The following is a 72089-nucleotide window of genomic DNA, read 5'->3' as shown; positions in this document are numbered from 1 at the left end:
CCCACTAAAATCAGGGACTAGACAAGGCTGCCCACTCTCTCCCTACTTATTCAATATAGTTCTTGAAGTTCTAGCCAGAGCAATCAGACAACAAAAGGAGATCAAAGGGATACAGATCGGAAAAGAAGAGGTCAAAATATCACTATTTGCAGATGACATGATAGTATATTTAAGTGATTCCAAAAGTTCCACCAGAGAACTACTAAAGCTGATAAACAACTTCAGCAAAGTGGCTGGGTATAAAATTAACTCAAATAAATCAGTTGCCTTCCTCTATACAAAAGAGAAACAAGCCGAGAAAGAAATTAGGGAAACGACACCCTTCATAATAGACCCAAATAATATAAAGTACCTCGGTGTGACTTTAACCAAGCAAGTAAAAGATCTGTACAATAAGAACTTCAAGACACTGAGGAAAGAAATTGAAGAAGACCTCAGAAGATGGAAAGATCTCCCATGCTCATGGATTGGCAGGATTAATATGGTAAAAATGGCCATTTTACCAAAAGCAATCTACAGATTCAATGCAATCCCCATCAAAATACCAATCCAATTCTTCAAAGAGTTAGACAGAACAATTTGCAAATTCATCTGGAATAACAAAAAACCCAGGATAGCTAAAGCTATCCTCAACAATAAAAGGACTTCAGGGGGAATCACTATCCCTGAACTCAAGCAGTATTACAGAGCAATAGTGATAAAAACTGCATGGTATTGGTACAGAGACAGACAGATAGACCAATGGAATAGAATTGAAGACCCAGAAATGAACCCACACACCTATGGTCACTTGATTTTTGACAAAGGAGCCAAAACCATCCAATGGAAAAAAGATAGTATTTTCAGCAAATGGTGCTGGTTCAACTGGAGGGCAACATGTAGAAGAATGCAGATCGATCCATCCTTATCACCCTGTACAAAGCTTAAGTCCAAGTGGATCAAGGACCTCCACATCAAACCAGACACACTCAAACTAATAGAAGAAAAACTAGGGAAGCATCTGGAACACATGGGCACTGGAAAAAATTTCCTGAACAAAACACCAATGGCTTATGCTCTAAGATCAAGAATCGACAAATGGGATCTCATAAAACTGCAAAGCTTCTGTAAGGCAAAGGACACTGTGGTTAGGACAAAACGGCAACCAACAGATTGGGAAAAGATCTTTACCAATCCTACAACAGATAGAGGCCTTATTTCCAAAATATACAAAGAACTCAAGAAGTTAGACCGCAGGGAAACAAATAACCCTATTAAAAAATGGGGTTCAGAGCTAAACAAAGAATTCACAGCTGAGGAATGCCGAATGGCTGAGAAACACCTAAAGAAATGTTCAACATCTTTAGTCATAAGGGAAATGCAAATCAAAACAACCCTGAGATTTCACCTCACACCAGTGCGATTGGCTAAGATCAAAAACTCAGGTGACAGCAGATGCTGGCGAGGATGTGGAGAAAGAGGAACACTCCTCCATTGTTGGTGGGATTGCAGACTGGTAAAACCATTCTGGAAATCAGTCTGGAGGTTCCTCAGAAAATTGGACATTGAACTGCCTGAGGATCCAGCTATACCTCTCTTGGGCATATACCCAAAAGATGCCTCAACATATAAAAGAGACACGTGCTCCACTATGTTCATCGCAGCCTTATTTATAATAGCCAGAAGCTGGAAAGAACCCAGATGCCCTTCAACAGAGGAATGGATACAGAAAATGTGGTACATCTACACAATGGAATATTACTCAGCTATCAAAAACAACGAGTTTATGAAATTCGTAGGCAAATGGTTGGAACTGGAAAATATCATCCTGAGTGAGCTAACCCAATCACAGAAAGACATACATGGTATGCACTCATTGATAAGTGGCTATTAGCCCAAATGCTTGAATTACCCTAGATCCCTAGAACAAACGAAACTCAAGACGGATGATCAAAATGTTAATGCTTCACTCCTTCTTTAAATGAGGAAAAAGAATACCCTTGGCAGGGAAGGGAGAGGCAAAGATTAAAACAGAGACTGAAGGAACACCCATTCAGAGCCTGCCCCACATGTGGCCCATACATATACAGCCACCCAATTAGACAAGATGGATGAAGCAAAGAAGTGCAGACCGACAGGAGCCGGATGTAGATCGCTCCTGAGAGACACAGCCAGAATACAGCAAATACAGAGGCGAATGCCAGCAGCAAACCACTGAACTGAGAATAGGTCCCCTATTGAAGGAATCAGAGAAAGAACTGGAAGAGCTTGAAGGGGCTCGAGACCCCAAAAGTACAACAATGCCAAGCAACCAGAGCTTCCAGGGACTAAGCCACTACCTAAAGACTATACATGGACTGACCCTGGACTCTGACCCCATAGGTAGCAATGAATATCCTAGTAAGAGCACCAGTGGAAGGGGAAGCCCTGGGTCCTGCTAAGACTGAACCCACAGTGAACTAGTCTATGGGGGGAGGGCGGCAATGGGGGGAGGGTTGGGAGGGGAACACCCATAAGGAAGGGGAGGGGGGAGGGGGATGTTTGCCCGGAAACCGGGAAAGGGAATAACACTCGAAATGTATATAAGAAATACTCAAGTTAATAAAAAAAAAAAATAAAAACAAACAAACAAACAAAAAGAAACAAAACAAAACAAACTAAAACCCCAAATATTCTACCATACTTAGAAGTATTTCTAAATTAAACTTTAATAATCATTTCCTACTAAAGGATGCCTTCCTTTCCTTTGTGATACCTTCAACTCAACTCTTTTTGATTCTATATTACTTATACCCAATTAGACTTTGCATGTTAAATTTGCTTAAAAATTCTTCTCGAGCCCATCTTTCTCTCTTGTCCCTGTATCAATAGTCCTAGATCAGAGCTGTGTTACTTCTCCTATATAGAAAAGTTTCCTTAATCTCCTACCCAATTTGTGATTTACTAGTTATAGTAAGTTTCTCTTCCCACCCTGACTTATGCATCTCTACTTGAATTACTCATAAGCACTTAAGATTGCTAACAGCCAAACTTTAATGATTGTTCACCAAAAACTCTACACTTTTCCACTGCCCTCTATGTCTGCCATGTGTAATACAGCTTGCTCAAGTGAAGAATCTGACTCTTTCTCAATTACTCTAAATACTTCAAAGCCCACTGTTGAATCAATGAAACTTCTGTCTCTCAAACTACCCCAAGTGGTGAGTTTCAGGTACTATCTTGGCTAAAACATAGAGCCTTGTTATTTTTCCAGACATTAGCCTCTGTGCTACTTGAAGGTATTTTCTAGATTTTTTTAAAAAAAAATCTACAATCGACTTTAATTAAAGAAAACTACTCTGCCTTTTCTAATTTCTTAGAAAACCTTAAGAGCAAAACTCATGTTTCATTTCACACATCACATTAAATTCATCACACTAAAAAATGAAAAAGTATTATACCTTAAGCAATCCTAATCTGGTTGTAAATTACACTTGATGTTGCAATGCTTAAATACTTCTTCCTGGGTTAGCTGTGGAGAAATCTGACTGAGGAATGACAGCCCTCATCTATCACACTGTTTGCACTGCCTCCTGCTTCTCATTCCCTCTACCATACCGAGGCTTTTATAAACAGATAGCAAAGCAAATCTAATTGTGTTAGTCCCTTTTTAATGCCTCTCCACAGGAGGTAATCACCCTCATTGTGTGGTTACAGCAGGGAAGACAAAGACACAGCGACCTCAGATAGAGCATCAATAGACCAGAGAAAGGAATCCACCCAATCATCCTGGAATACAAAGAGTTTCCTCTGTTTACTTAAGGGAGCAATAACAATACAAAAGGAGCTCTACTGTGGGATCTGGGTGTGGGTGTCCTCCACTAGCTCAACCTCTGACAGCAATGCTACAGAACATTCCCAACTTCCAGTAAATCTTCCACCTCCAGGACTTACTAGCACTCCCAAGAATACTTGCAGCTGGGGCAGGATCAAGGGGTGACCAGAAACTTCCCAGAAACACTTTTAACAGCCTCATTTGCATTATCAAAGGCCTAACTACCAGCCGCATTGTTCTGCTTATTTTGTTGGAGGAGAGACTAGGTGTTCTCTTAGCTCCAAGTTACTCCTTATCCTTAATGGTGATGGCCTCAGCGAGCTGGTCAAAAGTAGCTACAAAACAGTCCTGGTGATTCACATATCTTTACCTCGTTTATAAGAACTCAGCATTGGCTACTTTCTTATTCCTTCAGATGTCTATGCCAAAGTTCCAGAGACTGATAATCCTACCTCCACCTTTTCTTACACTTTCCCCTCCTTTTGATTTAGCTAAATTTGCCTCTTCAAGACTCAAACATCTGTCTCCAACCCTAAAAATAGGTTCAATGCCCTTCACATACTTTCCCCAAAGATCTGGCATCTAATGATTAATAGTTATTGACTATGAAAAAAGAATACATAGTCATTTTAAGGAAAGCTATGTTCAATGGTTGCCAACTTTTCTGTTCACTGGGAGCCTTTTCAAGACACTGTATTTTAAAGTAGTCCTAATCCAGCTGGCAGCTTTTGTGCCTATTGAGTTGAAATACCTGCTTTCAATGATTGCAATTATAGTAATCATTACCGCAGCACCTTAGGGGATTCCAATCTGATAAGAGAAACCAGAAGGTACAGGGTTGCAGGAAGAAGCTTGATTATGTGGTTTTTTTGTTTTTTGTTTTTGTTTTTCTGTTGTTGTTATTGTTGTTGTTGTAGTTGTTGTTGTTGTGGTGGTGGTGGTGGTGGTGGTGGTGGTGGTGGTGGTGGTGGTGGTGGTGGTGATAAATGGAATTTCTGGTGAGAGTCCTAAATTATTTCAAGTTTATAATTGAAGGGAGAGTGGCCATAAGCAAATGTTAATTGTGTTGGAATTTTTGACTCTCAGTTGGTAAAAAAGCTTCACCCAGACTTTGCTATACCAGTTCTTCATTCTTCCTTTAAATGTCTTTCTTTTATGCATTCCCATTGGATCTTCCTTGTAAGCTTTTAGTCTCATACGCAGGGAAGTTTTTATTGGAGTCTGACAGAATTCAGCAAGATAGGCAAGTAGGGAAGAGATTTATGCTGTGTGTGTGTGTGTGTGTGTGTGTGTGTGTGTGTGTGTGTGTGTGTGTGTGTGTTTTATTATTGTTGTTTTGTTCATCTGTCTTTTGAGACAAGGTTATATATATCCCAGGTTAGTTCCCTCAGCCCTCATTCCAAAGTCAGACTGACTGTGTCTCAAGTTTGTCTAAAATGTTTGTAGAAAGATGATGGAGCTAAAAAACCCTAAGTGATTAATTAGCCCTTATACGTAGCTTCCTGGCAGGGCCAACACAATCCCTTCCAATTCATGAATAGAATATATGTTTCAGGTTCCCTAGGAAAAAATGGTTATATACAAGGAGACAAAGCTAGTACCTGGTACCTATTTGAGTGACTGTTACAGCAAAAATGAAACATTTTGGAGCCCAACATTTTGGTACCAAAAAATGTTAATGCAAAAACTCCACTCTTCCTTCAAAGGGAATAGACATACTTTATTTTGGAGGCAAATATGAGCAACCCAGGAACACAGATTCAGATTACCTAAAAATACCTTTTTTCAGTGTGGTAATAACTCCACGAGGTTTTATAATAGTAGGACAAAGATAGACATAAATAAAGTCACCTTTAAAGTATATTGATAGAAAGATCAGGCAGGCAGATAACAACAAAGGGAGAAATCTCTATTTCCAGCTTCACATCCTTTCTGACTACGCTCTTTATTGTTGGTTCAGTGAAAGGTAGGGGTCTGTTTGTACATTCCAAGATGATTACCAGAAAGCACAAAGACAGAGTTAGGCAGTGAATGGAGTCAAAGATAATTTGGCTCAAAATATACATTTATGGGAGTTCTAAGAATCCTGAGAACTGGTGTGACTTTTTTCCTGGGCACTTCAGTTCATAACACTAATTGTATTTCACTGACTAGAGATAATGTCCCAGGCACCATGTTAGCATTATGTTAATCCTCCATAAACTTTGAGATAACAGCTAACATCTGTATTTGTGACAAAACTGAGGTTCAGCAACTTTGCATGGCTTGCATAAGGTTAAAATTGTATGAACTGGTAGCTAATGATCCTCTCCATGTGCACCGAAGGCAGTGAGTCTGACCCTCTCAACATCAAATGCATTGCTTATGCTATAAAACACTCAATGGCTGCCAAAAATGCCATGCTTTCAGGATATTTGAAGAAAATACATTTCTAATAACAAAAAGTGGCAGGGAGGAGGAAGGGAGGGACTGGGGATCTACTGAATCTCTATAAAGTCCTGATGACAAATCAAGGTTCAATTCCACAAGGTTCCCCTTGGGGAGCCAGTGAATTTACTAGGCTGATTTACAGAGCATGGGTGAGGGGTTATGAACAGGAGCTTTGGTGATCCTATAGCAATTGTACTATAAGGGATGTACCAAGACCCAGATGGAACGTGCTTTTCATAGTTTTTTTTCCAGCCGACATATTTTAGCCCCTCCCTGAGATCCCGAAAATACTTGCAGTTAGGGCAAATTTGCACACAATTGATTGGAAAGAGTACTCCAGTGTGGGTTCAATGACCTTCTCCACATCCTCTTCCTTTGATTGATGTGAGAGAGCCCAGACCACTGTGGGTGGTACCATCCTCTGGGCTGGGTGTCCTGGGTTCTTAAGAAAGCAGGCTGAGCAAGCCAGTAAGCAGTACCCCTCCATGGCCTCTGCATCAGCTCTTATGTCCAGGTTCCTGCACTGAGTTCCTGTTCTGATTTCCTTAAGTGATGGACTACAATATGGAAGTAAGTGTAAGCCAAATAAATCCTTTCCTTCTCAACTTGCTTTGACAATACTGCAGTTCTATAACAGCAATAGCAACCCAAAATAGGACAGGGGGCAGAACGAATACAGGACTTAGTGAATGGCTAACAGTGTTGTGAAATGCTGCCTTTAGGACATGGTATAACCATGCACACATAAGCTCATAGCATCTATGATCGAGACAGCAAATAATTTTGGCATGGATGGCAAGGGGCTCCCAAGAACAGACAGCTAAGGAGATGTTGGCAAGTGATAGCTACTTCAGGAATGAAATCCCCCTTTGCTTTGGGGATGTTGCCACTGGTAGGTTCTCCGTCCCTAGTGGATGACTCCATAATCATGCACACACGGGTATCATCGGTTAGACTGAGTGGCTTTTAAAAAGGAAGACCTGAGTTTGGAAGGGAGATATGATAGGGAGACTTGAGAAAAATTGAAGAGGAGGGAGAGATGGATGTAACCAAGATACAGAGTATACGTGTTTGAAATGGTTAAAAAAAAAACAAAACAAAACACATTTTTTCAGTTTTTAAAATTTAAAGGTTTTAAACGTTTACATTATTTTTCCTTCCCTTCCCTCCCTCCCGCTCATTCCATGTACTCCCCTTGCTTCCTCTCAAATTGATGGTCTCTGTGGTAATTTGAGTAAAAATGGCCCCCATGGGCTCATATATTCACCAGGGAGTAGAAATTTTTGATAACATTAGAAGGATTAGGAGGTGTAGCCTTGTCAGATTAGGTGTGGTCTTGATGGAGGAAATGTGTCCCTGGCAATAGGTTTCAAAGTTTTAAAAATGCAATGCCAGCCTTAGTACTTGTCAAGCAGGATGCAGTTTCTAGCTATTTCTCTAGCACCAAGCCTGCTTGCCACCAGGATCCTTGTCATGATAATGGACTAAGCCTCCCAGTTAAATGCCTTCTTTTATAAGAGTTTCCTTGGCCAAGATCTCTTTACAGCAATAGAACATTGACTAAGACATTCTCTTTTTCTTTAACTATCATTGCATCTGTCTGACTGTCTGTCTGAATGTCAGTCAATCTATCTATCTATCTATCTATCTATCTATCTATCTATCTATCTATCTATCTATCTATCTATCTATCTAAAATGACGACTCTATTTAGTGTTGCTTGTGTGTATATATTTTTATGGCTGACCACTTGGTATTGAATAACCAAATAGAGGATTTTGCCTGACTGATTCTCCCTCTCTGAGTGGTTAGTTGCTCATAGCTCTTTGCCAAAAGGTGGGCCCCCATGAGATTTTCCCCGTCCACAATAGCATGTCTCCTAGCATTGTACAGGTCTTTAGGCAGTCATATTGTTGAGGTCTCATGGGTGTAGCTTCCCTATCATTACTAGGAGACATGATTTCATAGTAGGTTTCCTAGTCTTATGGCTTCTTTTGTGATGTTCCCTGAGCCTTAGAGATAGTCAATACAGAAGAGAGTTGGGGTGAAGAAAAAATAATTTTAAGGCTGCTTGAAAGAAATAAGGACTTCTTTCGTTACCATTTGCATAACCATGTGATAATCTATAGACCTAGAGAAGCGAGGTAGCAAGGAGGGCTCAAGAGGGGGACACATGACTCTCCCTGGGAAGGGGAAATAGAGTAGGCATCTGGAGGGTGGAGGGGTTGGTGGGCTGTGGAAGGGAATGTGAATAAGAAGGATCAGGTGAGGAGAGGATGGAGGCAGAGAGTACTGGGGGAGACAACTTTAATTGGTGGGCATCTTGGGGATAAGATCAAAACCTAGTGCAATGGAAACTCCAAGGAATATATGAAAATGATCCTAGATAAGACTCCTAGCAATGGAGGATACAGAGCCTGAACCAGATATCACCTTGTAAGTAGGCAAGACTTACAGAGGAGGGATTGGGACACCAACCTAGTCACAAGACCTTAAACCTACAATCTGTCCTACCTACAAGATGTGTTGTGGTAAAGGTGGATCAGAAATTGTGAGTGGCCAACCAGTTGACTAATATAGAATTAAACTCATGCCCCTGGAGTAAGCCCACTCCTGACATGGTCTTGTGTCCAGGATCCAGAGGCTGGATAGCCTGACTAAGGATAGAACCAAACATGACTGGCTCAAAGCTCCTCAATGAACTGATTTCTAATGATATTCTGCTATATTCATAGACTGGTACCTATAGTCCAATTGTCATCAGAGAGGCTTTGTCCAGCAACTGATGAAAAGAGATGCAGAGCGCGGGGAATCCTGCAGAAGAGGAGGAGGAAGGAGCCAGAGGGGTAGAGGATACCACAAGAAAACCCACAGAATCAACTAATCTGGTGTCATTAGGGGCTCACTGAACCTGAACTAATAACCAGCAAGTCTGCATGGGATTGACCTAGGCCCTCTGCATATGTTATGTTTGTGTGTTTTCTTGTGTGACTCCTAACAGTGGGAGCAGGGGCTGTCTCTGACTCTTTTTCAGGCTTCTGGACCCCTTTCCTCCTACTGGATTGCCTTGTCCAGTCTTAATACAAGAGGAGGTGCCTAGTCTTACTGCAACTTGATATGCCATGCTTGGATAATATCTGTGGAAGGGCTGCCTGTTTCTGAAGAGAAATGGAGGAAGAGTGCATGTGGGGGAAAGGACTGGGAAGACAAGGGAGGGGAAAATGTGATCAGGATTTAAAATAATAAAATAGAAACATAAAAATAAAATGTCATGAAGAAATCATATCATTTTTTATTTACATATACGTGTGCGCGTGTGTGTGTGTTCCCAACTATTTTTGGATTAAATGAAGTTATACCACTTAGGCTGACAATGCTACTCCCACAAACCATAGACTAACAAAAGCCCTAATACTAGGCATGAAAATGTCCCTCTCAAGTTGTTGGTCAGGAAGTCTAAGAGACTCCCCAAACAAAACAGGCTACTGCTTTGCCCATGGTTACCTCCTAGAAGTTAAGGTAAGTTCCTATTGCTGTACAGACCATCTACAGGTGGACACAGGATCAAGTTAGATCTGACCTGAAAGTCTCCTCCCTGAAGACTAGCTTTCATAGTACCAGAAGATACTTTACATGCTTCCAAGGGAGGGAAGCAACCAATAGTGTCACCTGCAGACTGTAACAATGGGGGTGGGATATCCTTCAATGTGAAATAGTAGCACTCTTATTTTGGCCAGTAACCAAGAATAATCTAATTGAACTGGTAGCCCACTCAACAGGAGGCGTGTGGATCTGAATCCCCTAAGCACCCAATTCAAAACCAGTTGCACTCACATTTCTCACATTTGCTCCTTCCTCACAGGTCAGCTGCCTAGCTAATCAGTCAGGCAAAAGTAAATCATGCACGAAAGAAGTGATTTTCAACCTTCCTAATACTGTGACCCTTTATGTAATGTATTCCCTGTGTTGTGGTGACTCCCAACCATAAAATTATTTTCACTGCTACTTTTGCTACTCAATGTCTTAGTTCCTAAGACCACTGGAAATAATGTTTTCTGATGGTTGTGACCCACAGGTTGAGGACTGTTGCTTTAAAGCCATAGGCTTCACTTACTTCATAGGTGTAAGATCTTCATCATATAACAAAATCAAACCTCAAGAGTGCAGTGTCCATGTCTAGAAACCCAATGCCCTGTTAAGTTTATTGCAGCCCCACAAACCATGACTTACTCTCCTACAAAGACCTGTGGGTGGCACACACTGCCCAAGTGTCAACTCAAAGTTTAGGTTGCATTGGCTGTTTCAGTGGAAGTAGGGGCTGAAAGTGGGATCTTTTCCTACCGCTATTATTTTTTTTTTCCTAAGGATTTCAAGGGCTGGCAGCCTTGTAAAGGAGCGACAAAGGGTTAAATTATTTCAACCTACCTCCTGTGTTAACCTTTCCAAAGTCTCTGCCTAGTAATGTCATAAACATGTTCACCAGAAATTTTATCTCACATTTATTTGCGATGGTTTTATATACTCTAGACTGACCTCAAACTTTTCCTCCTGCCTTCACTTCCTGAGAGCTGGCTTCTAGTTGTGTACCATACCCAGTTCATGCAGTATTGGGAGAGAGAACTCAGAATATCCTGAAATGCTAGGTAAGCACTCCACCAACCAAGTGCCTCTCTGTGCCCTCATTTTCATATATTGCCACCAGTCCTGTAAGGGTACTCATTTATGCAAGGTATGGTTCTGTTTGATCCCTTCTATAGTTTCCAAAGGACAAGTAATAAATAGTTTGTACCAGTTAGGCATCTTCTGAAAATTAGTGGGTTAAAGCAAACCACATAGCATATATAAGAAATGAAGGTTTAATGAGGACATCTTATTAGAAAAGGGTCAGAAGGAAGAAGCACATGGATTCATTCCATTCTTCCATGCCAACTCAAAGGCTTATCTGGCTACATCTGTACCCCAAGAGTGCTTCTTTATGAGTATCTGTCCACAGCACAAGGCCTGCCTTGTAATATGAAGATTCAAATTGGGGCTTACATGTCAATCAGCCTGAGTCTAGATGACTGCTTTCAGCAGTTGTTTGTGAACACCAGCTGCTAGCAATTGTAACCTTGGGTGTCAGAGTGCACTGCAGGACACTTAAATTGGCCTAGGATTTGGGCAAAGCCCTGTTGGCAATCAAGACTGTCATTCCTTTTGAACTCCCACACTTACCTGCAAATCTGATTGTTTACAGTTCTACAAAGGCTTTCCTCACATTCAACTTCAGTTTGGCTTTTTATATCCTTAACAGTATCTCCTCACTTTGAAATTTAAATGCCTTAGTTATACCAAACTTGAAATTTTCCTGAAAATACTGGGTTTTCAATGTATAAATAAATACTACAGGCAAACCTGTTTCTCTTGCCTTTTTCACTGACTCCATGCCAGTCCTGTTTGGATTGTGGCCCTCTTATGTGGTTCATCTAATTCTGTGTGACTTGGCAGTGAACAATATACAAGGGATATGTACAGTCCATTAATTCAATAACTTTCCCATCATAATTTTATCTTTAAGCTTTCTCCACATAAAATGTTAATGTCCAATACAGAGGTTAATGATAGCAGCAAACCACTGAACTGAGAATAGGACCCCTTGGGGGCAATTAGAGGAAGGATTGAAAGAGTTGAAGGAGCTTGCAACCCCCTAAGAACAACAATACCAACAAACCAGAGCTTCCAGGGACTAAACCACTACCCAAAGACTATACATGGACTGACCCAGGGCTCCAACTGCATATGTAGCAGAGAATAGCCTTGTTGGGGCACCAGTGGAAGGGAAAGCCCTTGGTCATGCCAAGGGTGGAACCCCCCAGTGCAGGGGAATATGGGGGAGGGCAATAAGGGGGATGTATAGGGGGAATACCCATATGAGGGAGGGAGAGGGGAGGGGAGGGAATGGGGGCTTATGGACAGGAAACCTGGAAGGGGAATAACCTTTGAAATATAAAATAAAAAATTAAAAAAAAAAACCGTCGCACTGATAAACAGGCTGGGAGGGATGGCTCAGCAGCTAAGAGCACTTACTCCTCTTCTATAAGATCTGGGTTCAGTTTCCAGCACCTACATGGTAGCTGACAGCAACCTATATCTTGAGTTTCAGAGGATCTGACTCCCTCTTCTGATCTCTGCACACACACGCATGCATGCACGCACGCACACACGCACGCACGAAAAAAAGGACCATGTAAAATGATCATTTGCTTTGAATGATAAGTATCTCCTCCAATCCCAACACATTATTTTTGTCATTTGTGCCGAAATTTAAAACCGGAGCAAACATCTGTCACACTAGTATTTTGCTTTTTCATAAGTGCAACTTTTTAATAAAAATTTACATCTAGATAAGATAAACAATCTCCAGATTTTTGAAACTTTAATAAGATTTTAAAAACATGACTTTGAACTGAAAAACATACACATTTTGCACACAAATATTGTAATATGAATCAACTCCAACTCCATTTGAAAACATGTGAATCAAATTACAGTTTTAGAAGTTAGTAATTCACATTTAAGCAAGTTAGCGCCTTGCTGAATTCAGCCTTTGTAAAAAAGAGACTTAGTGCATATTTTAACCGGTACATTGTGACTGTGTACCAATTGTTGATATTTCACCTTATTAAACAAGATTACGATCTTGAAAGTTGGTAAATAACGGCTAATCTCCTATGACATGTGAAATTTCCAATGGTAACAGTTACATTTTGTAACAGAACACTTTCTATAGATTTCTTTCCTATCTTAAAATTTTTAAAAGCAATCATTGTAAAGATTGCATCAACATCAATTTAGCAGAGGAAGATCAAACTTTATTGAAACTGCTTGCATACAAAATATATTGCACTATAACCAAACAAATGTCAACATAAAATCCAATCTGTTGTCGCTAATATGTACAGAGAATATTGCCCAAGAGCAGTTACATTACAAGGTCATTCTACCTTGGTTAATTATCTACAGTATTTTAAACTGAACAGCTTACAGATGATGTGTGCAAGGTACCAATTTCTGTTTTCAAATACTATACATTCCCAGAATAAATAACTAGAAATCAACATTAAATGTTTGGCAATACTTTTTAAAAGACATTTTAATATTTGTGAAATCATGTGCAGTTTGTTGCCATTTTATATGCTTATTTGTATGCAAGGAAAACTAAATGAAAAATGAAAAATTCAAAGAAACAAATTCACAAAGTACATCAGAGGCAGAACTTCGGTTTGTACGGCTCTGTACAGTTTCAGTGGTACCCCTACTCGGAGTTATTTTTTAAGAAAAATATAACATCTCAGAGTGAAGGTCCTTCACATATTTTTCTTCAGTAAATTTCATTCATTAAAAAGAGAAAAAAAACAAAAAATAAGACTTGACACATCAAAAGGAAAAAAATGAATTATTTTTAACTAATTGTAGGCCTGTTTTTCAGTTCTGCTTATACATTAGACTTCGTATTTCAAAGCTACAAAACATTTAACCTGCTTTCAATGTTTCTCAAACAAAGTACCTATATACTTTTGAGGGTTATTATGTATTTATGAAGATGACCTTCATATCTCCCCAAAATAAGCTTTAATGTAAAATATGAATGAAAAACTTGACAAAACTTGGGGAGGACAAAAGAAAAAGGTTCTAAGTTGAAATTCGTCATCAGGCCAAAGAGCAGGCATATCCTACTAACTTTCGACCAGGAAGATTTGCAAGTAGCTGAAAACATCTTTAGCCTCTCCCAAACGAAAAGATAGTTATTTCTTTTCCTGTCTATACAGAAAAATTACACATCCCTTCCAATAACACTATTTGTCATACTTCAGTGCAACAAAACAAAAACGAAAAACAAGTCCTATTCTTTATACTGCCTAAGCTGATGTTTATGTAAGGAAAAAAATATGGAAAGCATGCATTCTTCTATAAAGTACTAATGTTTGACAGGGTTTGCTACATCTTTAACATTTAGTGTTTCCAACTTATCTTCCCTGAACTCTGCATCCAAATATAATATTCCTACCTGCCAAGATATAAAAAAGGCACAGATCATACAACTTTTTTGCTAACAAAAATAACAAATGTCACATCACACACATTTCAGGGTCCACTAAAATACTGGAAAAGCGGACCAAAACATAAACTGACACAGGACATGAAATGGCACAGCACTTCATGGAGACTTTAAATGGGACTGAAGACAGAGATCTAGTATGATTACCACAAATGTGATTTACCCAGAAAGACTGAAACGTACTGCTGAGTTATATAGCCCAATGCAGGAAAATGGTCCTAGTTAATAAAGATCACTGCTTAGTATTTTTAAAAAATAAAGTAAAATCCTGCCCTGAAGTGTTAAGTGTACTTAAAAGTTATGCTTCAAATTTCAAGATCTTTTTGTGCAAACTTGGAAGATTGTTGATTATGGCCAATATCCAAAAAATTCTTTGCAGAATTTGTGTTCACCTCATGCCCTGTGCCATCTTGCCTACTATTTGTCTTTGGCCTAATAAAGTTTTCTAAAATGGAGTAAGAATTACGGAAACAGTAGAGGAAATATAACTTCAGAATTATGTAGTTTAGGGTACTCCATTCACGAGTGGTTGCAGCCCATCCACGCTGTCTGGCTTTTCCTTCTTCTGGTTCCGATCTTTCCCGGTGCGCAGCCGGCTCCCTTCACTGGAGGTGCTCTGTAATGGTTTAGTAGGGACATTATTGCAGTTAACTCTGACCTAAAACAAGTCATAGCTGTCATATATACATACACACCAGATGCTACATAAATGGCCTCACAAGAAATAGTAAGCCTGAAATACACATTCCACCTGATAAAGGGGGAAACTGAGGCAGCTGGATCTCTGAGTTCTAGGCCACTCAGTGCTATATAAGTGGAATCCTGTCTCAAAAAAAAGGGGTGGAATGCAGATGAAAATAGAACTATAAGGAATTAAAGCAAGGTAGGCTCTTCATGGGTTTAAGTTTTTAAAACAGTATTATTTAGCTTGAAAACAAAACAGTAGCTATCTCAGTGTGTCTAATCTATAAGAAAAAATTCACTTTGTATTCTCCAACCTTATATTCTAAACAAATAAAAGTGAGATTATTCAAAACAAATTCCTATTATTGGCTAATAGAAGATATATATGCTATAGGGAAAGTATACAGCATACCATAAGGATACTACACATGCACACACTCAGAGCACACATCACAAGAACATATTTCAAAAAGAATGACTTATTCTGCAACAACTGTAAAATCCAAGAGAGACAAAAAATATTGTCTTCCTAAATTGAAGAAGACCTTAGAAGATGGAAAGATCTCCCATGCTCATGGATTGGCAGGATTAATATAGTAAAAATGGCCATTTTACCAAAAGCGATCTACAGATTCAATGCAATCCCCATAAAAATACCAATCCAATTCTTCAAAGAGTTAGACAGAACAATTTGCAAATTCATCTGGAATAACAAAAAACCCAGGATAGCTAAAACTATCCTCAACAATAAAAGGACTTCAGGGGGAATCACTATCCCTGAACTCAAGCACTATTACAGAGCAATAGTGATAAAAACTGCATGGTATTGGTACAGAGACAGACAGATAGACCAATGGAACAGAATTGAAGAACCAGAAATGAACCCACACACCTATGGGCACTTGATTTTTGACAAAGGAGCCAAAACCATCCAATGGAAACAAGATAGCATTTTCAGCAAATGGTGCTGGTTCAACTGGAGGTCAGCATGTAGAAGAATGCAAATCCATCCATGCTTATCACCCTGTACAAAGCTTAAGTCCAAGTGGATCAAGGACTTCCACATCAAACCAGATACACTCAAACTAATAGAAGAAAAACTAGGGCAGCATCTCGAACACATGGGCACTGGAAAAAATTTCCTGAACAAAACACCAATGGCTTATGCTCTAGGATCAAGAATCGACAAATGGGATCTCATAAAACTGCAAAGCTTCTGTAAGGCAAAGGATACTGTGGTTAGGACAAAACGGCAACCAACAGATTGGGAAAAGATCCTTACCAATCCTACAACAGATAGAGGGCTTATATCCAAAATATACAAAGAACCCAAGAAGTTAGACTGCAGGGAGACAAATAACCCTATTAAAAAATGGGGTTCAGAACTAAACAAAGAATTCACAGCTGAGGAATGCCGAATGGCTGAGAAACACCTAAAGAAATGTTCAACATCTTTAGTCATAAGGGAAATGCAAATCAAAACAACCCTGAGATTTCACCTCACACCAGTGAGAATGGCTAAGATCAAAAACTCAGGTGACAACAAATGCTGGCGAGGATGTGGAGAAAGAGGGACACTCCTCCATTGTTGGTGGGATTGCAGACTGGTACAACCATTCTGGAAATCAGTCTGGAGGTTCCTCAGAAAACTGGACATTGAACTGCCTGAGGATCCAGCTATACCTCCCTTGGGCACATACCCAAAAGATGCCCCAACACATAACAAAGACACGTGCTCCACTATGTTCATAGCAGCCTTATTTATAATAGCCAGAAGCTGGAAAGAACCCAGATGCCCTTCAACAGAGGAATGGATACAGAAAATGTGGTACATCTGCACAATGGAATATTACTCAGCTATCAAAAACAATGCCTTTATGAAATTCGTAGGCAAATGGTTGGAACTGGAAAATATCATCCTGAGTGAGGTAACCCAATCACAGAAAAACACACATGGTATGCACTCATTGATAAGTGGCTATTAGCCCAAATGCTTGAATTACCCTAGATGCATAGAACATATGAAACTCAAGACGGATGATCAAAATGTGAATGCTTCACTCCTTCTTTAAAAGGGGAACAAGAATACCCTTGGCAGGGAATAGAGAGGCAAAGATTAAAACAGACACAGAAGGAACACCCATTCAGAGCCTGCCCCACATGTGGCCCATACATATACAGCCACCCAATTAGACAAGATGGATGAAGCAAAGAAGTGCAGGCCGACAGGAGCCGGATGTAGATCTCTCCTGAGAGACACAGCCAGAATACAACAAATACAGAGGCGAATGCCAGCAGCAAACCACTGAACTGAGAATAGGACCCCCGTTGAAGGAATCAGAGAAAGAACTGGAAGAGCTTGAAGGGGCTCGAGAGACCCCTTATGAACAACAATGCCAAACAACCAGAGCTTCCAGGGACTAAGCCACTACCTAAAGACTATACATAGACTGACCCTGGGCTCCAACCTCATAGGTAGCAATGAACAGCCTAGTAAGAGCACCAGTGGAAGGGGAAGCCCTTGGTCCTGCCAAGACTGAACCCCCAGTGAACGTGATTGTTGGGGAGAGGGCAGCAATGGGGAAAGGATTGGGAGGGGAACACCCGTAAAGAAGGGGAGGGGGAGGGATTAGGGGGATGTTTGCCCGGAAACCCGGAAAGGAAATAACATTTGAAATGTAAATAAGAAATACTCAAGTTAATAAAAAAAAATATTGTCTTCCTATGACAGCTTCACCTGAATGAAAACTCAACTAACCATTTCAAAAGCTAACCTTTAGTTCCCACCTTTACATGCATCATGGTATCAGTAAGTTTTCCTATACTAAAAGTTCCACCCGATCCTTTAGAAATCTCTTTTATAGCCGCTTCAAAGTCTAAATAGTAGGGGCTGGGAAGATGGCTCAGCAGTTCAGAGCCCCTGTTGTTCCAGAGGATCTGGGTTCAGTTCCCATGTGCCCACATGGTGGCTCACAATCACCTCTTAACTCCAGTTTCAGAGGATCCAATGCCTGATGTACCTACACACTCATACACATAAAATACATACATAAAAAAAAAAAGCAAAAAGACATTGAAATTCCAAATAATGTTCTAGCATAAATTTTTGATCTTAGTTTGTATCGGTCTAGGAACCTGTACTTCAGTAAGAAGAGTCAGATGGTCCTCTAATTTGAATAACTTGAATTGTGAGGAACAGAATGCCAAGGGGAAATCTGGGAACAATGATTTGTAGAACTAAAATCCCAGGAAGGTTTGAAGATTAACGTAATTTAAAAATAACATTCTAAGGGGTATAAACTATTTTAAGTTGTCAGTGGTGAACACTATTTGCCTTTTTAATCTGGTCCTTCAGAAAGGACCATGTCATGAAGTTAAAGACTCTCTTAGAGTTGGGATGGATTCAGAAGATTCTACTTTAACATTTTTGAGTTAAAATTAGCTAATCATGTGTGTTGGTTTCTAGGCAGAAGGAAACACTTATTACTTGCTTTAAAAATTCAGAGTTAACATTACCAATAAAGTGAATGAGAACATGAGTTTTGAGACGCAGATACCAATGTTTGAATGGCTATCACTGCACCACATGCTAGCTAAGTAACTGTGGACACTGAACTGCAGCCTCTGCTTACTCACCTATAAATTGGATATAAAACTTCTTACCTCAGTGGATTACTGTAAGATTAGGTGAGATAAAATACACATGAAGCTCTTAGTAAAGGTGCCTGGATATATTCAGGGAATAAATCTGAAATTACTTAACTATTTAAGCACTGACAATAACTGATTTGAGAAGGGATCCTCAGACTAGATTGTGCATGTAAATAAACAGCAGACCTAAAGGGTATGGATACGAGCTGGACACCATAAGCCCTATCTTACCATGAATACAAGACAGATGAGGAAAACAGGCTATCCCTGCAATTAAAGGGAGAGGGTAGCACATTTCATTCAGCATATTTTGTTTGCTGTAAATGTAATGCTGTAGAAAAGGTATTTCATATAGTATGAATTTATGAAATCTTTGAACATGCTGAAAAATAAAGCAAAGTAACCTCTCTACTCTCAAATGGCCATATTCAAACTACTTAGACAGAAAGAATCACATAAGCTTTACCTGCAGGGATCCATCAGTTGTTCTTCCTTTAGTCTCTCTTGGATTACGTGGACGATTATCTGTTCGGGAATGATCGTCATTTCCTATATATTTTAAAAAATGTTTTAACAGTTACTGACTCTAAAACATTTGCTCAAAATTCTCTAGACCCATCAGACCAACAATAGAAGCTAAGATGTAGGAAAGCGCCTATCAATTCCAACTATCCAAGTTAATAATCTAGTCTGGTAACAAGAAACAAAACATTTGGAAAGTAAAGCTTATGAATCAACATGTCAATCTGGATTAACAATTGGATACCGGTTAGGTACTGCAAAGAAAGTAAATTAGTTATCTCTAGTTATTCATAGTTTCCATAAGTCATAAGGAAGCCTGTCTAATATTCTGTCATACAAATGAAAAAGGAATCATTTGTATGATGATAAGCATAAAACAGTACCTAGCACCAAGATTTTTCACTTGGCTTCAAACAGCTAACAGTTTACTTTTAATCTTTCTCTCTCTTTAAAAACACTGCTGCATTTTTATTATTTGGGGGTGTATCTGTGTAGAGGCACATATCCCACAGCTCATGTATAGGCCAGAATCTAAGTAGTAGGAGTCACTGCACTCTTTTCACCATGTGGGTCCTGGAGATTGAACTAGGGTTTCAGGATTGGCAGTCAGTACCTTTATCCACTGAGCCATCTTACTGGCCCTTAACCTTTACTTCTCAGATATACCTTTGAAACCTCCTCCTCTTCCTCTTCCTCCTTGTCCTCTTCCGCCTCCTCCACGCCGCCGTCCGTCTCCTCTGCGCAGGAAGCTCTCCCTCTCTTCCTCTGTTGGAGCTAATGACCAATCACTGAGTTCGTCTCTGTGGTCAGATTCTGTTTCAGAAGCATTTGATGCTTCAGAATTAGTTCCTATCGAGAGTTAAAAGTTATATACCATTGTCTGATATAAAAAAAAAAGGTTAACAGAAGCTTCCAGAGATGAAGTTTCAGGGGTGATTCAATATTCTATTTAGAAGCCTACCAAAGAATATACTCATCCGTGTTTTAAAACAAGTAATTTTAAATTCAAAGTGAAGGGCTCGCCATATTTGAAGTAATTTTTGTTATACATTTTTCAAAAGGTGTTTTGTTAGCTGCCTAAGTTCAGATCTGAATGTGCCATATCTTTAAATAGCTGTTATCAATAGAGGAAAAATTGTCTATAATAATGTAATACTTTGATAATCAAAACTTCTATAATGAGAGCTTTTAGTAGACACAGGGACACATTTTTGCCAACTGTAAAAGCACCCAATAAAGGCCACCATGATTGTTGTGTCTCAGGGAAGAGGCTCTTGTGGGATTATCCCCAATGAAAGGGGATATGCATTCCTGATGCATGGCCCACAATCTCCCTCCCACTCCCAGTGGAATGACTGAACAAAGAATCACTATAAGACAACTGTTTATGTCTGAGGGGGTTAATGATATAGGGGATGGGAGTGGGGGAAAAGAGCTCCATAGTGTGGTGGAAATTCATTGGTCAAAAGAACAAACTGATGGGAGGAGGGTTAAGGGTTAGGTTCAAAGTTGGCCTTTTGAGTAGGTGTCTTTCCCCACTCTGGAATATCACCTCTACTACCTCTCTCTTCCTCTGTTGGAGCTAATGAGCAATTATAGCTTCACCATTATAGCGTCACTCCTGTGGATCTTGAAGGCTTTTCCATCTTAAAGAGTTCCCTTTTGAAATGCAAATATTTGTGAGATGGATTATACCTTATACCATCATTAGCAAGTTACATAGTAGATACATAGTTGAGCAAGAAAGACAGTAGGAACTCGTAGCTGGGCACTGGTTTCACTGAAAGTTACTGGGAGAAAAGAAAGAAGCACGGATAGAAGAGCTGGGAAGGCAAAGAGACACTTCGCCTACTTCTTGACTGTGCCTATGGCTGACTTTGGCCATGCCACTCAAAATCATCTTATGAGCCATAGGATGCAGACCCCTGATTTACACAGTCCATCCAGCAAGTATGACCAGCACATGCCTGACAAAAAATGAGCCACAGTACACAAATGAAAAAAGTTTTGGCTATACAGTAATAAAATCAGGAGAATTCTTAAGTCATCAACACACAAGGGCTTAAGCGGATTTATCCCCAATTAGAATATGGACAGAACTTACAACTGCCCTGTGAACTATGTGTGTCATTAACGGGCTTTTACTCTACATGTCTCTTAAAACACAATTTGACCCACTGTGAGTTGGAAACCATGTAGTGAGAAATTGTTATAATGGAGTATTCTAATGAATATTAGAGATTAGCAGCTATTAAGTCTAGGAACAGATAAAGTTACTGAGGAAAATGCTTAGTTTGTACCTGAAGTATATCCAGGACCGCGTCTGCCGTGCCCCCTATTTCTGTAAGGTCTACTACCTCGACCCATTCCTTGACCATCATCAGTCACATAGCCTTTTTCCTTATCTGTACGATTTGGTGGTGGTCTAGAACTAGCTCCAATTTGTCGCAACTGCTCATCAATTTGTAATCTCTCCAAACGCAACTGGTCTACTTCCTATTTAAAATATACAAGATAACAGTAAAAATAATTTGACATTTTACTTAGTAATACCTTTCTCCTTTTCATCAGATAAAAAGTATACTGGAAATATGTCAATTTCAGTTCTAAATTTATAGTAAACACTGTTAACACAGAATTATTAGGAAATTGAATGGTCTCCTCAAAAAGAAAAATTACTGTAGATACACTTACTGATGTCAATACTTAGAAATATAACAAAAACACTCAGTTTTAAAGTTATATTGAGTAAATTTGAGTGATTTGGCACTGCTATTCAATTAGTCTATGGATAAGGCAGAGATACATTAGTTTGGGGACTTTTTGATATAAGATTGACTAAAACAATACTAAAAAGTATAAAAATACAGATAAATGACAGACATTTAAGGTTCAATCAACTAACCTTAAAAAAAAATCACACATAAATGAGCTCAATGAAATTATTTTGTCAGTTAATATTCTAATTTACTACGTATTGTGCTTGGGATATATTTTTAAAAGAATATGTACTATTTTGGATATAATTATATAATTATGGATCACTTATTTTCAATGGATTAAGCATGCTAATATTCCTTTCTATGAAGGGGAGGAAATCTCTAGGTTTCACATCAAAATACCTAGCTCTTCCATCACACCTTGAAAAACTCTTAAAATATTAAAAATATTAAAACTCTGCTTAAACAAGTATTGCAAACAAAATATACTGGGTTGAACAAAATATATCAACTCCAGGATCCACTGATAGACCCTTATACAAAGTATGTACAATAACATGGGATCTGTCAAATCCAGATGAAACTTCCCCTTTAATCCTTGCCTTTCTAGCATATCCATGAGCATCCCACTTATTAGCTACCGGGAATGAGATCTGTAACTATAGCAAATATTCAGTGTGTCTGTCAAGAAAAGGTCATTGAAACTAAGTTGTCAAAATCTTGGTTCTGACATGTGGGGGAAAAATGGTCAGACTGCAAATTCAGAGAACTTTACTTGCTCTCTAAACCAGAATCTATAATAAACTGGGTAGGAAAAAGGAAAGACTAGCTGAATGAGTGGCTTCCTGCAAATGTATATTTCTAGATAATAAAATGTGTTATCTAGATATTGCATAAGAGAATGGTATTCCAGTTATTCTACTTAGGCAAAGCGGTAAGTTTGGTGAGATGCTAGACCCAACCGAAAGATGATTTGGTGATGATAAGAATGGCAACGGAACAGCTGCCAGTAACAGACAAAATATTCAATAGAGAAAAATAAATCAAAATATCTAAGAAAAAGCATTAATTGAAAGACAAGGAACATGATATAATGTAGCCCTGTCTATCTAGGTCACAATAATTATTTTTAGTGAAGATTATAAAGGAAAACATACAACAGATTGCACATAAAACACTGTCCAACAAAAAAATAAATAAGCAAATCAAAGTGGCATCCTACCCATGCAAACCTTGCTGGATGAAACCTTCTCACTTTTATTTATTAACTGACCACTATTAAGAATGAACGAAATGACCAGGTACTGCACCATCTTTTCCTTTCACTCTCACTTACTAGCAGACTGATTCACATTTTATTCTTTAAATGAGCAAACATATCTTAAATTAGTATCATAAATAAGATAGATCTTAGATTATTTTGTAGACTTTTTAAAAAGACCTATAGAATAATTCTGGTGTATATTTTAACAAATAAGACATTGTAACAATGAAAACAATTAAGATTTCATTCCATTAAATTTTATATTTGGGCCAAAGAGAAATTGAAAAAGCATTTAGTGTAGGGCAGTGACTAGCCTAGAATCAAGCTACTTCATAGATGTATTGCCAATCCCATGCTCTTTTTACTAATAGCCTCTGGGTTCCTACTTCCCAGCTTGCAAGCTAAAGGAGGCATAACAATGAATTCAGTAAGATGAGCTTATACAAGAAAGCACAAGTAGTTTATATTTTGATTAACAATATAGAGAAAAGTATGAAGAGTAAATATTTAAACAGAAGACTTCACAAAATGCCAGAATTTCCTTGATAAATAACATAGGAGGGACAACAAAGGCAAGTACACACAAAATTTAGATTGGAAAACACCCATAAAAGCTAGAAGTTTCAAATATGTACATGCATATATGTATATATATATATATGTATATGTACATATAACAATCATTAATTGACTCTAAGGGTTTAACATAAGTATAACTATAAATATAGGAATGTATTGAGAATTGGGATATTACCCCTAGGGTGCACAATTAAAAATTAAGTTTTTAGAAGAAATAAACTAAAACAATGTATTTTATCTATTATTTTTACAAGGTCATATACTGTTATGCACAGCTTAAAAGGATCCTAGTTTTGGAAGGATTTACTATACAGTTTTTAATAATTAAGCACAAGAAGATTATAAGTTAAAAGTCATCCTGTCCTCACCTTTAAGTAGTTCAGGTGATAATCCAAAAGAACAGTGGCATTAGCGATGCTGTCTTTTGTTCCCACAAAAACAAATGGTACCATCCCCTGAAAAAGAAATCGTAACAGTGAACCTAAAGAACTAGTGATGGTTAATCTGAAAACAAAAACAAAACCCTAATGACTAAATCCCTAGCACAGGGTCTGCTGAGCAATGAAGTATATTTCTCTAAAATATAAATCAATATGCAAAATGAAGGGCAGATCAATATAGTGATTTCTTAAATATCATATTGTTTAAAGACTACCATTTAATGTTGGCAACATAATAAATACTCAACTAAAAATTAGGCAAGTTTTATCATGGTAAGTAAGATGAATAGTTATGCTTTAATTCACTGACTGTTAAGATTTACCTAAATCAAATTAAGTTTAAAATCAGATACCAAGGATACAAATCTAAAAACTCAATTTTGCCAACCAAATTAGCAGAATTCATATCATGAACAAAAATTAAAATTTAAATTAAAATATACTTGAGTACTTTGTATAAGAACAAAAATCAAGGCAAAATCATAAGCATAATATTTAATAAGTGTAGAAAATTTCAAAAATATACTAGAAAAATCTTACAAAGTTCAATCATAAAAACTTTGATCTTCTATGAATACCACTTTAATATAGTGGTTATTTAAAAGGTACAATCTAATTATTTGTATTTCTCATCAGCATAAGAGAAGGAAAAAAACCCAAACCATTCCATATCACAACCAGTAGGGAAGTCTAGCCACAGTGTACAAAGAGGGGACAGATAAGACACAATCTAGGCTGAGAATAGTTTAATCATTTTGCTATCGAAGAAATACATAGTTATTGATACTCACACACAACTAATAAAAAGTGTTACAAGTGATTGGCAAGGTGTAGGAGACCGAGAAGCTGTCCCTTGAGCAAAGTGTCACTCTTTCCTAAAGAACATTTCCTAGAACATGTAACTATTGTCGGGATGCTTTCCCTGGTTATATTCAGTATACAGTAGGCTCAGAATAGGAAGGAAAGGACACAGGATTTTCTATATCCTTGTACAAGAATGTTACTTTGATGAAGAATAAAACTGAACCACCCGAAAATATTGCTTATACGGTAGGCAAGGCACTGCTTCCTAGTAGCAGTGACTATCTGAACTACCAGGTGCTGAAGAGAACTTTTCTTTTTTGCACTACAATATAAAAAGTGCCCCCCCCAATATCATTCTTTTTCTCCCTAACATAGTCACCAACACAATAACTGTACTATTTCCACATGCTAACTATCAAGTCATAGAATACTACCTGCTTTCCAAGAAATCACCAAAATAAGCTTTTAATTCTGTGCTGTAGATTTAATTAGGCTGAATTTGAAGAACATCATTTAAACCTACTTTCTCTTATAGCATGGTACAAACTATTAGAGTATCCAGGGACAACTCAAGTGTCTAATCAGAAGATCTAAATAAACTGGAAATATAGAATACCAATATTAAGACAAAGTGATTCTCTTTTTCAAGATGACAACAGGAATGCCCAACAGAAAGGAGTATCCAATTCACTTGCAGTTTTAGTTCTTTGTATAAAATGAGATTTTTGCTTTTAGTCTTTTCTGAGTTATACCATCCCTAATTTAAGCAATTCTCATATACCAGGCAAGGGACCCTGACATCAAGGAGCTTACAATGTGGTTGAAGAGACCAACAAGAAAACATCTAAAAACATGCTCTTGGGTGAGCACACAGGAAGGTGGAGCAGGTGGGAGACCTGTGGTAGGTACACAAGGAAAGCTTCACACACAACAGGGTCAAAATGATAAGGCAAATGCAGGAAAAAACCAGTCTGGGTAGAATAAACCCACACTTGGGTTTCTAGTGTGCACATCTAGATAGCAGCAAAGCTGATAAGTTTTAGAGAATTCCAAAAACTTCAGTAGGGATTAAACTTCCTAGAAGACACAGCGGGAAGACTGGTAGAAAATGACACTGGACATGTAAGGGAAGAACTTCTAAGTGGAATGATTGAGATTTAGCTCAGGGCTGTGGATTCAAATACCCACAAACACTCCTCCACCAGCCCCCAACCATGAGGCTCATTTTTAGTCTTTCTTAACAAGGGGAATAAACATTAAAATATCAACTTAAAATGTATTTTTCAAGGAATGGTTTCCTACCTGCCAAGCCTTGGGTTCAGGTTTCTGGGGTCCCCCTGCTACAATTGATGAAACCACTAACACCTAAAGTAGTATAAGGAATGCAAGTGATGTGATTAACTATTATGAATGAAACACAGAAGCCTGAACGCAGGACTTTCACTGCAGGACTTCTAAATCCATTTCTAAATAGTTAGGTTAGTTCAAATAGTGAAAACCACTTTCTAAAATATGGCTTTAAGAAGTAACTAACATATCTAATAGAAGGTACACTTTGAGTTATAACACCTGCAAAATTTAAGGAGTTATAGCATGAAAAAAAAGTCCACCCTCAACAGAAAAAAAATGACCCCATTAGGTTTATAGCTTAAGATTTGTCACTGTGAATAAATTGAAAAATTACTTGTTTTGTAATCTCATATGGTATCAATCCTATGTGAAAACCTAGAGTAAGAGTAGCCTACAAATCTAACCAGAGAGAAGAGCCCAAATAACAAATGTGGAGTCTCTGTCAAAGAAATTACTCTCGGTGTGGTTAGAGGTGACAAGTTAATTCTTACCCTCTGGACTTTTGTACTGTTAGGTTGAGAAAAATGGGTGTTTTCCTTTGTATCTAAATGTTTCTTTTCTTCAGAGGAATTAGATCCAACCCTTGAATTATTGGAAGGTAGGGAACTTGGTGGCAAATTTTCCTTGATAAAAAATATAAAACACAAAAACAATTCCAATTTTATGAGTATTTAGTTCTATTACCATGTCAATGACGGGTTTTGTTAAGCATAGCCACTTAAATATTTATAAAGAAATCTGATAATTCTACATATTAGGAACAAACAGTTTAAAATTCACATTTTCCATTAACAATGATGTTTAAGAATATACTTTACTAGAAAGTATTTTGACATATATAAAGCTACAGGGCATAAAAATTATGTAATTAAAAAACAAGTCAGGGGGTAGAGAAAGATGGCTTTTAGTAGAGGTTAAGGGAATACACTGTTCTTGCAGTGGAACCAAGTTTGGTTTCTAGTACTTGTTGCAGGCAGCTTACAACCAAGTGTGCTAGCGCTCTCTCGCTCGCTCTCTCTCTCTCTCTCTCTCTCTCTCTCTCTCTCTTTCTCTCTCTCTCTCTCTCTCACACACACACACACACACACACACACACACACACACACACACACTTTACTGAATAAAAAATAAACCTTAAAAAAACACTAAATGGATTTAACTTCAATGAAAAGACTGCTAGTTGATATGAAAATTAAGCTTGTGCATGGACAGTACTTTCAGAGTACAATTGCATCCAGGGTTATGCTGTGCCTTTCCACACTCCATACAAGTACTTAAAAGGTTACAACAATAAGCATATGTCCAGATAGATAGGGTTACAGAAGTCATGTCGGGGGAAGCAATCTTATATGCAAAAAAGGCACACACAGAATGAAAACACTTATCACATAACCCTTAAACAAAAGCATTTATAAAGGTTGTCTATGCATGCTTTTTGTCATTAATTGCTGAACCAGGGATATACACTTTATAGTAGCAAACTCATGACTATCCATAATAAGATCACAAATACAGGTTAAAATTACCCATCTAAAGCCCAGCCTTACAAACGTATAGTAACTGGGTGGTAGTATACACTTTTCGTCCCAAAACTTGTGAAGCAGAGGTAGGTAGTTCTCTGAATTCGAGGTCAGCCTGGTCTACAGAGTGAGTTTCAGGATAGCCAGGGCTACACAGAAAATTTGTTTTGAAAAACAAAAAGCCAAGCCAAACCAAAACAGATAGTCTAGTATCCATAGTATTAGGCATGTCCAATAATTTGAACAATTATCAATAGTAGTAGAGTACATGCCCAGTAGGCTCAACATCCTGGATTTGATTCCAAGTATCACAAAAAGAAAAAAAAAACACATGCACCATTACAGGAGCCTCTGTATTAATACATTAAAAAAATAAAGTCAAGCAAACAAAACTCTTTCCTCTTAGATAAACCAGAAAAATAAGCACCATTACATACCTCTTCTTGTGGGACACTTTTCTCATTTTCAGCTTCGATCCTCACCCTCACAACTCCTGACTTGTCCACAATCTCTTGAATCAGTTTTCCATTTTTTCCTATTACTTTGCCTAAAATAAATAATTCACATTTGGCTCTAAGACATCACTTAAATCCGACAAGCACACTCCACCATGAACCATCCTACACATACACATACGCATTCTGGATTATAAGATTCAAAACAGAAGCTTTTTAGGAAGATAGTTTAATTATAAATTAGTCTCATTGATTAGGTCATTATTTAAACTTGTTTCGTCTGATACTATAGCGGATTAGTACTTGTGAACTGATGGAGTAATTTTGAAATTTTAAAGGTAATTCAAAGAAAACCCTTTGTCTCACATAAGAGTGTATACTTTAAACTCACTGGTACTATGGTATTTGGCACTCTATAAAGCTCTATAAAAGGAATTAAGGAAAAGAAGGCTAATAAAAGTATTTGCTTATTTGACAATTTCAATTCTCATCTAGCTCTTACTCACATTCCCTCATTTATACATACAACCTATTATTAGAATTATGCACGACATATTTGCAAATGATGGTCTTAAAAGTTTCAAAGGAGCTTAGAAAGCTATCTAAATATCTAAAAGGAACAAAAATTCTTCAGGCCAATGTTACTATCAGAGTATTATTTCTATGTATTAGTCACAATATAGAACAGCATGTTCATAGGTAAAGCATACTTTCAGATAACTCAAAACTACAATGAAAAGGCTTGTACGTATTCTTTAGTAAACACCTGTTGAAACTCAGAAAAAAAAATCTAGTAGTAGTAACTGTCTCACTGTAAAAAAAAATCAGTTATATATAAAACTAGGAGATGGCTGCTTTCACAGCCACCATTATGTATGAGTGTAAAGCAAGAATTTACAAATTAAGCGCTACTAATTCTAGAAACCTACACACAAGGCATACCAGATTCTAAGGGGAACCTAAATCACTTATATGAGCCATAGCTGAAATGCTGCTATATTCTTATTTTGCCTCACTGGAGGCAAAATTGGTGAAAAGGGAAAAGTTGCTTCCTAGCTATTTTAAATAAAACACTAGCAAAAGATCTTGCAGAAGGATTCATAGTTCTTATAATTAGAGCCACAGTTTTGACATTATTGCTGTGTATGGCTTCCTTACTCTTTTACCTTGAGCTCTTTTTTCTGGTCAGTGGTAGAGAACAAAACTCATGCTACTAAACCAGGATTTCTAATCTAAAATCTGTGATTATTCTGTTATTATTTCTGCTCTACTCTTCTTCAAATGAAATGTAAGTACATACAAAAAAAACCTACCTGAAGTCTTCCCAATTTTTTTTTCTGTAAAATCCATACATCCTCATGACAGTTGATTTTAATAAAGGTGTAAATTAGCATAAAGAAAAGTAGGATTTTGGTATGCTTCTATTAAGATAGTATCTTAACTACCCTAAGTACTTGTGTCATTGTCAAAGTGTAGAAAGAACAAGCAAATTTTTCAGGAAGATAAACTGGTGTACATACTGAAAAAGGCTTGTGATTACTGTTTGGATCAGTCAGTAGGTGAGACTCGAGAACACTCAAGTAACAGTGATTAAGATATCACCCTGAACTCCTTCCTGACAAACCTTACAAAAACTGATTTCTGAACAAGCCCAGTACTCTTAGTGTTGCAGCATGTCTCATCAAGCCAGAGTTCTCTTGTTTTACTAAGTATAAACTAAAGAAAACTCAATTGGACTGATTGACTGCAATGGGCTTTTTTTTTGGTGTAAAGTAACCTTAAACACCCTCTACATTTAATCCAAGTTCTTCTTTGGTAATTTAATCTAATCTTATATATTGCAGTTACTTCCAAATTCCAACAGAACAATTTACTCTAAGTCTGCTGTAATAAAATAAAGAAGTTATGAATAAATGAAAGAGAACATGGAGTTTCCTTCTGTGCCCAGAATTGTGCTAAGTACTACAAATAACAACACCTCATTAAGCAACTAGACCATGAATTACCACATTGATATACATATTAAGTGAAGGGAAAATATTCTTCTCTCAAGAGCTAAATCAGTCACCCAAAGTCACAATGGTACCAAATATGTATAAACATTTTCACCTACTATAGTACCATCAAAATAAATTTTAACGTACATACATGTTTTTGCCACAATTGTCAGTTCATTCTGTGTTATGTATGTACCATCTATACAATGAGTAGTGTGTTGATAACATTACATTCACATTCTTGTGTTGTAGCATACATGTAAATTAGTTTCACTAGCATTTGTACTTATTAATGGTAAAAAAAGAATACCATGACTCTTGGACACATTTTGGAGTGAGGATCTTGCTATGCCTAACCCATGCTATCCTTGAATTTGTGATCTTTGTGCATCTGCCTCTGTTTCCAGAATGCTGGGCTATTGGCTCGTAATTTTAAATGACATGCTGGAAGATATTACAATTCTATTTTGACAAAATATAGCCTATGAATGTTTTAAGCTATATACATAAAATACATAGAAAGTTTGTTCATTTTATTCTTTTATAAGTGAATTAAGAATGTACCCCCAAATCATTTATAAATTCAAAACATATTTTTAAAAGTACACCTGTGCCTGTTTTTAGTTTGTTCTACTAAAGACAACTGAATAATTTGGGAATGTTAATACTATGTCTAAGCAAGTCATATCCAGATCTTGAGTTCAGAGATAACTGACACAAATGCTATTATTTTATCAAATATCACCAAACTATAAGGAAAACATTCAATGCTATGATAAAAAAAAAGTATGGTTTGAGGCTAGGTAAAAATGATCCTTTCAGACATTTATAAGTCTGAGCTAACAAAGTATTTCTTGTATATCTTCTGAAAAACTATAATCTTGGAGTATATATTTTCTATATACTGTAAGAACAGGCTACATTTCCAAGACTGCTTCAATCAGATTACACTTTTCAGTGATGAAAAGAAATTTAGTATAGAAGTTGTGTACTAGAATTTTATTTTTTGTGGTATATATCAATAGTTATTTTTGACTTACCTACTAAATTTCGTGGAACTTGTATGACATCTTCAGCAAATTCCAGAAAGCTTCTAGCCTTTTTGACTGCATCTTGATCCTAATAAAGAAGGGTGAGTGGGTGTAGTATCAAGGCAAAAAAAAATTGGCATTTGAAATACTGTTTATTTGCTTCTCTGAGGGGGCGGCAATTGGATTTTATAGTGAAATATTTACCTCTCCATAAATATGAAATGTGCAGGTATCCTCATCTAAATCAATAGCAGTGACCCCAGGTACTTTTCTAGCTTGCTGAATATTAGCACCATGAGTACCAATAGCTAGACCCATCAGATCTTCTCGTACGATAAACTGTTCATGAAATCTTGAGGCAAGCTGCCTTGAACTCTGAAGAGAAATGCACAAGTGATTAACTTGTTTTACCAATTATTAAGTCAATTTCATTTAGGCCAGCCATGTAAATTATCTTGACCCTATATATCAGGGTCCTATAAATTGTTACAATAGAAAAACTAATTTTAGAATCATACATAAGTTCTTTTGAGGCTACTGAAGGTCTATGCCATTTAAAAGGTTTTATTGTTGTTGTTATTAACAGAAAAGAGCTTATTGACAGTTTTTCAAGGTTATGTTTGTAAACCTATTTGCAAGGCTGCCTTTGTTAATCAATGATATCCACAATGTAATAATTAAGGAGCAGACAAAATATTCCCAATTAAAAATAGCTCACCTGGTCTGACAGACTCAATTTAATTTAAGTAACAAATAAAAATGTATCTTAAATAAAAAAAATATTTACTGCACTTACAATGGATATATAAATACTTTTTCTAGAAATGGTGACATTTTCATAATATGTTACCAGGTATGGTGGATCTAAACATCCTTCTGTTGAAATGTGGCATTAAGACAACACCCCCGTACTCCCCAAACACAAGGAAAAAAAATCCTAAAACTTTGTGGTTTAGCAGTTAAGAGAACAATCCCAGAATATCGAAATCGCAATTTTTCATTACTTATATGTTCAGAGTCTGTAAGACTTTGTGATCTGAATCCATAAAAGCTTGATGAACTCTTTAATATTCAGCAATGACAAAACGAAGTTCCAATGATACCTCACATATGTGGATAATCACTGTCTTTAAGAAGCATATCAAAATTGAATGTTTAGTTCTAGCATGCCATTAATGAAAACTAAACAGATTAGTGGCTCATGTTGAAAAATGGGTATTTTTTATAAGGATTTATGAACCTCTTTAATATTAGTAGTGAAGAAAATAGGCATGCACATATCATTATTCAACACACCAGATAATTTGAATGAATGAATATATCTAATGTAAACAAGTTTAAAAGAATAATAATTGTTTTAAAGGTAATGGTAGTAAGTACACAAAATCTTCTAGGATTTTCCAAGAAGTCACATTTTTAGATCTTGATTCATTACCCTGCTTCCTTCTTCCCATTGCTAATTTATGGATACATGTAAACCAAAGGTATAGCAAAGGATATTCAAGAAGAATTAGATGCTTAAGAAGAGGTATATGAGTTCATAATACTCACAATGAAATTAAGAAGGCTGCTGTGGCCTAAAAGTTATGAGAAAATCACTAAACCACAAAAGTGTGAACATGGGGGACATCAAGAAAGAATGAGATCAAAAACAAATAAACAAACAAACACCAATCAAACAGACCTCAACAGCCATTTGGCATACAAGTAAAATTTTCCTTTTCTGTTAAGAGTTCATCAATCACACAACAAGTTGAAAAGTGGCAATTTTCACAGTCTTGACTACCTTTTTTCTTAAATAGAAATCTGAAACTGCCCCTTTCTTTTGCTATAGCAACTGATGATTTCCCCTAATGAATAAATATGAGGGACTCTTCAAATTGACAGTAACCTACTTGAGTTGGTACATTAAAACAAAACCTATTTAGTTTCTATGGTAATGAATGGAAGTACTAGATAGTTATCAATGAAAGTAAATGCATGGTGATGACAATTATTGGAGAATTAATAAAAGTAGATAAAATGCACCTTAAGAGACGAAATAGTAAGTTAGGGAAATAGCCTCTGGCAGGAATCTGAAGACAGGAGTTTTAAAGAGTGACAACCAATTAGAATGAAGAAGTTCTATACCCTTTTAAACAGAGATAAACATACATAATGAAAGGAATAAGATTAGATATTTAAATACTCTCTAGTACTTTAATGATAACATGTTACATAGAAGCATTGTCTCACTTTATAGCAGCTTTGACACACTTTTAGTAAAAATGAATGTCCAAAATTTCCTTAAAATATATGACTGCTCTGTAATTTCAAAACATCAGGCATGAAAATTTTAGTATGCTTATATTTTGTACAATTTAAATTTCCAAATTAGAGGAAAATAGGAAATAGTAAATAAACAAGCTGTCCATACTTAAATTTGAGAACCATACAGTTATTTCTGGACAGCCTTACCAGCAGTGCTAGGGAAAGGAACATACCTCCAGTTGTTTACTGGCTTCTTCATTTCTCAGTATAAGAGACAACTTGGTGCGCAGACTTCGAAAGTGCATGTCAATTAACATGTGGGCTCGCTTTGAGGTGACTTCATTGATGGACTGAGTGATTTAAAGTTAACAAGATTATTACCAAAGCAAATGCCCCAAATGAAATAAACTCAACTAGACAAAAAACACTCACCAAAATTACCAGCTGATAATTTTCTGGATCATAAGTTACAGAGAAGGCACCAACTGCCTTTTTAAAATCCTTATGTGCCGATTCTTTGGCACACCTAGAAATAATACATATTCATTATTAACATGAATGATCACCAATCGCTAGCACAAATATATGCAGATAAAATTATGTACTAAGAACCTAGGATTTATACTAAATTTCTTTTATTGTAAAATACTAGCTCTATTTACAAGGTATGTTCTTTTACTGCACATCTTTGAAATAGTTAAAGCAAACATTTGATACAATAAAGGTTAAAAAAGCAGCTAATTAAAACAATTTTATTTTTTTGGAAAATTTTATGCATGAACACTCCTTCCATATACCCTCCCATCTCCTGTGTCTCTCTAGCTATTTTTACCATTTATTTACCCATGTGTTTCTATGTGTACACATGTATGATGTTATTCTAGATTAGCCTTAAACTCAATTACACAACCAAAGCTGGCCTTTGCCTCTCAAGTGTTGAGACAAGAGACATGTATCACATCTGGCTAAACAGTTATGCTCTTAAGGAATCACTATTAGGGCTAGATTACTGAAGAAGCTACATTTATAGGAATCACTCTTTTCTGTATAATTCTTGATTTTGTTTATGTATATGTCAATATATTTTTGTGGGCAATCTGAAAACTTATGGAGATAAGCTACAAGGTATCTGAATTCTCCTTTTTCTTTTAAAGAGCAGCTATGCCTGTTGAAAGAGATGAAAACATAAAGATGACTTGTATACATCACCTCTAGAATTAAAAATAGAATTTTTATGTATTCTGAACTATATGACATTTATCTAGGGTGGTAGTCCACATCAGACTTACTATACCTTGAAAAATTAACCTCTTATCTGAAGTGTTTATCATCATTACAGATAAAAGATTACAGACAGGGCTTTTCCAAGCCTCTTCAGCTCTAACTTAATATGTATTTTTCTGAAAATATTGTATCTAAAAGGGAAAACATCAGGAGAAAACTTTGTAGTCTACAATGTGACTTTTGATAGAATTATCATTTTGTCATTTTCAAAATCTTAGAACCTTATGAAAAAAATCTGTTTATAGAACTCAATGTAGGTTTACACACTATAGCCATATATCAAGTAAGTTTAAACAAATACAGGACTTGCTTGATTATATAACAAGGAAAAATAATTTTTTCTTCACTACTGCAAAGAAACTACTTCTGCTAAAGTTAAGATACAAAACATTACTATTTTAAAATTTACATTCTGAATTAGTAACCCATATCAATATCCTAATTTATATGTATGTAGGAAACAGTATATAATATTTTAATTTATATATGCATAGGTATGTGTATATAAAACTGTATATTTGTCAGAACACACGCCCTTGCATGTTGCCAGAATTTCTTCATATAGCAGTATTTGTATATCAACTCACATTTGTCGTAAATCTTCTGGCACTTCCAGCTTGATCTTATGGAAAGTATCTTTTGTAGCAGGTTTGTTGGGATTAACAGATCGTAGACGCTCAATTGTGACAATTTCATTGTATGTAGCATCACATGCTGCATATTCTATCACATAAAACTGAGAGAAATAAACAAGTCATTCTTAGCAATATTTTTAAAAGAACGGAAACCTATATAATTTTTCCTATTTTTTTTTTTTTGGGATAGGATCTCACAATAGCCAGACTAGCCTAGTACTTACTATATAGCCATGGATGACCTTGAACCCCGATCTTTGTGACTCAGCCACTGAGTACTGGGATTAAGAGCATGCATCACCATGCCCAGCTCCTATCATTTAAAATATAAACTCTTGGGGGGGGGGCTTTAATCAACAGAAACACATAGCATATAGTAAACCTATAATGAAAACATTTTTATAAAATGACTTAAAATTAGGCAGTAATTAAAAATAGATGTCAAAATTAAAATGTGAGTTTAGAAACTGTAAATAGTATGAACAAATATGCATTTTCCTACCTCACCCTTTATCATCCTCACTTTAGCTAACCACCAACAGCAAGGCTCTTTTTCATTTGCTCTGGAATAAACCTACACAAAAATTATAAAACAGAATATTTATGGTTAACATAATTTAGAAGCAACAGACATTAGACACTGAGGAAATCTTAAAAAGTCCATATGTATCTTTAAAATTGTATGTCATATGACTTTAATCAAACTGTACATATATGCTGACTTAGACAAAGATACATAATTGGAAACAACTTGAGAACTCACGGTTAAAAGCACTTTGCTTACTTCTCTGATCTATGTCAGAAATACTTAGCACTCTTGACATGGACACTTGAGAAAAGCTGTTATCCATAATATGGCTAGATTTTCTTCTGTAGGTATTCAATAAAAATGTATCTGAAATCATGTAAGCATCATTTTATTTTATCATAACAAGGAAAACCAACCTAAAGTTACTGACAAAGGCAACAACTATGTATTCACTAAGCAAATACGTTCATTGACCACTCAGCTTACTAGGGTCCTGGCCCTCATCTCTTCTGATGGCTACTCTGCTTTTCTGGCGCCTCCTTTGAAAAAGAACAAATCTATTCTGGCAATCTTCTGTATACCACTTTTCTGACTTTCAGACACTGCTCTAATAACTATCTCTTAGAAAACCACTCCAAGTTCATTTGCAATGTGTAACATGCAATCTTTTGTGAAGACATAACAAATAAGTATTAATAGAACACAAGCGCCATGATCTGCTATGCCATCTCACTAAGCTTCTGAGGTAAGTTTTCTGATGCATCTTATTGGGCTTCAACTGCTGTGCAACTTAATAACAAACAAACTTATAAGCTGGCCTTTACACAGCAAGAAGCCCACAGGAAAGGAGATACCAGAGGGTTTTAAAAACGAACAAATACATGTATTTACTTGGTGATGTTATGGGTGCACATGCGGTGGTCAGGGGGCAATCCCCAGGTATCTGCTTTCTCCTTCTATCATATCAGCTCTGGGGATCTAACTCAGCTCATCTGCCCTGGGAACAAGTACCCGTATCTACTGAGCCATATCAGCAGCTTAAAGGCCTGTAGAGATTTAGATAACAACTGTATTTACAATTAAGATCTCTTGCAAGACCAAACCCAGAATACAGTAAATACAGTTTTAGGCTAACAAGTAATATGTTATTCCTCATTTAAATTGCAGCGAAAAGAACAAAGGTTTGAACATTCAGAGACCTCCAACTAAACTCTGACATGTCATTGCTGCCCCTGTATTATCTTCCACTTAGCTTTCTCTTCCTTCATATGACTTTCACCTGTCATGACATTAGCTATCCCAGCTAGAATGTAACCTTATCAAAGGGAAAAGACTGTCCTATTTTTATGTACTTGGTATCCAGAGCAGAAAATTAGCATTTAAAGACCTAATTTCACATTGCTTACCTCTAACAAGTACCTATTTATTTGCTTTGTTCATACAACAAGTATGCATGAAACCATAAAAAGTAATGCATTATACTAAGCCCTGCAGAATTTTTAAAAAGAGCTAAAAATGAGGCTTGGGAAGTAGGAGGTAAAAAGAGACTACAAAATTGTAAGATAAATTGTAAGATAAGTAAGACTATAAGGCAAAAGTATATCACAAAACCAATTTTCAATGAGTAGAGAATCACAAATACAATGATTTTGATCAAGTTTCAATAGCACCTTTTATTCCAAGAGCTCATTGGTAGATGAGCAGGTAGTTTACAGTTATGCCCTGTAAAAGGACATTTGGATTATATATGTGATATAAAAGATATATATAATATATATATATATATATATATATATATGAGATACTGCTACTAAAATAAATTTTAGATTAATACTCAATTAAATAAAATTATTTCTTTTTGCTTTTTGAAACATGGTCTCTCTATGTAGACTTGGTTGTCTAAGAACTCAGTTCTGTAGACCTGGTGGGCCTCAAACTCTTAGAGGTTCACATGCCTGTTTCCTGAGTACTGGATATAAAAGCCATGTGCCTCCATACCTGGCTCTAGAATTCTTAAAATAATTTCTTTTATTGGTAAGGCTCTCATTTATGAAGAACTGGCCTCTAACTTGCTATGTAGCCTCCACCTTCCACCTCATAACAGCTGAGATCATAGGCATATATCATATTCATGTTTTGTTAGAATTATTACTTTCCTTTGTAAAACTATTTTTTCCAAATTCATTTTGCATAAAAAGTGACTATAATAGTAACACATAAAAAAGTATTACCTACACAAAGATTTAGAGATGGGGCAAGGGTCTACTAATGAGGTAAAGGAACTTGGGATAATAACAAGATATTCCCTGAGTGTGGTTGAATAGCCAGTATAAGTACTACATAACATTTCAAATCATTAACTCAAAGGAATACTCAAAACAATATGTCCATTTCAACTTTAACACTCAAGGCAGTTTACATACTGTTAAAAAGCAAGGTATATTTTAAAAGTCAAACAAAAGATGCCCTCAGTCCTTGGTTATTTCATGGCTTGGGAACTCACCTCAACTTCATCACTTTCGTTTATATCTTTATTATAACCTACAGGTGGTGGGAATCTCACATCATGGAAAGGAATCTGTCTCTCTGGCTGCCAGCTGCAAATAAACAAAATATTATTTGACATGCTTCTGGTGTTTAATGCAAATAGTGAACATGCTGCAATCAACTTTGGTTAAGTGTGACTCTTGGTTTAAAGAAGCAAATGCCTTCAAATGGCCATTTTTTTTTGTGCATAATGGCAATGTAGAGACATTTAAAGGAAGTCTACATGCAGCATAGCAACCTAGGCTTCCGCATAGTTTTTCTAAAGACAACAGATCAAAACTATTACTCAAAAGGTTTTTCTTCTAATAATATTAACTCTGAGACTTTAAAAACTCAAGTTTACAATGGAAATTCCTTTGATGCTTAAATTAGTATTGACAATTGTTAGTAATATCATCAACATATTTCTACTTGCAAAATAGTTCTGATTACATTCCATCAACCACAGTAACTATCCTCTACTTCCCAAAGCAAAATGGCAGTCAGCACATTAGCAATTCTCGACTCACTTTTCCCCCTTTAAATTTTAGATCCCACGAGGTAGTCAATTCTTGCCATAGGTAGCTGGATGCTGATCTACTGGTATGATGTATCAGCATGGACAGGGTTGGTGGGGGGTCTCCTAAACCATAGAAACCCAATAGAGACAGCCTACAGGAGTTCAATTAAGTTATCTAATTTTCTTAATTTAAAATATTGAATAGCTTTAAAACACCATATTTTTTTTTACTTACAAAGACATAAAATACTAAGTAACAAATTTTATAAAGACACTAGATGATTTAATCACTTAGAACAGTCATTTTTTCCATTAAGAAAACAGATCTGTTTTGTGTAAAAACTTCTGTGCCTGTGTGTCTGTTAATGTGCATGGACAGAGGCCAGAAGAGATTCAGATAGCCTGGAACTAGTTTCAGGTGCTAAGAACTGAATTCCAGTCATCTGTAAGAACAGTAAGTATCCTTAACTGCTGAATAATCTTTCTAGCCTCATAAAATGTCTCTATTTTGATATAGGAAATTCTAATAAAACACTATTGAGGAATACTTATTTGTCTTTTTTTCTGTTCTATTGTACATGAGGACAAATAAGTCAGAATTTGTGGAAATCTGTTGAATGATGAAATTAGACTGACTCCCCCACTATGACGTATGAATGCATTTGAAAAGAGTATAACTAGAATAAAGCAGAATGGCTTTTCTATACTCATTGATTACTAGTGATTTTTAACATGTTACATACAAACTGACTGGTACATTTCACTTGTAAGGCATACAATGAAAAATATAAATTTCTTGGTTCCAAAGAAATGACAATGACTTTAACTCTAAGTACCAATTCAAAGATGTTAAACATAGGTTAAAAACTAAATCACGGGTTGGGGATTTAGCTCAGCGGTAGAGCGCTTGCCTAGCAGGCACAAGGCCCTGGGTTCGATCCCCAGCTCCGGAGGGGGGAAAAAAAAAACTAAATCACCCTAACTGAGCTATTCTTTCTAAATGAAAGAATCCTATCCTATAAAATACTGTGTTTTCTTTCACACATTACTGATCAATCTACCCGTCTTTTAGATGGAAAGCCAAAAGGTAAGCACAGAAAATACAAAGATTCTGTTTAACAGTTTACAGGAGAAGCTAAGATAGTGAATCAAAACGCCCATTTTTGAAAACAGTGTTTTACTAGTGAAGGAAATAAGCAGATAAAATTATAATTGCAACAAAGGTAGAAGCATGGCTAGCCATTAAATAATGCTTACAATGGACCTGAGTTGGTTCTCAGCACCCTTGTTGGGCAATTTACAACTGCTTCTAATTTGAGCTCCAGAGATTTGATACCTCTAACATCCATCAACATTTTCACTCTTGTTGCACATACTCACATACATTCATGTACATAATTAAAAGTAAAAAAAATAGAGTTTAAATACAAAAAAGATGAACCACCAAATTATCCATGATACCTTCATTAGAGATGTGATATTATAGTTGTCTATTGTTTAATGATGAAAACTTAAAGTAAAAAGGCAATTATGGAACTTTTGTCTTTACACATTCAGGCAAAGATATTCTAGTATTTAAACTTGTAAACTAACATTATTAGTCTAGAGCATGGAACAGGGTTCAATATTCTGTTAGTCCTTTCATCTATATCCTTCTAAGTGTGTAATAGGCATCAAAAGTTACTACTTTGTCCTGTCAGTAGCTTAAAGAATCTAAGTTTACAGTCTAACTTCAGATTTTTCTGAATTGTAGTGAATTGCAGGTCTACACTTAATATTTTAGAAGCAATGTATTTGTTTTTAGTGTTTAGTATCTCTGTGTCGCAGACTGCAGTTTGAAAGATTTACTGAGATATTCACAATTCAATAGTGTGTAGTATGTTCTCAGATAATATATAATTATTGTTAGTGAACTGTAGTATATTTTTATCTCCACAACAGGAAGTATTTTACACTTTAGATATGGCCTTTCTCTCATACCCCTAACAAGTCTAAGCAATCACTATACTACTTTCTTTTTTATTTTTACACTCCAGATTTTATTCCCTTCCTGGTCCACCCTCCAACTGTTCCTTTTTATTCCATTTTTAATCTACAGATTTTCAGTTTGCCTTGGACGTACTATTATTATGGTAGAGAAAAGCTAAATGTTATAACTGTCATGTACCACAGTTTAGTAAAAATCTTTTTTTTTTTTTGGTTCTTTTTTTCAGAGCTGGGGACTGAACCCAGGGCCTTGCGCTTCCTAGGCAAGCGCTCTACCACTGAGCTAAATCCCCAACCCCTAGTAAAAATCTTAATACTGATACTAAACTTATGTGTACTTCAGAGTATCAAATGGCTACCTAAAAGAATGGCCTTTATTAATACTCAATGAATTTAGTGACTAGACTTTTCTTCCCCCAAAGAAATGATAATATTTAGACTATTGACTTTTTCAGACAGCCATATTACTAGATTTTTAAGTACTGTTTTATGATCTAGAAACAAAAAGCAGTAAAGATTACCTGTCATTATTATTAAAAATATATGAAAAATAAAAATAACCTAATGAGGAAACATAATTTCTTCTGGTAAAATAAACCATATAATTAAAATCACTACAACCATTTTTATTGTAAACACCCATAAATTTCCACATTTTCAACTTTTAATAAAATTACAAACTAAACTTTCAACTCATTGAGAAAAATGTGTCTTTTGTTTTTATAATCAAATGGACTTAAAGATCAAGATTATATAGTAAGGACCTCTGAAGTAGCAAAAGAGAGCCTTCCAATGATTTAATACTGAGATCTCTGGGAACTTTGTTTTGTAATAGGAAAAAACACTCAAAACAGACTTCAATTTAAAAAAATGAGGAAAAAGGGAATGGGTATAAAATATTAAAGGCCTTCAACATTAAGATTATATAGTGAAAAACTTACTTGTTTTCAAAAGCAACTGTTATAGAATCTTCATGGACATCTTTTACAAATGCCTGCAAGAAAAACCACAACAAATTAACTTTTAAGCTTCAAGATCATTTAAATTAAACTTTAAAAATATTTAAGGATAAAACGGAATTTTGAATGAAAATCAGTTTCTTTTTTTTTTTTTTTTTTGAAAATCAGTTTCTGATGTTCCCATCTTCACTAAATCTATTTTGCCAGGTACTATAGATTAGGCTTTAGGAATACAAATAATTACAACACTAAATAAGAAAAACTGACTCAGAGTTTAGCATCTCATAATTCAGTGTTGAGAATGAAGTTAAAGGTACACTTTAGGCTACATTATTAAAAATTAAGAAACTTATTCTAGAACCAGATGCCTAGCAGTAAAGATAAGCCTGTAACTTATTCATAAATGATCTATTGTCCTTTCCCTCTTTTCATTTACCTATCTTCTACTTGCTTTTTAGGCTTCAATTCAGGTAGAAACTACAACTAAGTTAAATTTAGTTAATGTACTATTATCTTGGAATACTTAGAATAAATTCAATGAACATCTAAGTGGACTGTTGCCTAAGATGTTCCTCTCCTAGCTCTGGTTAAGGTCTGGTTTTTGGTAGTGTTGTTGCTTTCAAAAGGGAAGATATACTGGAAAGGTGAAGTTTCTATTGACCTTTAAAGAAAAGGATGAATTAGCCAAAGACAGTAGAGGATGGAGAAGCAAGAATAAAAACATAGACAACAAAAAGCAACTTGAGATTGCAAAACAAAAAAATCAATAAGAAAGCTGAGACAATGAATGAAGAATATAATTTTAACCCCATGATGTGTGTGTGTGTGTGTGTGTGTGTGTGTGTGTGTGTGTGTCCCCATATGGGGGTTGGATGGATATCTCTACAACTCAAGCAATAAATATTCCTTTGAGAAGACAGCAGCATCAGGGAGCCTATTTCATAAGGAAGCATGTGTCCAGTGTGCTCAGGTATTATTTGTTCTATTCAACAACAAATGTACCTGATTTTGAATGAAAAGTTGTGGGAACTGGATCTTGGTTTTATATACTATGGAATAAAATTGAGGAATAGGGGAAGATGTCCTTTGTCCTCACAGAGTAGCTAATACCAAGTTAATAATGTATTTCTGGGGGAGATTATTAGATTGCCAACCAAAATCAAGACTTCCATTATCCTTCATTTACTAAGAAAAGGAAAAGGTAACTACTCTCCTCATCCTCATGAAAGTTGTATGCTGTTTGCATTCCTTGGCAACAGCACAAGAGTGTACATAACAGCACTAGCTCTTTACAGTACATAAAATATTGAAAAAGCTAAACTCTTTAGTCAGCAAACTGAACTTTGGTACAGCTGGGTGGAAAATTGTCCTTTGTAAAGCAAAGTCTTTCAAAAGCTGGTCTTTGCTGTTTGTATTGTCTGTGGTAACCAGAAGTGACCTATGGCTATTTACATTAAAATTAATTACAATTAAATTCACCTGCCACATTTTGAGTGTTCAAGAGCTATGGATGGATCAATGGCTATTGTAGGGTACTATTGATTTAAAACATTTAGAAACATTAAGAGTTCTCAAACTAACCATAAGAAAACACTCTAGAAGTCAGCCTTAGTCTTCTGACTATATGGCTATATTCTTATTTCTCCCTACTTGCCTAAATTATTATCTAGTTTAATCATATGCATTCAGTGCATTTGCCTATTTCCTAAAAATGAAGTGTTCTTTCAAAGGAGAGCTGTAAATGGTATAACTAAAAAAGAGAAGACAGCAAAAAAGCCAAAAAATAAAAGAGGCAAAAAGAAATGTTTTCACAGTCCTAGAATGTAATTCGGGATGAAAACTGTCAAAAATAGTTTGAGTAATCATCACATCCCAACAGGGCCACTGCCTCTCAGTTAATGAGGCTTATCTATGTATAGATATTTGCATGATTGTTTCAAAATCAGTCATTTTAGTAACTATTTATACACTAACTGATATAGAAAGCATTTAATACCTTCTGGTTACTGCTTTACTAAGTAAATAAAAGAATCTAATCTGTGGACTCTGCCCTGCACACACAATAAGGACAATACATCCTGTCAGCTCTAAAACCTTTTAGCAAAACTTCTCCACAGGATTCATCTTTCCATGTGTTCTCATCATACTTCTTCCAATGATGCTTTTTAAAAATCTCTGACTCTCTCTTAACTCATGCACTAGGTTCCTCCAGAGAGCTATCACCTCATCTACCAACTTGAAATACTTCATTTTGCTATGATTCGTTCCTATCCTGCTAAGTTGATGTAAAAACAAGAGACTGAGATGATTTCTGTGACATATTCAAAGGCAGATTAGATGAATGCCCAAAGAGCGTCACTGCACCTGACAGGTAGGGTTGTTAATGGGATCAGAGAACTTAGAAGTTGAATTTTGTTATGAATTAAATATAGGCTCAGAAATCTTGGCTCTATAATATAATAGCTGCAGGATTTGGGAACCTCAGATTCCTCATTTTTAAGTGAGGACTTAGACTAGCCTTTTAAGGTTGTAATTTAACTATATACATATATAATTTTCATAAAAGATTCAAAACAATAAATGCCTTTGTATTTCAAAATGTTAGATTCTCCCTCTCTATTTTAAAAAGGGCTTTAATGGGGCTATCAAAGTAGAAGCTCTTAAGGGCACAACTGAAAATTCCAGTTCTCCACAGGATGTCAGTCACTCCAAAGTGCTAATGTTTTCCTAAGGAGAGATGAGACTTATCCACTCACAATCATGACAGATCCAAAGACTGTTATCTAGAAAACTAAATGAAAAGTCTTAATGGTCAAATAAAAGCTTAAAAAGTAAGATAGAACAAAATAGGGATAGTCCTACAAAATTACTAAATAATAAAGGTTATTTTTACTCTGGGAAGAAAAAAAAGGCTTTAGGGTTTGAAAAAAGTGATAAAAAAATAAAGCAGTGACCAAACACACTAAGGTTGTTTTGGGGAAAAACAGAAATTTTAAGTCATCATAGCATCCCCCTTTTAAAGACAATTAGGCCAAGTCATAGTCTTGAGGATATATAATAACCAGAACTATCTAATGCAAACACTGCTTTATTAAATCAGTGCAAAGGACAAAAAGCCCAGTCCTGTTTGGGTAAACTTTTATTCCCCTATTACGACTTCTCCACATATCTTAAGTTTTAACATATCTAACTAGGGGTGAGGAAACCTAGCACCTACATTCCAGCTCACAACAATCTGTACATCTCTACCCAGGGAACCTGATACCCTCTTCTATCACTTCCTTGGTTCACATACATACATGCAGGTAGAACACTTATACATGTAAAATAAATTAAAACTTTCCTCCTAGAGATAAATTATAGGAACATATAAGATGTATGATTCAAACCCAAGGTTTCATATATACAGCATGTTTTTATTCTCCTCATTTCACATGTAGGCGCTAGCAATATAAAAGAATGAATAACAAAACAGCAACAGTTCATCCACAAATTCTAAGAAAAATATGATTCACTCTGACCAAAGACAACAGGTACAAAGAAAACAGCATCCACTGACTTGTTTTCCTGATGTTTACATACTGTTCATATAAGTTACACTTTTTCAGGTTTAGAGAGTTCCTACAGTAACTAACAAAAGCAATCTCCACAGCAGAGTCAAAGATTTGTAACTTTACTTTCATTAGTAAGAATTTATAGGAAAATATTTCAAACCAGAGGGTTAATAAAAAGAACACCGATACATAAACTGGAGATTAATGACATCTTTGTGTCCACAGTTAAAAAAAGATAATACAGGGGTTGGGGATTTAGCTCAGTGGTAGAGCACTTGCCTAGCAAGCGCAAGGCCCTGGGTTCGGTCCCCAGCTCCGAAAAGAAAAGAAAAGAAAAAAAAAAAGATAATACAACAATTGTAGTTATAGGATGCTAAGGTAATGTCATAGTAACAAATATGAACAAAGATTATAATGAAATTGAAAAGTGGGCAACAAGTAGAATCAACTTTATTTCTTCAAACTGAATTTTATCATTTCATTGTCAAAAGTCTGATTTCCAATCCCAGATCCAAATCTTTCAGCATGCTGACAAGCATTAGTAATTATTTATCGCATCTCCCAATATATCAATACCCCTTATATAAATTAAAACGGCAGGAGGAAGTTAATAGAGGCAAAGTAATGTCTAAGACTCTACACCTGGGAATTATTACCATAACCATAATCCCAACCATCTTCCAGAGTGGGCCAGAATCTGAACTCCCAAGTACCACACTGGACAAAATTTTGCACAAAATTAGTAATTTTGGGGTTATCAGAATACAAGTATGGAACTGGAATTGCACATTTCCAAGGTGGGGTGTTACATCCACAAGGACACTAAATCTTACAAAGGGTTTGTAGATTTGGGAGGATAAAATGTGGTAATTTACATCATTCATTTCTTTAACATGTGAGTTAACACCCATACTTGAAGATTGCTGGATTTCAGAGAAAACCATGAATATGAGTTTATTTAAATTCTATGTAGGCTTAAAAATTTCTTTTTTTTTTCTTTTTTTTTTCTTTTTTTGGGGCTGGGGATCGAACCCAGGACCTTGCGCTTCCTAGGCAAGCGCTCTACCACTGAGCCAAATCCCCAACATCCGGCTTAAAAATTTCTAAAGCTTGTGAAAGTTTGTGGTAAAACATCTATTTCTATAAGCCAATGTAACTAAAATGATATATATGACGGGCACTAAAGACTTTGTTAACCCCCTACGCCCCTGCTTTTAAAGATAGGGTCTCACTATGTAGCCTGCATTTAACTCAAGAGATCCAACAGCCTCTGCCTCACAGGTGTGATCCACCAAACCTGGCATTATAAAACTTCTTGACTGTATATTAATAAACTACTATATATGGTAACAATATTCAGCTAAAGGGAGTCTATTCTCAGATGCCGAGTTTAAAACTAAGATGACAATATATTTGTGAATTTGCATAATTATACACACTTAGATATTAGCCATTATAGTTTGAAATTTAAAAGTTTTATGTATGTCTCTAACATGGTTTACTATTTTTGATTCTAGAATACCTAGAAATCTTTGCATATGGAGTACCCACACATCTGAATGGCACACATTCTACATAAAAATGACCTTAATGCATTATCATTCTCAACATACCCAAATTGCAATACACAAAGAAAAACTACATGGAGCAGATGCACCTTGAATAAAGATGTATAGCAGTGTTTTGCAACATTACTGGTTTAAGCAGTGCTTTTTAAAGATCATGTGAGATACAAATCAAAGTTTCTTCAGATTTTAAACATAACTTGTCTGAAGGGCTCAAAAACTAGTTAGTACGTGTTACCAACTTTTTCCAGGTTAAAGAAAAAAAAAAAACTAAAAGTAGTCACAAGGGGGTTGATGGAAAGGAGGTATGGGATGGGGAACAGTGTGGGGCTTTGGGGGTGGAGAAGACAGGGAGGTCAATAAAGTCTAACTGTCCAAAAAGAATTAAAGAATAAAAATTTTTAAAAATTAAAAAAAGTAGTCACAAATCTAATAGTTTTAAAAATTAAACAATAAAAGAAAAAATCCAAATCAGAACTGGTTGGCTCTTACCATGCCAGAAGCATGATTTGTGAATCTGAAATCTTCAATTTATTGATGTTTTAGAGAAAGAATCAAATCATTCCTAATATGTGTTCTATATAGTTATTCTGCAAACTTAATGTGCTCAGGGAATGTACAACTACCCTTTACAATACAGTAGTTCTAGTAAGCAAATCAAAAGCTGAATTCAATTATACTGAATTTGACTTACTTCGCTTTAAATTTTTACTTCTACCAATTTAATGAACAGGGTTCCCAGTGTTTCCATAATGGTCTTTACTTCTCATCTTTGTCATCAATCTCACCAGAAAAGGACTCAGCATGCTTCCACTTTATTTTCTCCTGTTCACAGTCAATATTCTAAGTGATGTAAAATTTAAACTTCTTTCAGTATAGCCAGTACCCTTCCTTTAATATAGACCAGTTGAAACTTAAAAAAAAACCAAAAAACAAAAATAAACTTAAACACAATAGCAATTCTTCAACACACACTTTAAAAGAGTACTACATGTCCCCTCAGGGAATCAAAGGATAATTCAAAGTCTATTCATTTTCGTTCATCTTCAAATTAAGAAGTTGTTGAAAAACAAAGCCAAGAAAAAAGCAAGGGGATTAATAGTGGAAACAGTGCACTTTTTAAAAAATATTCCAGTCAGTTTGCAAGCAAAATTACTGGGGCCAATAAATCCTTCAAGAGTAGGATGCACTACTTGCCCTCAATGGCAAGCCAACTTCATTAAAAGCAACTAACAGTGGACTCAAATCTAAGCTGGTATTAGAGATGAACAAAAATACTACTTAACTATTATCCCTTGCTCATCTGTGTCTCAGTGCCCCAACTCTAGCAATTAAAACTGTCATTCTAGAAACTAGAAACCTTCTAATGCAAAATAACCAAAACTAGAAACCTTCTAATGCAAAATAACCAAAACTAACTGGAACATTTTTTTATTACAGCAAATTGAAAAAACTGCACTGATAGAATTAGCAACAAAAATGCTGCATTCTTTCTGTCTCCCATGCTACAACAAAAGGGTATTTTTAGTATAAATTAGTATTTTACAAATTTCCCTCATTCATGAAATTTATCTTCCACTAAATGTCTCCATAGACTTGATAAAAGCATAATTTATCTTCTACTAAATGTCTCCATAGACTTGATAAAAGCATAATTTACAAAAGTCACTTTCCTGAGCTTAGCCTAGTACGTCCCATTTGAAATGCTCAAGTTCTTCTACAATAAACTTAAAACGGTTGGACAATGGCAAAAGCTATTTTCCATGCTTCCTTCCACGTGCAGCTTCTGTTACTAAAATATTCTACTGAGGTGGGGCCTTACAGAGCTTGTAAACATTAAAAAAAGAGACTTTATAATATTGCTAGATCTACATCTATGCAGTATCAGGAATCATACCACATTACATGTATTTTAAGGTTCCTTTAAAAAAATATACGTTATCTGATATTCAATGGTATAAAAAAAACCCCTCAGTAGTTCCATGAATGCTTATTTAAAACCTCAAGAACATAGCCCACTGCAACACCGCAAAAGTCAAAGCGAATATACTCAAGTTTATGCACTTCAGAGCACAAAACAAACATTCCAAACCGTCCTGGTAAAAATTCAGTAGCAATCAGACAGTCCCCGTTAATTTCCTGAAGTTCTGTGGCACAAATTCGGGTCCTTGAGAACTTAAACACAAAGGAAAATTTAAAATAAGCAGACTTGGTAATATTTTTAGAAGTCGCGACATGTTTATCCCTGAATTTCCCCCAGTTACAGAGGGTAGGAGGCCATGGATATCAGCTTTGGCTAGCGTTTTAAATGGCTCTCTCAGATGTCATGGTCTTTCAGAAACTTTTAGGTCTAAAACCCTCCTTCGAAATTCACAAAGAGGCCACTAAAGAGCAGTTGCCATTGTGATTCCGGACTGCCAAGGGCTTCTTAGAACTCGCTCCACTCCGCTCGCCCAGAACAGGGGAGCTCTCCAAAGTCTGGACTGTGGGCCGACAACCCGGAGCCCAAGACTCCGAACCGCCGTCCGGCAGGGCAGGAGGCGGCGGGGCTGAGGCGCCCCCGGTTCCCTCACGGCTCCCCGCGTGTCAGGCCCCGAACCCACTAGGAGAGGATTATTTGGGAAAGCAGGACTAAGCCGCTGCCGCCACTTCACGCGGCACCGGCCCTATGGCCAGATCTACTGTCCTCGCATTCCCGCTTCCCTGACTGAACTCGGCCGCTCAACCACCCTCAGCTCCCGCGCTCCTTTCGCGTTCCGCCGGGCGCCGGGGCCTCAGGCGGGAGTCAGAGCGCTGAGGCGGGCTCTAGGCCCTGAGTCCGCCGCTCCCTCACGACCTACCGCCCGCCGCTCCCGCCGCGCCCGAGGGGCCCGCCCGCCGCCCGGGACACAAGGGAGGGAGGGAGGCCGAGGACCCGGCCTGTCCGGTAGCCCGTTACCTTGTAGAAAGCGCCATTGGAGCCCCGCACTTCCACCACCAGCTCCTCCATCTTCTCGTCCTTCCTCGCGCCGGGAGCCCGCCTCCGAGAGGTGGGCTGCAGGCGCTCGAGGCCCAGCCGTCGCCGCCGCCGCCGCGTTACCGCACGCCCCCCGGCAGCGGCGCCGCCGTCACTGACACCGCCCGCGCTCGCCGTCCGTTGGCTTCACTGCCCGCCCTCTCAGGCGCGGCCCCTCACCGGAAGTGAAACCGAAACGCTCCCCAGCGCAAGACTGACTGAGGCCGAGGGCTCTGCCGCGCCTCCTGTAAACAGTCAAACGACACCACGTGACCCTGGCGGCCCCTCCCCCATGGGCTCCGCCCCCTTCGCTCCGCCCTCTCTCTTGGGCAGCTGAGCACGCGCATGCGCCGTCGTGGGTACCTGCCTTGGGGTAACTGGGCAGATACTTTGGCGCGCGCGCTGGGTGAACGGCGGGAAAGCGCAAAGGGTAGTAACAGGTCGTGCTGCCTATGGCCAGCCGTGGGGACTAGAGGCCTTTTTTGTACAGGAGGAAGCGAGGACGTGGGAAAAGGCCTCCAGTTTTTGAAAATGGGGCCCAACCAGAAGTGGAGGGGCTTTGGGTACATTTTTCACTGCGCTGGCGTGGGACCTGATTGAACTGGAAGTCGCGGCGGGAGGGGAAGTTAAAGTGATAACTTCGATTGGAGAACACTTTGATGTAGGAACAGTTATAACTACACTGACCCTGACTTCTGGGACTTTTATGGCCAGAGTGCAAAATAAATCGCTATACTACCTAGCGATTTGGGGAAGCATTGTGGGAACTTTTGAGTACTTTTTAAGGGCCAATGGAGTGTGCCAGACCTTCAGGAAATGTTAGCCCTTTCTCAGACAATGCTGTCCCGCACACTTTCCTTTCATACTTTTACTTGGATTTCGTAATAAAGAGAGCTCACTGAAAGAGGGAGAGACAATGAATGTGTTAAACAGTTGTTAATTTCCTTACAGTTGGCTTTTGCCTCTTCTATGTGCACCCTATACCAGAGAGAGGGCATCAGGAAAGCAGTCATGGAACCTGTCTATGCACATCATTGTGTCCACTCCATGCAGCTCTTTTCCTGTGCCTTCCACAGCAGAACCAAGTCTAGCCTTTCACACCTCCTCCCCCTTGGCCTCTCTACTGGGCTCCTATCCAGCCTGACCCATGCTCCCTTAATCCAGAAGGCTTGCATCCAACTGAGAAGTTCATTAAATGCCTACCATGTGCCAAGCACCATACTAAGTACTAGTGAATCCTTGGTGAGGTAGCAATAAAAAGACTGTCATTGTTGACATTGGAACCTACAGGAGTAGATGGGCAAAATTCAACCTCTCAAGACTATACATATGGGACTGGAGAAGTGGCTGGCTGTAGTGGGTAAAGCATTTGCTATGCGAGCATGAAATTCTGAATTTTTGAATTCTTAGAATTCATATAAAGCTTGGCTTAAGTGCCTAAATAATCACTCCCCCAAAGTTGATTCTCCAGAAGTTCACAGTTCAGTGTGACTTATCCAGCTTCGAACAACAAAAAGACTGTCTCTGGGTAGAAGGCAAGGACTGCATTGGAAGAAGTTGTCCTTCGACCTCCACACATATCCTGTGGCATTTGTGTGCGGATACTCTCACACATGGATTCATATACACCCATACACACATGAAGAAACATATAAATCTGTAATTGCTACTGTGAAGTCTATAAAGTGTAAATATATCTTTCACAGTTGGATATGAATCTGTCTGTGGCATGGGATAAGTGAGGACAGAAGCAAGATGAGTCCAGGTGGAATGGCACAAAGAAGACTTATTTGGAAGTGTGCACTTGGAAGACAAAGGGTGAGGTGCCCCAGGCAGGTGGCATAGGATAAAGAGTACTTTAGGCTTCCAGTTCCCAGACTGCCCCAGCCAGGACAATCTCAGTGCACTTGGAACTCCAGCTTTAAGACAGTGGATCAAGGGCCATATTCCTTGAGGCTATAGTAAACAGAAATGACCCATTGAACTAGGGTCTTTGGAGTAGCCACAACATATTAAGAATCCAGTAGGGCCCACTACAAATCTCACCATAGACTAGGGGGCATAACATTAGCTTTAACTTTGAAAGCTCAGGGCTTTCAAACATTTCAGTACTTCACAAAGTCACTATCCTTAGACATAGTTTCATGATTTTCATGATGTTCATGATTTTCTTTCCCTTTAAAGTTATTAGGTAGTTTTTCCTATTGTGTAGTTATTTCACTTCAGGTACACATGTTTGAGTGAGCATTTCTTTCAATTCTCAGCATGCTCACCATTAGTTCTTACATGGCCCCTCTTTGCTCATATTATTGTATTTGTTATTGGTCTCATTCTTCTAGAAACCAGTTGTAATGTTTGACATATCATTAATAGTTTAAGATAGTGTTTTTAAGGACAGATTTTCTTGTATGGCAGGGTGGCCAGAACTCACAATTAGTACAGCCTATCTTTGAGTTCCCTATTCTTCTAGAGTGCTGTTATAAAAGACATGTCCCATCAAGTGAGCCACAAGATAAATAGTATATGTGCATGGCTTTTGCATGTGCAGAGATGCTACTGGACTACACATCTGCTTCTCATTACTACCATTAATTTTTTTACTTTTAAAGTTTATTTTGAGACAATGTCTTAGTATTCAGCCTCGACGGGCCTTGAACACATGGTGATCTGTTTCCGTCTGTCACCTAGCTACTGGGAATAAAGGCATGTGCCACCATTCCCGGGATCATGAAAACTCTTGCAATTGTCTTCATGTACCATGGCAAGAATTTTGTGTGAGGAAATAGTCTCTCTCCTCGCTATAGCTGTTTGAGGGAAGAAAGAGTAAAATCCCCTGGTCTTGAAGTCCTGTAGCAATCATTTTAAAGTATTTCTGCCCACCATATTGCTGGAAGAATCTCTAATGTGGTCAAAGGCTACATTGAAATTGCACTGAGCCAAACTTGTCACCAAGAGTCTATTGGTCACCATGATGCTGACCACAGAGGGCAGGGAGGGCTTTGTGGTGAAGGTCAGAGGCCTACCCTGGTTCTGATCAGCTGAGGAAGTGATGCTCTGCTTCTCTGATTGTAAAATCCAAAATGGCACATCTTTCGTCTACAACAGAGAAGGCAGATGAGTGATGAAGCATTTGTTGAGTTTGAATCTGAAGATGAAGTGAAATTGGCTTTAAAGAAAGAGAGAGGCCTTCTGCTTTCTGCCTGCACCCGCCCAGACCTGAACTGGTCCCACAGCTCTGTGTACCCAAATCCCATGGGGGAGAGACCTGGACTCTCAGAAGTGCGGACAATGCTGCTCACATTCCTGGCCCAGGAGGAACTGGCCTGAAGCCCTCTAGACACAGGAATCAAGGAGCAGACAGGGGCAGGATCCTTCCGTTTATGGCTGTGACCAGAGCTGAAAACCAGTCACCAGGAGCGATGACACACTTCAGAGCAGAGGTAACACAAACTCTTCTGCTCCTAGCAATCCGCCTGAAGGCTTCCGGCCACACAAACCCAGGAGCTGACTGGGACAGAACCCTTCCGGTTTCTGCCTGAACCTGGAGCTGAAACTTTCCCACAGCTCTCTGTACCCAGATCCAGCTGTAAGAAAACAGGTCTACACACAGGCTTAGGGGAGGGTCAAGCCACTGTGAGAAACAGCAAGAAAAGCTAACACCAGAGACAACCTGATTGTGAGAGACAAGCACAAGAACCTAAGCAACAGAAAGCAAGACTACTTGGCATCATCAGAGCCCAGTTCTCCCACCAAAGAAAATACTGGATATCCAAACACACCAGAAAAGCAAGATTTGGATTTAAAAATCACATCTCATGCTGATGATAGAAGGACATAAATAAATAAATACAGGACAACACAGGTAAACAAGTAGAAGCCCTCAAAGAGGAATAAAAAAAAAATCCCTTTAAGAATTACAGGAAAATACAACCAAACAGGTGAAGGAATTGAACAAAACCATCCAGGATTTAAAAATGGAAATAGAAACAAAGAAAGCACAAAGGGAGACAACCCTGGAGATAGAAAACCTAGGAAAGAGATCAGGAGTCATAGACAGAAGCATCACCAACATAATACAAGAGATAGAAGAGAGAACCTCAGGGGCAGAAGATACCATAGAAAACATTGACACAAGCATCAAAGAAAATGTAAAATGCAAAAAGCTCCTTGCCCAAAGTATCCAGGAAATCCAGGACACAATAAGAAGATCAAACCTAAGGATAATTGGTATAGAACAGTGTGAAGACTCCCAACTTAAAGGATCAGTAAATATCTTCAACAAAATTATAGAAGAAAACTTCCCTAACCTAAAGAAAGAGATGCCCATAGTCATACAAGATGCCCACAGAACTCCAAATAGATGGGGCCAGAAAAAAAAAAAACTCCTCCCATCACATAATAGTCAAAACACCAAAACAAAGAAAGAATATTAAAAGCAGTAAAGGGAAAAGGTCAGGTAACATATAAAGGCAGACCTATCAGAATTACACCAGACTTATCAACAGAGACTATGAAAGCCAGAAGATCTTGGGCAGATGTAATACAGACACCAAGAGAACACAAATGCCAGCCCAGTCTACTATATCCAGCAAAACTGTCAATTAACATAGTCAGAGAAAGCAAGATATTCCATGACAAAACCAAATTTCCACAAATCCAGCCCTACACAGGATAATAGATGGAAAACTCCAATACAAGGAAGGAAATTATATCACAGAAAAGGCAAGAAAGTAATCTCTTTTCAATGAAACCAAAAGAAGAGAGCTAAAACCATCCAGTGGAAAAAAGATAGCATTTTAAATTAATGGTGCTAGTTCAACTGGAAGTCAGCATGTAGAAGAATGTAAATTGACCCATTCTTTTTTCATTTTTTTGTTTGTTCGTTTTTTTATTTATTTTTTCCATTTTTAAAAAATTGGGTATTTCTTATTTACATTTCAAATGTTATTCCCTTTCCGGGTTTCTTGTCCATCAGCCCCCAAACCCCTCACCCTTCCCTTCTATAAAGAAGTTCCCCTCCCCATCCAACCCCCCTTCTGCCCCCCCCGACAATCCCATACACTGGGGGTCCAACGTTGGCAGGACCAAGGGCTTCTCCTTCCATTGGTGACCAGCAAGGTCATCCTTTGCTACATATGCAGTTGGAGCCCTGGGTCAGTCCATATATAGTCTTTGGGAAGTAAATTGACCCATTCTTATTGCCCCATACAAAGCTCAAGTCCAAGTGGATCAAGGACTTCCACATCAAACCAGATACACTCAAACTAATAGAAGAAAAAGTGGGGAAGAATCTCAAACACATGGGCACTGGGGAACATTTCCTGAGTTTCGGCTAAGGAATATCAAATGGCTGAGAAACACCTAAAGAAATGTTCAACATCCCCAGTCATCAGGGAAATGCAAATCAAAACAACCCTGAGTTCCACCTCACACCAGTCAGAATGGCTAAGATAAAAATCTCAGGTGATGGGGTTGGGGATTTAGCTCAGTGGTAGAGCGCTTGCCTAGCAAGCACAAGGCCCTGGGTTCGGTCCTCAGCTCCAGAAAAAAAAAAAAAAGAAAGAAAAAAAAAAACTCAGGTGACAGCAAATGCTGGTGAGGATATGGACAGAGAGGAATGCTCCTCCATTGCTGGTGGGATTGCAAACTGGTACAACCACTCTGGAAATCAGTCTGGAGGTTCCTCAGAAAATTGGACATAGTACTACCTGAGGAACCCAGCTATACCACTCCTGGGCATATACCCAAAAGATGCTCCAACATATAACAAAGACACATCCTCCACTATGTTCATAGCAGCCTTATTTATAATAGCCAGAAGCTGGAAAGAACCCAGATGCCCTTCAACAGAGGAATGGATACAGAAATTGTGGCACATCTACACAATGGAATATTACTCAGCTATCAAAAACAATGACTTTATGAAATTCATAGGCAAATGGATGGAACTGGAAAATATCATCCTGTGTGAGGTAACCCAATCACAGAAAAACACACATGGTATGCACTCATTGATAAGTGGCTATTAGCCCAAATGCTTGAATTACCCAAGATACAATTCTCAGATCACATGAAGCTCAAGAAGAAGAACAATCAATGTGTTGATATTTAGTCCTTCTTAAAAGGTGGGATGAAAATATTCATAGGAGGAGATATGGAGACAAAGTTTGGAGCAGAGACTGGAGTAGTGGCCATTCAGAGCCTGGCCCACCTGTGGATCCAGCCCTTATATATACAGCCACCAAACCTAGAAAATATTGATGAAGCCAAGGAGTGCATGCTGACAGAAGCCTGATATTGCTGTCTCCTGAGAGGCTCTGCCAGAGAATGACAAATATAGAGGTGAATGCTAGCAGCAAACCCTTGGACTGAGAATGACATCCTTATTGGAGGAATTAGAGAAAGGATTGAAGGAACTGAAGGGGCTTGCAACCCCATAAGAATGACAATACCAACTGAGCAGAGCTCCCAGGGACTAAACCACTACCCAAAGACCATACATGGACAGACCCATGGCTCCAGCTGCATATGTAACAGAGGATGGCCTTGTTGGGCACCAGTGGGAGGAAAAGCCCTTGGTCCTGCCAAGGCTGGATCCCCCAGTATAGGGGAATGTCAGGGGGTGGGAAGGAGGGAAGAGGGGGGTGGAAAGGGAGTGGGAACACCTTCATAGAAGGGAGTGGGGGAAGGGATAAGTAGCTTATGGATAGGAAACCAGGAAAGGGAATAACATTTGAAATGTAAATTTTAAAAAAATCCAATAAAAAAGAAAGACAGAGAAACCATGGTACACAGATATGTTGAAGTATTCAAATCCAGCAGTGTTGAAATGGTTTGGGTGTTAAAGCATACATTTCCAAATGGTCCTGTTACTGCCAATGATGGTTTGGTACAGCTCAGAGTACTCCCATTTGACTGTAGGAAGGAAGAAATTGTTCAGTTCTTTTTTAGGGTTGGCAGTTGTGCCAAGTGGGATGACACTGCCAGTGGACTTTAAGGGATGGAGCGCAGGGGGAACTTTTGTGCAGTTTGCTTCACAGGAGATAGCTGAAAGGGTCTTAAAGAAACAAGGAAAGAATAGGGCATATGTACATTGAAATCTTCAAGAGTAGCAGAGTTGAAGTCCGAACCCACTATGATCCCCCTCGAAAGCTCATGACTATGCAGCACCCAGGTCCTTAACATGCCAGGGGCTGGGAAAGGGTATAATAGCATTGGCAGAAGAGCCAGGTTTGAAAGAATGAGGCGGGGTGCCTATGGTGAAGGGTATGGAGGCCATGATGACTATGGATGTTATAATGACAGGGATGGTTTGGGGTCTGATAGATTTGGAAGAGACCTAAACCACTGTTTCTCAGGAATGTCTGATCATAGATACGGAGATGGAGGGTTCAGTTTCCAGAGCACCACAGGGCATTGTGTACACATGAGAGGGTTATCTTACAGAGCCAATGAGAATGATATTTACAATTTTTTCTCACCTCTTCATCCCATGAGAGCATACATTGAAATAGGACCCAATAGGAGAGTTCCGGGTGAGGCAGATGTTGAGCTTGCTACTCGTGAAGATGATGTGGCAGCTATGGCAAAAGATGAAGCAAAAATGCAGCACAGATATGTGGAGCTCTTCCTGAATTCTACGACAGGAATGAGTGGAGGAGCTTATGATCATAGCTATGTAGAGCTCTTTTTGAATTCTACGGCGGGGGCAAGCGGTGGTGCTTATGGTAGATAGTGCACATAATGGGAGGGATGGGTTTATCCAACCTGTATAGTTATGGAGGTCTGGCCAGCCAGCAGTTGAGTGCTGGCTATGGAGGTGGTTATGGTGGTAAGAAAAGTATGGAGAAGATATGACCACATTCTTCAGGAAAACTCAAGTGACTATCAGTCAAACCTTGTGTAGGAAGCGGGGAGCATCAAAGAGCATCTACAGGAATAAAAAGTACATTAGAGGAACTGAATACAGTAGCATGGATGTCCAGCATATCCAGTATGATTGGTAAATGGGAAATACAGTTGCTTCTGATCACTATTGGTCTGCTTCTTTCTTTCTTCTCTCTCCTCTTTTTTAAGAGAACAAAATTTAAGTTTAACAGTTTAGCATTACAAGCTTGTGATTCATGCTTACTGTAAAGTGAAAATTAAGATTGTTTTCAAACTTTAATCTCAGCAATTTTCAACACTGAAAATATTCATCGAGGATGTAATAACAAGTCCAGTATTGACCATAATTGTCAAATCCACTTTCAGCTTTCCTGAAGTTAGTTATTTTATATGAGTGTACTTAGACAGTAAAAGCATATTTAGGTTTAAAGCACTTTCACTTATGTTAAATGTTGCTCTCATACCATAACACATCGAAAGCTTCAAATGCATGTTGAAAAACATGCTTTTCTGTAAAAAAAATATAGGACCTGTGTCTATTGTTCAAAGTGACAACATTTGGCATGTTTGTTAATTCTAGCTTTTTGGTTTAATACCCTGTAAAGCACGTGAGTGTACACTTTTTTTTTTAAGGATCTGAGACAATTTTGAGATGTGATACCAATACATTAGAAGTTTGGTCACGTTATTTGTATGGAATTTTGGGGCTTTGATTTAAATGTCACCTTGTATTGTGAATTCCATTTAGATGTATTGTACTAAGTGAAACTTGTTAAATCTTCCTTTTAAAAATTGAAAAAAAATTGTGTGAGTGTGCTCTTACAGAGTTGTTTATATACTTCCTCTTTCTTTCCTTTTTTTGTTTTGCACTGGTTATAGAACAGGCTCTGAATGTTTAATATTTTACTGTCATTTATAATACAGGAGAATTATTTATTTACAGTTAGTTTTTTCATTGGACTGCTAGTAGTATCTAGGCAGGACAATGTCTTCTTCACCCTTGTACTTTAGGTAAATTGAAAGTGTGTGGTGTTTGTCCTCACTACGGGGATATGTTGTGGCATTATCTTTCGTCTTTTGGATTTCTCTGCGATGCTCATACGCTCCGTCCCACACTGGGGGTCTCTCAGTCCTAATCACATACCGAATTCTTTCAGAGTCCAGTAGCTACTTCTCATCACTCCTGCATTATCCAGGTTTTCATTCTCTCACCTGTTTTCCAATAGCTACCCTTGTCTTCTTTTAATTAAGTCTCAACACAAAATAACGTCCCTCCTTGTGTACCACACGGATCATATTGCCACCCAAAACACTCCAATGGGATTTCTGGCAAGATTTCTTGGGGAAAAACTCAAGTCATTATTTCTTCAAGTCTTACTGCTTTATACATGCTGGCATCTTTTATCTCTTCTGCTTCACATTCTAAATTTCACAATCATGATACTTCCTTTGATGTCATGAAAACATCAAGCAAGTTGTTAGTCTTTCCCACTAGAACATAAACTTAACTTTAAAAAATGTCCAGGAAACCAAGAAAGGGGATAACATTTGAAATGTAAATAAAAAATCCAATAAATAAAAAAGAAATAAAATATCCAATAAAAAGAAATGTAAATAAATTATTAATACTAAATAAATAAATAAAATTATGCTACAAAAATTATTTATCTTTTGCTTATTGCTTATGTGCTTGTGTCACCAATGTCGGGAACACTGTAGATAGTTTCTAAATATTTATTGAATGAGTGAGTAAGTGAATGAATGAATATATATGGAGGACTCAGCAGAAATGATATCTCCTCCATGCCTTTACTTCAGCATGTCTGGCCCTACTTTGGCCCCTACCTTCCATTAAATAACTGTCTGTTGTCTCTGTATTGATTTCTTCTATATTTCATGGTTTTGTAACTTGAGCCTTCTATGCTTTTTTATTCCTCAATCCTAGCTGAAATGCCCTATAAGATACTGCTTTTTTTTTTTTCCGGAGCTGGGGACCGAACCCAGGGCCTTGAGCTTGCTAGGCAAGTGCTCTACCACTGAGCTAAATCCCCAACCCCAAGATACTGCTAAAGTTAAACTTTTTTATTTTATTTTTTGGACAGGTACAAAAGAGGACTTTATTAGTGAGGTGAGGTGGGGCAGGAAGAGAAGGACAAATCACAATCGCCACTACGGAATCACACAACTACGAGTTCCACCTGGAGTAGGACAGCAAATAATTTATTTAGATTCATATCTTCCCCTTTATCTTTCTTGTCTTTTGTGTCGCCCTCCTTGGGGTCCGATTTGGCATTGTTCTGCATGGCCTTGGCAAATGCTTCCACATCACCTTTGTTAGAGGCCTCTACAGCCAACAGTAGGAAGACCAAACTGGCCCACGAGAGGGTCAAGCTGTCGTGAGGCCAAGGCTGCACTGAATATACCCAGGGTCTGCTGGAACTGGTGCAAGTTTAATATGTTCTGGATCTCCTCTGCAGAGACTCCGCAGAGGGCAGGTAGGGCAGCAGGCGCTCCTGAACATTGCATTGGCAAGGATGGGTGCCATGATCTCTGGTGTCAGCACACTTAACAGATCCAGTGGCTGGCAGCCTCCTGGTCCCGCCCACACGTTCATAGTGGCCAGAATGCTCTGGAGGTCGCTCAGCTGGATGAGCTGGGTCAGGCTGGCTGCTGTGCTGTTTCCATTACCTGAGCTGGGTACTGCACCCAGGCTGGTTGTTGAGGCAGCTACTGGGGCAGAAGGGGCTGGGGTGGCTCTTAGCAGAAGAGGTGGTAGAGGATGGGGTGATTGTCAACTGGCTCCAGGAGTTGGATGAAGAGCTGCTGGACAGAGGTCCACTGCTCCCCAGCAAGCTGGCCAGGTCTGGCCCAGTAAGGGCCCTAAGCCCACCTAGTCCTCCAAGGCCAGCTGTCGGATGAGCTGCATAAGCTTACTGTGACTCATGTTCCCCAACGGGCTCTACAGGCTGTCCTCACCACCCAGTGTTGAAAGCTCATGGCCACTACTCCCACTTGCTCCCAGTGCCCAAGGGGAGGGAGGGGAGTTGTTCAGACACTTGACTTTCCTGCAATTCTCATCTTAGTCAGTCTTGAGCTCCTGCATCCAGAAGAAGAGTCTTAAACGTGAGCACATAGACCCTTCTACTGGGGCACTGAGGCACCTGCTTGAACTATTAGGAAAGATAATCAAGTCATCCTCCTTGATCCCAGAGGTCCTGTCTTTCCAACAGAAGTGAATAAGGGAGTTGTCTGTCTGCTGGATGTACATGAGCCCTTTCCGGTTATCTGGGATGACCATAGTTCCGTTTAATGACATTTTGCCTGCCAGGAACTCCACCAAATACTTGGTAGAAGACCTCTGAGAGCAGGGCACCAGGCTTGGGAACAGAGCGCCCGCCTGAAGTCCTCTTCCTGGCCATGCTCACACTCGACCCAGGGGCACTGTAATGTCAGATTTCTTTCATGTCATTTTCTCTGAAAATGTCACCTCGATTTGACCTCTCCTTTAAAACAGTTATTTGAAAAAATATAATGCGATGTGTTTTAGATGCTTGCCTCCTAAACCCAGCCCAGCATGGAGGTAGAAGCAGGAGGATCAGAAGTTCAAGGGCGTTCTCAGCTGTAGAATGAGCTTCTGCCTAGCAGGTGCAGACCCCATCTAAAAACATACCAAGGTAATGCTTGCTGCAGAAAAACATTAACCGGCAGTGTTTTTGCATTTAAATGATAACAACTATAGTTAGAATGGATGGTATCCAAACCTTCTGAGAGACTCCTGTGATATTTTCACAACTGATATCTAGTCACATTCAGAAGACTCAAGGAAGAAAAAGATCGACATAAGTTTGTTATTCACGAGAAATGAATGAGATGAGAGGCATGTCATGAAAGAACATATCTGGAATAGGTACTTCAGGCAAGTGTGGTTTAGAGTTAGAGGACACCTTAGGACGATGAGACTGATTCAAAACTTGATGTAGCATTTGCCATTCAGATTGTGCTCTGGGTCCCTAACCATGGCCTCCTGATGAAATTCAACATCTAAGAGGAGCAGCTAGAGAAGCTATGCAAGGCATAACTTGCACTTGGCCTAAGTTCTTCTCCAAGCAGTGGAGCTGACACCAACTGTTTTTGTATCAACTAGCGAGAGTATGCATCTTGAATTGCTTCATGGCAGTGGCTTGGCTTGTGCACCCGTATAGGAATTCCTGAACACAGATGACAGCATTGATATAATTTGAAGACAGAGATATTAGTAGGCATTGTTTATCTGGAAGTAGTAATAGAGTTTTAGAGATAAGAGATATCAGAATAGGGACAGGAAAAATAGAAAGTACCATCAGAGGAGAACTCATTAAGCATTACTAGGGGACTCTTCCGAAATAGTTTTAAGAAACAGAAGAGACTACAATATTCTCTGGATTATATGGGATGAAACAGGTCACAGAAATGCAATTGTAGTATTGCTATTATGACTCCTATTTTTTACATCTAGGCTGATATGACTGAGAATAAATATACACAAGGATGCATGCCACTAAGTCTTGCAGCAGAATTGATTGCTATTTGATGGGTTCCTTTAGTACTGAAACCTGACTTATGAATGCTGACTAAAGTACAATATACTGTCAAATAGAAGGAAATGAAAGTCAGTTTGGCTTGAAAGATTTATATTTGATAATGCTTTCACCTGGTAAATGGTAATTTTGTCACATAAATAAGAAAATAATAATATGCACTTTGGTTAGACTATTATTATTCATTGAAACTGACCAATTAATTATTCAAAAGAAATTAATTCTTCAAAATTGAGGCTGGGAACTGGTTTTAATCTGATCACTGAACTTCTGAGAAAGCTATATAAATACTAAACATGGAATAAATCTTGTAACTTTTAAAATCAGGATCTTTACAGCAATACATTTGAAGATGCTTCTAATAAAATGGGGGAAAATTGGGCAGAATTTTAAATTTTGAAGTCAATTTATGGTTTGATGTTTGTGCATTACAAAGCTGTGCAAGTGAAAAGAGATACTTGGATACACAGTCTCAACTCCAATCTCTCTATGTCTCTTAGGAAAACAGATGTTGTAACTGCCAATTGTTGGGAACATATCAAGCCTTGGATTCTTCAAGAGTAAATAAGTTGATAGAGAATTTTCTCCTTCATGAGCTGCAGAAATATGTGGACATTAGCATCCGAGATCATTGGACCAAGGAAGAGAATGCTGTACCAATTTTCCTGGGGTGGGGACAACCTTGATTGTCAAAACAAGAGGGAGGTATGCTGCTTAAGTTTTCTTACCTTGACTCAAACTGGGAAATCACCAGGGAAGAAGGACCGTCAATCGAGGTATTGTCTTTGTCAGGTTTCCTGTAAGCAAGTGCTGCATGGTTTTGCTGATTGATGTGGGAGTGCCCAGCCCTCTGTGGCTGCTATCACCCTGGCCAGGTAGTGCTAGCTTGTATATGAAAACTGAGGAAGCAATGGGGGCATTCCCCCACAACTTCTGTTGTAGTTCCTACCTCTGGGTTCTTGCCTTGAATTTCTGTCCTAACTTCCTTCAATAGTGAGCTGACCTGAAAGTATGAGTCAGATAAACCAGTCCTTCCCCCAAGTAGCTTTTGGTTGGAATATTTTGTCACAGCAATAGAAAACAAATTAGGAGGGAAGCTATGTCTACTTTCTACTTACTTTCTATACTGTTGTTTCACAGGGAGTCTTCTTGATCAGCCTCGACTTGCCTCAACCTGAAGTTACATTGCATTATACTTTTCTAAAATCCAGAAGTGAAGTCCCCCAAAGTGAAGTTACTGCAGTACAAGCAATCACCTCATAGACTCTGCAGTCAGAAAGAAAATTCAACAGGCACATCCAGGTAAGTAGACTTGCTAGGAAGCATAGGATGTTTGGAACAGAAATGAGTATAAAACATTTGAGAAAGTGTGAGAGCAACAAAATTGATAATTTAATACCCAAAATAAAGAACAGAACTGTCACTGTTGACATTAAAAGATTATAACCCAAACTCTAAATCAAAATGTAAAACACAGAGAGATGGTCACCATAAATAATCAGGATATTTGGATGAAAGATATAGGAAATTCAATAGGAAAATTGGTAAAATTTCCAGGGGAAGAAGAATATAGAGAGCAAATTGTATAAACGTATAGAAGAGGTGGGAAGGGCAGTTCCAGAGTCAGCATCTAACCATCCTCTGTCTTCTCTGATCTGTAGAGAAAGTTTAGGAGGACTCTCTCAGCCCGATGGCAAAGCAAGGCCGAAAATGATGCATTTGTTTTTATGCTATAGAAAACATCATTGTTGCTTTTGTCAAACATTGCTAGTTCTTTTTAGTTACAGAAATATGAGAATATCTTATGTCTGAGTTCATTCTTTGTTTTTGTTTTTTGTTTTAGTCTTTTCCCTTTCTCTGTGAGTGTGATGTGTGCACAAGTGTACAACATAGATGAATGAATGGGTGTAGAGGAAAGAGATAGGCACCAGTTGTTTCCCTCAACGGCTCTCAGTCTTATCTTTTTGAGAACTCAAACATCTCCCCAACCATCTTACTTTGTCATTTCTATAATTTCTATCTTTTGTTTTGATATTAGAGAAATGGTCTCCTGTGTTGCTTTAGCTAGCCACAACTCATAGATATCCCCCTGACTATACTCCGACGGTGCTCAGATTAAAGGTGTGTACTACTAGGCCTGGCTTATTTCCATTTTGTGAGGGTTTTTAATGCTTAATTTTTGTGTGTATGGTTTATTTTATTTTATTTTTTCACCTGCATGTATGACTATGTAATGACTACTTACTTTCTATACTGTTGATGTCTGATGCCTACAGAGACTGTTATAGGGTTTTGGACTCTCAGGAACTGGAGTTAGAGAAGGTTGCAAGCCACTAGGCTAATGCTGGGACATGGGACTTGAAGAATTGGGACAGGGTGACATCAGAGATGAAAAAGTTTTGAATTCCATTGAGTTGATGCTCATAGAAATGGCATGAAACATAGCGATTACAAAAGCAAAGGATGCTTAATTTTTTATTACTTAAAATAATTTTAAATGTAAATATATCTTCCCCTTCCTCAAGTTCTTCCTGATCCTCAACTCTTCCCCTGATCCTCTCTTCCTCTTCTCTTCCCCTGATCCTCTCCTCCTCTCCTCCTCCTCTGATCCTCTCCTCCCCACTTGCTGAACTCTAAGTTTTTTTCTCAAAAAAAACCCCCAATCATGACAAACAAACAAACAAAAACAAAAAAACCCAACCAAACAAAAACCAATACAAGAGAAATCTCCAAAACCAAAACTAAACATCCAAAAACAAAAAACAAAACAAACAAAAAACCCAAACAGAAAAAATTAAAATCATCAAAATACACACACACACTCACTGACAGACACACACACATGCACACACACATACACACACACACTTGCACACACAAACACACACACACATGCATGCATGCGCACACACACACACACACACACACACGTGTACAAGTGGAATTTATTGTATGTTAGTCAACTGTTTCTGAAAATGAAGCCTTCCCTGGAGTTGTTGATGTCCCATGTGTCACTCTATTGTAGAATACTGATTTTCCCTCTTCTAGCAGGTATAAATGATACTTCAGGTTTTACCTTTACCCTGGAATCTAAGTATTCATTCATTCATTGTAAAAAATATATAACAAATAAATGAAACTATGATAAAACAAAAATGATCATACTGAAATTGGACAGGACAAACCAACAGAAGCAAAAGAGCCCAAGAGAAGGCACAACAATCAGAGCCCCACTTGTTCGCACACTCAGGAATCTCATAGTATGACATCCAAGGAAGCTGAGTCTTGCAGCCTCTCTGCATGCTGCCTAGGTGTCAGAGTTGATATGAGCTTTACTCAATTGACTTAGAGGGCCTTTTTCTCCTGGCTCTTATACTCACTCCACCTCCTCCTTAGTGGAGTTCCTGAGCCCCGAGGGGAGGGATTTGATGGAGACATTCCATTTAGAACTTGTTGTTCAAAGGTCTCTTACTCAAAAGCAAAGGATTTCAATAGCTGCATTTCTAAATGTGGCATATTATAATGATAATGCTAATAAAATTTTAAAAATCTTTGTTTTAATTGACTTTTCCAGAAAAAGAAGGCCAAGAAGGAAATTGGATCCAAGTTAAAGATTTTTGTAGAGAGTATCTCTATTCAAATATATATTAAAACTTTTTGATCTTCAAAGCAACTTGGATCTGATTCATAAACGTGAAATTCTGTACTTTTTAAAAAAATCAAGAATTCAGGAATCACTTTCTGCATAGAATAGGACCCTCCAAAATATACAAATGAGATGTAAATTTCCACTCCTTAAAGGTACCAAAGTAATTTCTCTGTAAAAATTTATTTGTAAGGTGAAATGATCCATGTCATTGTCTGGGAAAATAGATCAGACAATATTTAGATTATTTATGAGTCTGAACAATTGGTCACTAAGTCTCTGGGTTTTTAAAGTGTTCTCTGCATCCTATGTGTAATGACTTAGAGACTTACAGGTACTTCTTTATTCAATAACTTTAGAAAATTAAAATCAAATGCTTAATGATTTTATTTTTAAAATGAGTTGGGTATAACTGGCATTGGGGCATGGGTAAATTCTAAGTCCAGATAACTGTTACTGAATAGTTCCATGGGGGTGGGGATAATAGTTTATTTATCTCATGTTTTCTTTGCTTTAACAACTCAACTTTTGGTTATTTGTGAGTGGACAAATGAAGAGTTTGGCTGTACCTTTAACCAATAATAGAAATATTAGTTGGAAACAATAGGACGGAGTGTTAAGTGGATACCATTGGACTGGAGGGCAATCTCTTGTATTGTCAGTGTGATAGTAGTTCTGGGATTGAACACACAGCAAATGTGTAAACTCAGCAAGAAATCTGAGATTCCCCTTTCTTCCTCCCCTTGCTAGGTCACAATGTGTTCCTTTTGTATGTGGACCCAGAAGCAGCCACAATGATAGATGCTATCATACAGATAGATGAAGGGCACCAAACAACTACATCCGCTCTTATCCAGGGAAGAAAAGTGTCCTTTCTATCTTACCTTCTAAAAGTTTTATAGGGTTATCTTTGATGAATTCTACCTTGCATTGTACTTTCTCTTTTGTATGTGGTTTGTTGTACTGATTTAACATAAAGTTTTATCAAATGGATAGTACATTGTTTCTGGACCACATGCAAAGATTATGTAGAAAGATTGGCAGTGAGAGGAAATAAAAACCTTTCAAAGGACAGGGAGAGGAAGATAGACTGGAGTGAAAATATCCTATATGTTTCATCTTACTGGAATGGGAAAAATGAGAGAAGGAATGTTACATGTTGACAGAAGCAACACTCAATATCTTACTCAAATGAACAGAAAAGAAATATCTGTCAGGAGAAGAAAATTAGCAAGCAGAATGCAAAAATAAATAAAGAATATAAAGCAAGATAGAAAACACAAAACAAAAGATACTAGACACCATGTTCTATTTGAGTAGATGGATATTTTCCAGTAGAATACAGCACAGTCCCCAGAAGATGTTTTATCAAAGTTCTTTATTCATTGCCAAGATATATGATTTCTCCTGGAATCCCAGTGAATCTAGGATGATTTTACCCGTATCAGAAGGCAATATGTAAGTGTGGCAGATGGCAGAGACCCTTTGTAATGATGAAGACACCAAAGGAAGTATGGATCCAGAAGTACAAGGATCCAAGTCATGTTTGTACTTGGGATTTTAGATCCCCTCACCTTGAAATGGACTTAACACTGATTTGAGACACAGAATTTGTTTAGTTGTCTCACTACAATAAGTGTCACAAATAATGTCATTAGTCCAAACAGTGGGTGTTTAATAAATCTTAATTGGAGAGACTTAATTCTATGAAGAAACAAACATATTTACGTTTTCTTTGGGAAATTTCTAACAACAAACCTAGGTCTAAAGTAGGTTTAGAAATGAAACATGCTATGTGTTGTTATTTCTGTCCTTAACCTGTATCCTCACATTTTTCAGACTAAAGGACAGAGTGAATAAAGAATCAAGACAAGTGAGGTATGTGTCTGAGCCATGAAGAATAAATATTGAAAGATATCATTTTATTTAGGAATTACAAGAAATTCAAGTTATATAGATTTCTACTTTAATCCCTCTCACCTGACTTTCCAGAATGCATATTTCCCTATATCAACCAGTCTCCCATTCATTTTTGCCAGTTCAGACAACATGTTCCTTCTTCCCCAAATATTTTTGTTTGTCAGCATATGTCCTAGATTATTTTCATATCATTCATTTCCTTTCTGTAAAATGATTTTTGTGATTTTTTAAAATCTTGTGACCACCAAGTTGAAGGGATGTATGTTTTTTATCTAGGTTGTGTACTATAGGTGAACTGTCAAATTGAGAAGAGTGAACAGCTACTTTGTATTTGTTTTTTAAATTAACGGTTAATAAGATTGACTTTTTAGGGGCTAGTGTTTGTCTACTTTAGTTTTATTAACATCTGCATTTTGGTTGCCCATCTCACCATCAGGTTTGTTACTTTACATGACTAACTATGTAAGTGGTTATAATGAAGTATATTTCTTGTCTACCTAAGAAACTGTAACTGTACTTTAAATTTTTTGAAGTTTTCCATTTTCATGTGAAACTTATATAGTTTAGCATGTACTGTTTTTAATAGGCTATATTATACAGTATCTAATTTTCTCAGCAGGATTCACTGAAATCTATGCTATCTCTGTTTATCATTACTGACATGTAAAATTTCTATTTATTCATAGGTCCATTTTCTATATTATGTTCCACTTGATTGTTCTGTTCATTGTCCCTATACCAGACACATCACATTCATTGTTGTTTTATTGCCATTTCTCACATGCAACACAGCAAGGCAAGCCATAGATACTGAATATATAAATAAATTTCTTAAATATATGAAAATTTAAAGGTAATGAAAAGAAGCAATCCATCAGGGTTGTGGATGTGGCTTCGCTGGTAAAATACTGATTGCTACATAAATTGGGTGGGGTAACGCATGCTTAAAATACAAGCACTTGGGAAGTGGAAGCAAGGATAATCAGAAGTCCAAGGTCATCCTCAGGTACATTGTAAGTCTGAGTGACGAGAGGACTCGATTAAACACACACACACATACACACACACACACACACACACACACACACACACACACACACACAAAGGAACCAATAATATCTTTTGGGAGCTGCACAGATGGCTTAGTGAGTTAAGTTCTGTGCCAGAATGAGGACCTGATTTCTAATCCACAGCACCCATACACATAAAAGTCAGGCATGGCAGTACATGATTGAACCCAACACTAGGGCACAGAGACAGAAAACCTCCCCGGCTCACTGACCATCTAACCTAACCACTACAGTGAACTCCAGGTTGAATAAGAGAACCTGTCTTCAAATATAATATGTAGAAGCAACTGAGAAAGGCATTCCCAACATCTGTCCCTGTGTGGCCATCCATCCATCTGTCCATCCGTCCGTCTCTCTTTCTCTCTGTCTCTGTCTCTGTCTCTGTCTCTGTCTCTCTCTCTCTCACACACACACACACACACACACACACACACACACACACACACACACACACACCCACGCGTGCGTGTGTGCATGAGCACCCACTGGAACTTTAGTTAGAATTACATTTTATTACATATTGCTAGGAATAAAGGATGTCAGAAGTAATTATAACACAGTATTAAACCATGCAGAATTGCATTGTCACAGATCACACACCTAAAATATTGGACCCTGCTCACATGTCATCTTTGAGGTAGCCATTATTGCTTCTATGGGCATTTTATCGGCAATACACTCAAAAATTAGTAGAGCTCTTAATATAGTATAAAATGTCACCTAGGTAATTAGATGAGAACTAAAACTAACAAAGATCAAAAGTCAGGAAGATGTATGAGGACCAGAAGGGATCATGGGAATTAAGTGTTTCACTTTCCTATGAGGGCTATGAGGGTGTTACCAGATTAAAAAAAGAAAGAAAAAGAAAATGAAAACCCAAAAAACAAAACAAAAAAAACCCAAACAAAACAAAACAGAAGCTTAAGCATATCCTCCACATTTGCAGGGAGTGAAAAAAGAAAAATAAGAAAAAAAGGTTTGATTAGGAATAGTGTTTGAGGAATTTGAGTTCTGTGGCTTTTTGTCAGTATTTTCTATATTCTTTGACTTGATATCATTTGGACGAATTACTCAGCCCTCAGATGTATTCTCAGTCCTCTTGAGCCCCTGAAATATTGACTTTTCCACCTTTGACTGTGGAAATTAATCCTCCACCGTCTGCTAAACAAGCAGTGACTTTCTCTGAAGGAGATGCTAGACAAGTCAATACTGATGTCCCGCAGGGCCCACACTAATAGACCTATAACCATATTTAAGGCAAAGCAGTCTTCTAGAGGGAGGGTAGAAAAAGTATAGCCCATGAGGAAGCACTCTACACTCCTAAAGAACGTATTGAGTTTGTAAATTCATTCAGGCAGAAGTCTGGGGAATCTGTGTAAGGATAGATTTGAAGGACAGATTTGATAATGGTGGAAGGAAGTGAAAGCTGGAGCAGGCTTGGTTTATTGAATATGGGCCCACTGAGTGCAGATTCTAGGTTTAATATGGAAGCCCATAGAATTAAAAAAAAAGTGTCAAAAGGGTCACAATCCCTTTGGTGGGTGAACAACCCTTTCACAGGGGTCATCTAAGATCATTGGAAAACACAGATATTTACATTATGATTCAGAACAGTCACAAAATTATAATTATGAAATAGCAATGAAAATAATTTTATGGTTGGGGGTTACTAAAACATGAGGAACTGTATTAAAGGGTCACAGCATTAGTAAAGTTATGAACCACTGCTTTAGGGCATCTCTTCATGATGCAATGTTTTGTGATTAAAGCCAATGGGAAACTACAAAAAACTAATCTAGGGAAGATCACAAAAGGCATATACCCTTCAGGAATGAAAGTATGGGTCACTCCTCAAGAAAATAAAAGCCAAGATCTGCTGAGGTGCTTACTGAGGGTGGAGGAAATACAGAATGGGTAATAGAGGAGGGCAGTTATAAATACCAGCTAAGGCCATATGAAAAGCTGTAGAAATGAGAATTTCTATAATTGACATGAGAATTTCTGTCATATTGTGCTAAGAATGTGTTTGTACAGATATTTGTAACTTTCCTTATCTTCTTTACCGTGTGATACAGCAACAATTAAGGGAATATCAGTGGGTATTGTATTTAAATTTAAGATGGTAAAAGAGTATCCCTCAAGAGACATTGACACCTATTCTAAAATTGATCATGGTTTTGTAGTTTATGAGGGATAGTTTTATCATGCTAGGCATTATTGTGGTTTGGTTAAATATATTCTACACTTGGGATTGTATGTGGGATAGCTATGTCATGTTAGGTGGAATTAAGACCTAGTTGTTGTTTTCATTTGGAAATTAAGCACAACATAAGGACACATGAGTGTGTATCACGTTGACAAGGAGTAGAAATGTGATGGTTAAGAATAAGTTTTCAACTTGACTACATCTGAAATTAACTAAAACCCAAGAGCTCATGTACCTATGAGGCAGTGTTTCTTAATTAAATCATTTGAAATGGGAAGACCTGCTTTGAATCTGGATCTTTAGAGGTGGGAAGAACCACCTTCAATATGGGTCAAACCTTCTATTGGCAGCCTATGTAACATATATGGAAGAAGGAAGCTTGATTTTTTTTTTTGAGGTAACTGTGCTTGTTTATTTCTTACATAGGAATCTTGGCTGAGCATGTAACACTACAGGGCTTTGCGGGTTTGATAGATGACTTGACTTTATAATCATTAATGCTGAAAACACCACATAAACAGGTAGTACAAAATTACAGAAGAATGTTCAGAGCCATTTCAGAAAATTTTAGAAATTCTGTCCAAATATCAAGTCCAAACTCACTGAATGTTTTTTTAAATGAAACCCAAGTCATCAACCCAA

The 72089-nt window shown here is 37.7% G+C and overlaps 1 protein-coding gene and 2 pseudogenes across 23 annotated transcripts; 1 reads left to right on the top strand and 2 right to left on the bottom strand.

The window, feature by feature from the left end:
• Positions 1 to 12559: 12559 nt before the first annotated feature.
• Fmr1 (fragile X messenger ribonucleoprotein 1) lies at positions 12560 to 50361 on the bottom strand. Of its 23 annotated transcripts, none has more exons than XM_087599126.1 (19): positions 50085 to 50361; positions 49239 to 49321; positions 47841 to 48059; positions 42010 to 42062; positions 38540 to 38633; positions 36010 to 36081; positions 35460 to 35608; positions 34021 to 34114; positions 33822 to 33938; positions 31543 to 31713; positions 31348 to 31426; positions 28293 to 28402; positions 26827 to 26958; positions 26288 to 26350; positions 24110 to 24196; positions 21479 to 21674; positions 19845 to 20027; positions 19123 to 19205; positions 12560 to 14937 (listed from the first exon to the last, which is right to left on the bottom strand). In XM_087599126.1, the coding sequence occupies exons 6-19, from the start codon at positions 36022 to 36024 to the stop codon at positions 14827 to 14829; spliced, it is 1590 nt and encodes a 529-aa protein (XP_087455252.1). In that variant the 5' UTR covers positions 36025 to 36081; positions 38540 to 38633; positions 42010 to 42062; positions 47841 to 48059; positions 49239 to 49321; positions 50085 to 50361; the 3' UTR covers positions 12560 to 14826. The 23 variants fall into 23 exon arrangements, with proteins under 23 accessions (XP_087455252.1, XP_087455251.1, XP_087455254.1 ...); XM_087599125.1 differs by having other exon boundaries at positions 49211 to 49321; positions 50085 to 50173; XM_087599128.1 differs by having other exon boundaries at positions 19845 to 19991; positions 47841 to 49321.
• A 2748-nt stretch (positions 50362 to 53109) lies between these two features.
• Positions 53110 to 58047, top strand: Hnrnph1-ps3 (heterogeneous nuclear ribonucleoprotein H1, pseudogene 3; annotated as a pseudogene).
• Positions 58048 to 60205: 2158 nt separating this feature from the next.
• On the bottom strand, positions 60206 to 64038 carry Adrm1-ps2 (ADRM1 26S proteasome ubiquitin receptor, pseudogene 2; annotated as a pseudogene).
• Positions 64039 to 72089: the final 8051 nt, after the last annotated feature.

Source organism: Rattus norvegicus, chromosome X, assembly GCF_021556685.1.
Source record: "Rattus norvegicus strain SHRSP/BbbUtx chromosome X, alternate assembly SHRSP_T2T, whole genome shotgun sequence".
Classification (NCBI taxonomy): Eukaryota; Metazoa; Chordata; class Mammalia; order Rodentia; family Muridae; genus Rattus; species Rattus norvegicus.
Note: the sequence above shows the minus strand (reverse complement) of the source record. Positions and strands in the feature narration are given on the sequence as shown.

Excerpts from the sequence above, each read along its gene's own strand:
- Fmr1 (NM_001431612.1), bottom strand. The coding sequence starts at position 50,135 with ATGGAGGAGCTGGTGGTGGAAGTGCGGGGCTCCAATGGCGCTTTCTAC. Across the intron at positions 34,115-35,459 it reads CCAGAAGATTTACGACAAAT|GTGTGCCAAAGAATCGGCAC; the intron begins GTGAGTTGATAT and ends TATTATTTCTAG. Across the intron at positions 14,938-19,122 it reads CAACTGATGGATCCCTGCAG|AGCACCTCCAGTGAAGGGAG; the intron begins GTAAAGCTTATG and ends AAACCATTACAG.